The sequence below is a fragment of the Solanum stenotomum genome, chromosome 7 (assembly GCF_019186545.1).
Source record: "Solanum stenotomum isolate F172 chromosome 7, ASM1918654v1, whole genome shotgun sequence".
Classification (NCBI taxonomy): domain Eukaryota; kingdom Viridiplantae; phylum Streptophyta; class Magnoliopsida; order Solanales; family Solanaceae; genus Solanum; species Solanum stenotomum.
Window position 1 is genome coordinate 36569805 of NC_064288.1, and position 72089 is coordinate 36641893.

At 37.1% G+C, this 72089-nt stretch overlaps 3 protein-coding genes and 1 pseudogene across 8 annotated transcripts in view; 2 read left to right on the plus strand and 2 right to left on the minus strand.

Moving 5' to 3' along the window:
* The first annotated feature begins 7014 nt into the window (after positions 1-7014).
* Positions 7015-13036, plus strand: LOC125869864 (uncharacterized; annotated as a pseudogene).
* Positions 13037-15088: 2052 nt separating this feature from the next.
* LOC125870801 (mediator of RNA polymerase II transcription subunit 19a-like) lies at positions 15089-28310 on the minus strand. Of its 6 annotated transcripts, none has more exons than XM_049551322.1 (8): positions 28107-28310; positions 22291-22343; positions 21763-21829; positions 20621-20910; positions 20314-20529; positions 19231-19290; positions 18803-18841; positions 15089-15691 (listed from the first exon to the last, which is right to left on the minus strand). In XM_049551322.1, exons 3-8 carry the CDS (start codon positions 21791-21793, stop codon positions 15671-15673), a joined length of 657 nt encoding a protein of 218 aa, XP_049407279.1. In that variant the 5' UTR covers positions 21794-21829; positions 22291-22343; positions 28107-28310; the 3' UTR covers positions 15089-15670. The 6 variants fall into 6 exon arrangements, 5 of the variants coding, with proteins under 5 accessions (XP_049407279.1, XP_049407278.1, XP_049407277.1 ...); XM_049551321.1 differs by lacking the exon at positions 22291-22343 and adding an exon at positions 27214-27309; XM_049551320.1 differs by lacking the exon at positions 22291-22343.
* Positions 28311-41541: 13231 nt separating this feature from the next.
* Positions 41542-44634, minus strand: LOC125869865 (uncharacterized). The gene is made up of 4 exons (XM_049550277.1): positions 44222-44634; positions 43267-43357; positions 42981-43102; positions 41542-41746 (listed from the first exon to the last, which is right to left on the minus strand). Exons 1-4 carry the CDS (start codon positions 44632-44634, stop codon positions 41542-41544), a joined length of 831 nt encoding a protein of 276 aa, XP_049406234.1.
* Positions 44635-62480: 17846 nt separating this feature from the next.
* LOC125871938 (ribonuclease 2-like) overlaps positions 62481-72089 on the plus strand; it is a 13013-nt gene continuing 3404 nt past the window's right edge. Inside the window, exons 1-8 of the mRNA XM_049552660.1 lie at positions 62481-62759; positions 62978-63006; positions 63101-63174; positions 63907-64008; positions 64120-64123; positions 65295-65386; positions 66409-66570; positions 67204-67282. Of these exons, the coding sequence (XP_049408617.1) occupies positions 62488-62759; positions 62978-63006; positions 63101-63174; positions 63907-64008; positions 64120-64123; positions 65295-65386; positions 66409-66570; positions 67204-67282 (814 nt within the window). The 5' untranslated portion in view covers positions 62481-62487. The remainder of the gene's footprint in view (positions 62760-62977; positions 63007-63100; positions 63175-63906; positions 64009-64119; positions 64124-65294; positions 65387-66408; positions 66571-67203; positions 67283-72089) is intronic.

Sequence of the window (72089 nt, forward strand, 5' to 3'; positions counted from 1 at the left end):
AAGTCTCGTGTGAACAAGAAGAATACATAATGTTGGGGATGTCACAAGAAGGGGCACTTTGAACGAGATTGCCCTATGTCGATGTAACGACTCGGAAAATGATAGAGTGAAACTAGAGCCTCACATGTGAGTTTGGAGTCGAGAACTTAATGAAATGATTATATTTGAATTTGACCCAAAAGTTCTTAAAAATGTGCTTCGGAAGTTACCGGAAACTTGTTTAGTGTATATAAAAGGATCCGTTTCGTTTTTCGAAAATCCGACTTCATATTCTTGTTTAGGGGGTCAAATTGAGTGGGAAATGGGTCTAACCCAAATTTTAGAGCAACCGTATCAAAATCCGAAATTTCAAAGTGAAGCCTTTTTCGAGGGTCTACTTTGGAGGGTCATATCTCCTAGCACACAAATAATTGGGTGGCCCATAACATATCCATGGAAAGCCCTTTGAGTTAGCTACCTAACGCACTTCGTTTCACCTCATTCGGAGTTCGGACGAAGAAGTTATGCCCATTTTCGTAAAGTCTGTCCGGCAGAAAAAGGCAATTTCCAGTAGCCGATTTACTGTTCATTTACTGTTCACCCGCCCCTTTTTTTTTTCTAAGTGTTGGACGAATTTTTTCCAAAGGGTATATATTATTTCCTAGATACCATTAATTCATTCCCATCCCTATAAACATTTCCCTCTCTACAATCCTCCATTTAAGAGAGTCAAGAACTTGGAGCTAGGGCTTGGGTTGAAGGTGGTGTCTTCATCAATTTTCTTGGGGAATCATAGCAAAGGTATGGTGACCCTTGATCCTTGATTATCTTTCCTTCAAGGAGTCCATTAAAAAGGGTTTCAAAAGTCTTCAAAGAACAAAACTTCTATTTTCTATTCTAGTTATGGGTTCATGGGTAAAATGTTTTCAAAGTCATTATATTGGTGAATTGAAGTTGTAATTATGATTTTAAGATGATTTTATATGAAACTTCTCCAAGAACCCATGTTTTCATTAAAAGACTTGAATTTGCTTATGAAGTGAGTTTAATGCCTATGATTTAATGTTGATGAATTGTTGGTATATGGATAAATTGAGGATTGTGGCCTTATGGGCAAATTATGGGTGAATCACCTTGTGGTGATAGAATTGTTGGGAATTGAGTAATGGTTATTATGGCTTTGGAGGATGGTAAGTTGGCTTAATCTCATATTAGGGATAAAATTGTTCTTGCTTGGTTTGATCCACTTATGGTGGAGGTGTTTAATTATGGAATGTATTGTGACCATGGCCTTAAAGGCAAGACATGAGGAGCTAATGTTGACTTAGAATTGTTTACTTGTTTGTTACATTGTGACCATGGCCTTGAAGGCATAGTATAAGAAATTGAAGTGTTATCATGACATTGTATGAATGAGAGTTCAATGAAGATAATGTGATCATGTTATGAATGTAAATGTGTTACTATTGAAAGATTATTTCTCAATTTGACACTCATGAATGTTGATGATAGAATATGAAGGATTCTTCAATGTAAAGTATACCTTGAATTGGTAGGGCTTATGCATCCTTTTCTTGTATAAATGATTATATTGTTGATTGTTGAATCCTTGGATCGGTAGGCTTATGGCACCCTTCCACACATGCTTATAATGAACCTTGGATCGGTAGGCTAATGGCACCCTTCCATTAATGATAAGTAATGAACCTTGGATTCGGTAGGCCTATGGCACCTTTCCATAAAGGTTAATGATGAGACTTGAATCGGTAGGCCCATGGCACCCTTTCAAGAGGAGTTAATGAGCTTTCCTAAATGTACCTTGAATCGGTAGGCTTATGGCACCCTTTCATGTGTTAAATAATGTACCTTGAATCGGTAGGCTTATGGCACCCTTTCATGTGTGATGATGTCAAAGTAATGAACTATTCTATGGGAATGTAGGCTAAGCACCGAGCGGATTTGGTTAGATGGAAACTCCCCCGACAGTTAGGCATGAGTTTCAATGATCGTCTACCTTATCCCATAAACTATGTGCCCGCATAGGAAGCTAGTGGATCCATTAAGCTATATATACCGGTCTTCCTTAGGCAAGTAGACCACCTCTTTTCGGTGTGGGGACTCATGACACCGGATTCCATGACAAGCTCTCATGGTCTATGTCGGTTAAACGCTTACTTCCCATCATGTGAGATTTCATTATGGTTTCTTGACAGGTTCTACAAAGTGTAGGTAGTAGTATGGGATGCTACCTATACATTGCACGAGTAGGCTTGGAGAGGGTCATAGTGAGTTTCTCTAAATCCTAATGACTGTGACATGAATGTACCCTAAATGAGGTTATTAAAGAATGTTGGCTCTTAAATGCTTAATATGTTATGCATGTTATACTTGGGTTATATTACGAGTTATTTTCCCTTGTCATGTCTTAATTAATGATATACCTCTTATGTATGAATATTGTGCAAAGGTGAAAGAAAGGAATGATAAGTTACTTTAAGTGACCTAAATGTGGTGCCTTAGTATGGATGGTGGTATGGGACGTCATCCATACATTGCACGAGGTATAGCATAAGGGTTTCTTGAGGTGAAGGTCCAAGGTAAAGGTTTTCATGTTGATATTGTTTAAAGGTGATATTATGACTTACTTGATGTTATGCTTGTCTTGTATGTCTTTTATGCTATTGTTCATGATATTTCAAAAAGGTGGCATAATGCATGGTTTCTAACTAAAATGTCCCTTTTTAAGCATGTTTTGCATGGTCATCATACTTAGTACATTTTGTGTACTAACCCATATTCTTCATATTTTTACTATAAGTGTAGGTTCCGGCAAGTGATCCCTCCTAGCTAGTTTGAAGTGTTGGATTGCTTTCCTCCAAGACTTGGTATGTCCTCATGGATTCGAGGACAAGACTTTTAAGTTCTTTTGTTCATGTAATAGACTTCTTTTGATTGTAAAGGGCCGTGTCCCTACTTATGTTTTGCGACTGTGTCTAAGATGGCCATGTGAGACTTAGACTTCCGCTGTGTGTTTTTAAAGTTGTTTTAAGAAGTTTAAATGTGTGGATGTAAATAAGTTTTTTTTTATTATTCCGCACTATTTTCATTATTGAATGCAATGAATGACTATGTGGCTTGTATAAGACCCCTTCGGGGTCGAGTACGCCTTGTTACGACTTGGGGGTGCTCCCGGGTCATGACAGTCGAAGTCCAAAAAAAAGATGAGTGCATTCATTGTTGAGCAAGTACATGATTCTGATGATGGTAATGTACTAACAATATCATGCAATAGTGAAGTTTATGACAATAAATAGGTCTTAGACTCTGGTTGTACTCTGCATATGACATTTTGAAGAGATTGGTTCAGCAGCTATGAAATAAGTGAAGGAACCGTATTAATGGACAATAATGCAACTTGTAAAATAGTTGGCATTGGTTCAGTTTGTGTTCGCTGCCATGATGGAACCGTGAGGACTATTACAGAAGTCCGTCATGTTCCTGATCTGATGAAAAATTTGATCTCCCTAGGTACTTTGGATAAACAAGGCTACAAGTACATAAGTGAAGAAGGAACTATGAAAGTGACTAAAGGGTCTTTAGTCATGTTGCAAGCCAAGCTGGAAGATGGCCTCTACACACTTGCGGGAAGCACCATTATTGGCTCTGTAAATGCATCTACAGTGCAGTTATCTAATGATGACTAGGCAAAAATATGGCACATGGGACTAGGCCATATGAGCGCACGAGGATTGGAGATGTTGAGCAACCGCAACCTTTTGAATGGTGAGAAGATCAGCACACTTGAATTTTGTGAGCACTGCGTCTTAGGGAAGCAGAAAAAGGTCAGCTTCAGCACTGGTAAACACAAGACGGAAGGGGTGCTAGACTACATCCATTAAGATTTATAAGGTCCCTCTAAGCTTCCATCGAAAGGAGGAAAGAGGTATCTTCTCACATTCATTGATGATTTTTCACGAAAGGTTTGGGTGCGTTTCTTGAAGGCAAAAAGTGATGCTTTTGAAGCATTTAAAGAGTGGAAGACTTTGGTTGAAAATCAAATGTAGAGAAAAATCAAGTATCTTCGCACAGACAATGGCTTGGAGTTTTGCAGTGAAGAGTTCAATGATTTCTGCAAGGTTCATGGGATCACAAGACATAAGACGGTCAGGCACACACCACAGCAGAATGGAGTTGCCGAGAGAATGAACAGAACTCTTCTTGAGTCGTTGTATGCTCTTACAAGTTAGAATGTCCAAAGTATTTTGGGCTGAAGCAGTTCATACTGCTTCTCATATTGTAAATCGATCTCCGACATCAGCGATTGACTTTAAGACTCGGAATGAGGTATGGTCAGGTGAACACTCTAACTATTCATACTTGCGAATATTTAGGTGTCCAGCTTATTATCATGTTAATGAAAGAAAGCTTGAACCAAGGGCTAAAAAGGCCATATTTGTAGGGTATGTAGATGGAGTAAAAGGGTACAAACTTTGGTGTTTGTCTTTACTCAAATTTGTAGTTAGTAGAGATGTTACCTTTGATGAGTCATCTATACTTGATACTCGTAAAGTTTCTGTGGAGTTATCAAGAAATGAGAACAACGAGCAGGTGGAGCTACCGGTGGAGCTTACCAAGGAACGGGATCAAGAGACTCAAATTGATGAGTCAAAAGATGCCGATCTTGAAGAACTTGTTGTCAATGAACCATACACAATTGCGAAAGGAAGGGGCAAAAGACAATTACGGAAACCGAAACGTCTTATAGAGCAAGAAAATTTGATTGCCTATGCGTTCGTAGTTGTAGAAGAAGAGATTAAGGATCTCGAGCCCTCCTCGTATATTGAACCAACTTCTTGCAAAGATGCTGCACAATGGTAGTTAGCCATGATGGAAGAGATGGAGTCTCTTCACAAAAATGAGACATGGGTCTTAGTTAAAAGGCCAAAGGGGAAGAGGACAGTTGTATGCAAATGGGTCTACAGAAAGAAAAAGGGTATTCCAGAAGTGGAAGATGCTAGGTTCAAGGCGAGATTGGTTGCAAAGGGTTTCTGCCAGAAGGAGGGAATTGACTACAATGAGATCTTCTCTCCAGTCGTGAAACATAGCTCAATTCGCGTGCTACTAGCATTGGTTGCACAATTTGATTTAGAGCTTCAACAACTTGATGTCAAAACTACTTTCTTACATGGTGATCTAGAAAAGACGATCTATATGGATCAACCTGAAGGTTTCCTAGCTGAAGGAAAAAAAGATCATGTATGCCAACTGAAGAAGTCTTTGTATGGTTTGAAGCAATCCCCTAGACAGTGGTACAAGAGGTTTGATGCATTCATGACTACACATGGATTTTCGAGGAGTGCATTTGATAGTTGTGTGTATCACAAGAAGATGTCTGGTAACTCTATGATTTATCTATTGTTGTATGTTGATGATATGCTTATTGCTGCTAACAACATCACAGAGATAAATATTTTGAAGAAACTATTGAGCAAGGAATTTGACATGAAGGATTTGGGAGTTGCAAAGAAAATCCTTGGAATGGAGATTTCAAGAGAAGACGGTATTGTACATCTTTCTCAAAAGAGGTACATCGAAAAGATTCTCGAGAGATTCAATATGCATATAAGCAAGACTGTAAGTACACCGTTAGCTTCTCATTTCAAGTTTTTAGAGTTACAAATGCCTCAGTCTATGGATAAGGTGGAGCATATGTCAAAAGTTCCTTATGCAAGCGCATTTGGCAGCATTATTTATGTTATGGTGTGCACACGTCAAGATATTGCTCAATCTGTAAGCGTGGTAAGCAGGTACATGACAAATCCAGAAAAAAGGCATTGGGAAGCTGTAAAGTGGATGTTGAGATATCTCAAAGAAGCTCCTGATGTTGGCCTAACCTTCCGAAAAAGTGAAGATATTTCAATTCTCGGTTATGTAGATTCTGACTATGCAGGGGATCTTGATAGAAGGAGGTCCACAACTGGATACATCTTTACTCTCGTTGGTAGTGCCGTTAGTTGGAAATCGACTTTACAGTCGATTGTCGCTTTGTCTACAACAGAGGCAGAATAAATGACCGCAACGAAGGCAGTGAAAGAAGCTATCTGGTTGAAAGGTTTGGTGGAAGAATTGAGTTTGGTTCAGTTAGAATCAACTCTAAGATGTGATAGTTAAAGTGGTATTCATTTGATTAAAAATCAAAGATATCATGAGCGCACCAAACACATTGATGTCAGATTCCATTTTATTTGAGATGTCGTAGAAGAGGGAGCTATCAAGGTTGAAAAGGTTATCACAGACGATAACGCTGCAGACATGTTGACCAAGATAGTCCCGCTTGCCAAGTTTGCACACATCAATTGATGCAACTCTGAGAGAACAACTGCTAGGTGGAGCTAGTATGTTCAAGAAAGGTTTGATTCTTCTAGTTTCTTAGAAGTTTTGGCCGGATTTGTTTATACACATGCTCGGAACGCAAACCAAGGTGGAGATTGAAAGAGTTGGTTTGGTTCTTGTGGAATCAAACTCAATGGAAGATGAATTAATATGAAGATTTGGTGGGAAGATAATTAGTACAAAATAAAAGTCAAGATAGTAACTTGGTAGGTGAAATTTAGGTAAACCATAAAATGATTTCACATGTTTAACCTTGACATTTTTGACACATAGTGATGTCATGGATGACATCAATAGGAAGAATTCATTCCTATAAATAAGTAGCTCTTGATTCATTGTCAAATCATCCTCTCACTTGCCTTCTCACCTTCTAAGGCATTTGATGCTCTCTCTCTTGTAGTATCTCACTTGTATTCTTTACAGAGTGAAATAAATATTGGTGCAGTTGTTCTTTGGTGGACGTAGGATCATTTTTATCCGAACCACGTTAAATATTGTTGTTCTTCCTTGTTCTTTATTTTCACGTTTCCGCTAACAAGAATGAATGTGGAGAATCTGTACAATACGTTTGTGTCAAACCGCATGCTCTGAGGAAGTTCATTCTTTGTTACTTGCAGGATCTTATCACGAATAAGCTATTAGATGGCCAAGTATTCTTGCTGTGAAGTAGTAAAAACCATCGAAGATTGTGTAGAGACGGGGCACTTAGATAGATCGACCAGGGATCAGTTGGAATATGCTAGTAATCTACTAAATAATTTACAGTGTTATCTCTATGGCCTGGAGAAGGTAAACTCTCAGAATTGGGTATGTGCACAGCTTAGTCCCTTAATCGATGAAGTCTGTGATGGCTTTTGGGAGATACTTGGTCTTTTGAAGAATCAAGGCCTGATAAGTGAGACAGTCAAAATGATTTCAGAGGTGCTGAAAATGATTAAACCTGAGATTATTGCTGAGCGAATCAATCCTTCCAAGTAGTCAACATCATCATCTACCCGTATGATCACTATGGATATGGTGAACCGCGTCGCACATAATTGCCATGCTGTTTTTTATCTGACAAACTATGCAATTCGTTTAGTAGAGTTCCAACATCTGGGAGTCGGTGCAATATTGAACATGAGAAAATGAAGGATCTCTTCACCCTTGCTGAGGATATATCTGAAACTGCAGCTTACCTATCTATCTTGTGTTGTGAGACGTATGACCAGTACTCAGCACTGTGTCAGTGCCCGAGTGTTCTATTTGGGATAGACATGATGTGAATCCTGGTCCTGACTTCGAGTCCAAGATTTCAAAATTGCTGGAAAGGATAAATCCTATTAGGCCTGAATGGAGGAAGCTTTATATCAGTGTCCTGAAAGCATCACATTCGTCAGTTCCAAAAGCTCCACTGATGCATGGTGGTCTTAAGAATCTATCACATGATCTTGATCTTGCTCAGAAGTTTACTAAGTCTATCAGATACGTTCTGGAAAAGCTGAAAAGTCATGATGCCAGCTTGAAGGTTGCTTTTTCCGATAGATTTGAATTGCTCCAAGATGGACTTCTTCACCTCTCTGAATTTCACATGATATTAACTCACCACAAAGACATTCAACGACAAGACTTGAGTTCATTTCTCTCATTTCTGGAAGTTCTGGCCATAAAGGCAGCAATTGCAATCTACTCCTTGTGACATGGATTTGGAGAACAGTATTGCTGAAGTAGACCATATGTTTCTTCCTTTGCAAGTGAAGTTTAATTATCTCAAGGTAGAGATCAGTCAATTTCAGAAACTAAGGTTACCAAAGTCCCAGATGGACTGTTTTAAGGAAGAATTGACTTCAATGATAACGTTCCTCATGGATTCATTGGAGCAGTGCAAAGTACAGATTCAGCTAACTGATGTCTTGACCTTAGTTTTATCTGTGACCACCGAAGCAGAGTCATTCACTAATTCTCTTTCTCGTGATCCAGAAGATGAGAATTAGCCAGGAAAATTAATCTCTTGCATTTTCAGTTACATCTTATATTTAAGTTTATTAGGGAAGCAATTCGACAAATTTGTCCCTTCATTTCTGTATCATCAACACTAGTTCTTCCTGTGATATATCCATTGAACTTTCTTCCTACTTATGTTGAGGCCATCAGTTCTTATTTCACCTTGCTGAAATCCATAAAGACATCGGCCTCCTCTGGTAGCCCGACAATGGATGAGGTTTTCATGGGGTTTCATGAATATATTTTTGAAAATCTGCTACGAAAAGTTGAAGCAGATCTGGAACTTACTGATACAGATAAAGTTAAAAGGTTTTACCACAGGTTGCTGCCCTTGGTAACACTTCTTGTTGAACGCCTAATTCAGTACATTGAATGCAAGAAGCAAAATGATCTCTTGAATAAGATTGGAACTTTAGCGATTCAGGCCGAAGCTGCTATCCGTTTATCGTATGAGGATGCTTTGGACCGAAGCAAATGTAGGAAAGTCAATATCTTGCTTCAACTTTTGACTGTGTCTTTCAAGCTAATCAAGTATGAGGGGAGGTTGATGGATCACCTAAAGCACAAAGCTATTCTTGAAACTGAATATTTGGATCTTGTCGCAAATGCTCATGAAGAGATTATTTTCCTTAGAGGCTTTCTCATGGATCTTCTCAGGCAACACACAACAAAGCTAGACAAATCAGATGATCTCTGAATGCATGCTGAAGTGGCTGCCCACAAGGCAACATTAATTAGCACTTGTAGTTATGAAAGTTTAGTGGATGGAAGCAGCACAGGGGAAATATCTGATTTCCTACAGGAGACCGAGTTTATCGAGGTAGATGCATCACATTGTATTGCCCTTAGTTCTATATGTGGCCACTGAAGCACACTCATTCATTACTTCTCTTTCTCATGATTCAGAGGAAAGAGAATTGATGAACAAAATTAATCTCTTGCACTTTCAATTGTTTCTTAAGTTTAAGTTTATTAAGGCAGCGATTCGGCAGATTTGTCCATCCTTTTCTGCATCATCAACACCAGATCATCATGTGATATATCCGCTGAACTTTCTTCCTACTTACTTTGGGGCCATTGATTCTTATTTCACAAAGTTGAAATCCTCTTCTGATATCCCGAAGACGGATGAGCTTTTGCTAAGGTTTCATGAATATATTTTCGAAAATCTGCTACTAAAGGATGAAGCTGATCTAAAACTTACTGATTCAGATAAGCTCAAAGGGTTTTACCACAGTTTGCTACTCTTGGTAACACTCCTTAGTGATCCCCCAATTCAGTACATTGAATGCAAGAAGCAAAATAATCTCTTGTGGGAAATTGGAACTTTAGCAATTAAGGCCGAAGCTGCTATCCATTTATCATATGAGGATTCTTCGCAAAGCAACAAGAGTAGGAAGGCCAATCTTTTGCTTCAACTTTTAACTGTGGCTTTCATGCTAATCAGGTGTGAGGGGAAGTTGACGGATCAACTAAAGCACAAAGCCATTCTTGAAACTGAATTTCTGAATCTGGTGGAAAATGCTTATGAAGAGCTTATTTTCCTTAGAATCTTTCTCATTGATCTTCTTGGGCAACAGACGATATAGCTTAACAAATCAGATGGTCTCTTAATGCATGCTGAAGTGGCTGCCCACAAGGAAACATTAATTAGTACTTGTAGTTATGAAAGTTTCGTGGATGGAAGCAGCTCTAGGGATATGAGTCTTTCATTATCCGATTTCCTAAAAGAGACCAAGTCTGTTAATGCAGAGATTAGAGAACTATGCTTTCAGTTGCTGGATGAATCCGCCTCCTATATTACCGTGACAGATCTGAAATGTTTTATCAACATGTTATTGGACATGCTGAACTATCTGCATTCTTGGGATGACGTGATCCTAGTCGTGAGGAATCAAATCCCAGTAGCTCAAGAGAAACTGGAGTTTCTTGCTGATATTTTAAAGCCGTGCAATATGCATACAGAACTCAAAGACCTTATGGAACGTGTTCAAAATGTTGCTATAAGGAAAAGTATGTCATTTTCTTCTCTGTCAGCGGTGACAGGGCTTAACTTCCCCAAGACCAATGGATTAGGATTTCTCAACTGTTTCTTGGGAAAGTTGGAGGAGCTGTTACATTCTAAGCTTGACCTAATTACCAAACTGAAGCCTCAGATTGTATTAGTCAAGGAGGGATTATTAATTCTAAGATCTTTTTTCAATCATACGGAAGAAACCTATGATGAGAATGATGAAATTTGTGGTCTTATAAGCAGTGCTACTGAAATGGCATACGAAGCCGAGTATGTCATTGACACTTGCTTGGCCTGTTCTTACTCACAGATGTACAAAGCTTATTGGATATCTGAAGTTGTTGAGAATATTTAGCTTGTCAATAAAGATGTTGTGAGAACCTAAAAAGAGAGAAGATTGATGTCAACCGAGTTGCAAAAGGCCCTGCTTATATTGTGCCATCATTATTAGCTAATACTTCAGGAGCAAATGAAGAAATGGTGGGTTTTCAAGATGTGATGGACAAATTAAAGAAGCAGCTTCTTGGAGGATCGCATTAGCTAGATGTGATCTCGATGTTTGGTATGCCTGGAAATGGCAAAACCACCCTTGCAAAGAAGATTTACGTACAATGATCCCACAGTTGTCTCTCACTTTGATGTTCGTGCTATGCGTCATGTGACTCAAGTATATTCATGGAGAGATTTGTTGCTTAGTATTTTGAATGATGTTCTTGAGCCTGCTGATCGCACCAAAAAAGGAGATGATTAGTTAGCTACTGAGCTGCGTCATGTTTTATTGACCAAGAGATTCTTAATTCTCAGTGATGATGAGTGGGATACAACAGCATGGGACTATTTGAACATGTGTTTTCAAGGTTCTCAGAATAGGAGTAGAATTATTCTTACAACGAGGCTGTATGAGGTTTCCCATTATGCTAAATGTAACAGCGAGCCCCATCGTCTGCGTTTACTCACTGACAAAGAGAGTTGGAAGTTACTACAGGGGGAGTTGTTTCATGGGCAAAGCTTCCCATCCAAACTTGGAGATGTGGGATTACGTATAGCGAAAAGGTGTGGAGGTTCTGCCTCTCTCTATTGTCTTAGTAGCTGGTGTTCTCAAAGAGAAAAAGAAGATAGCAGATTGCTGGAAAGAAGTAGAAGAAAGTCTTAGTTCACACAACATTGGGAGCTCAGAAGAGAGCATGTCTATAATTGGATTCAGTTATAAGAATTTACCAAACCATCTAAAACCGTGTTTTCTCTATTTTGGAGGATTTTTTAGGGGCAAGGATATTCCAGTCTCAAAATTGTCACGAGTGTGGTTAGCAGAAGGAATTGTTGAAGACAGTAAGGAAAAAGTATCAGAAGATGCTGCGTGAAATTACCTGAAAGATCTTATTAGAAGAAATTTGGTAACGGATATGGAGAAGAGATCCAATGAAAAATTGAAAACCTGACGTGTTCATGATTTGTTGCATCAATTCTGTGTGGAAAAGGCCAAACAAGATAATTTCCTGTTCTGGATATATAGGTACAATAGAGTATATCGATTTTACTATGATAACCTTCATCACAATTCTCATTTTCATGTTTTTTGTTTGAACAGAGACCATGGTGTGGATTCCATTTCTTATCCTGAAAAGCAAGAGGTATACCGCTTGTCCATATAGATGACATTGCTCAGTGGCAGCGGGCTGGATCAAGTGTTCGTTCTTTGCTATACAATGCCAGCAGGGATGATTATTACCCTGCAATGGCACGACATATCTCCTTCATCTTTAACATATTCAAACTTGTTAAGGTGTTGAATTTGGAATCCATCAACATAGGTGATACCCTTCCCAATGAATTTAAAATCTCTAATTCATATGAGGTACTTGGCTGTTCGAATAACTACTGATTCTATTCCTTCATCCGTGGCTGATCTTTGGAATCTTGAAACTTTCGTGGTTAACGGATTGCATAGAGTGTTGAAGTTACCTTGTTCACTTTTCAAGATGTTTAAATTGAGGCATGTACATGTAAATAGTCGTGCTTCATTCAGTCTGCACGATAACATGTGTGAGTCACAATTAGTTAATTTGGAGAACTTTTCCAGTCCGTGTCTCTCCTCTGGTGAAGATATTGACAAGCATGCCAAATTTGAGAAAGCTGAGATGCATAGTTGAGGGATTATTGGGTTATTCAACTAAAGGAAGCATTGTTCGTTTTCCTAGATTAGACTTTCTACATCAGCTTGAATCTCTGAAGCTGTTTTCCTACAGTTATCCAGCTAAACATCCTCACGAATTCAATTTCCCCTCAAAACTGAGGGAATTGACTTTGTCAAATTTTCGTCTACCTTGGACCCAAATTTTGACAGTTCTAAAGTTACTTTTCAGAGCCTTTGAAGGGGCTGAATGGGAAGTGAAAGATTCCGACTTTCCTGAACTCAAATACTTAAAATATGACAACCTCAACATTGCAGAGTGATGATGCTTTTCCTAAGCTTGAACGTTTGGTGTCTTGAGAAAATCCCTCGTCATTTTGAGGATGTTGCATCTCTAGAAAACATTGAAGTAAACTGGTGCAGCTGGTCTGTTGCCAATTGAGGAATTTCAAACAATACAACATGAAGATATGGCAAATTATGCGTTCAGAGTTACTATACAACCTCCAGATTGGGACACAAGATCATCTCATTGACTCTTATCCGGTGCCATTTTCCTGTTTCACCATATTTGTTAGTATTATACTTGTCCTGGTTACCAAAAAGAAAAAAATTATTCATTTTAGGCTTGTAAACAGAAAGACGGAGCATGGCATCAGCTAGGGGGATTTTCAGCAAGAAGTAAATGACACATACATTTGAATAAATTTCAACATTGACTTGTAATGACTCTATAAGCAAAAGCTCATTAGTTTTTCTGGAAATTTGAAATGATTGTTACTGGCTACCAAACTTACTGTTTAGAAATTTATCTTTCCTCAAGTGTTTGAACAAATTGCAGACTTGATTTATGATGTAACTTGCAATAACTTTATGAGCAACAGCTCATATAATCTTTTCTGAATCTTTTGAAATGATGGTTATTTTACTAGTCAGAAATTTATCTTCTTCTTTATTTTTAAAACAAGTTGGTGTTACATATCCTGAAAGGCGTAATTATTTAGATTTTAGAGAAGTGCTATTATTAGTTCCAAAGAAAAACTGTCATTGTGAAAATTAGAAGAATCACTAATTGGAAGTTCAATGACAAGGTTAAAATGGCACCCCTCAAATAGAGTAGTAAACAATCTGTCCTTGTAGAAAAGCATTGTTGATGTCGAGTTGATGAATTGTCAATTGTATGGATAATACAAGTCGCATTGTTGTTGGCTTGATGTCAGGACTGAAGGTTTGATGAAAATCCAAGCCAGGGAGGGCGCGGCACAGAGTGAACCCCTTTGCCATCTGTTTTTCTTTTAATCGTGATACAACTATTTGCAGTCCACAACATTCTTCGTTGAGTCTCCTGGTACCATTTTTCATCAAAGCATCATATTCTACTTTCAAGCTTGTCACCACTCTTCATGGATGATAGTTTGTTTGAAGGTTGTTGGCTTAATATGTGTGACACTGGAAAGAAGAAAGTGGAGAATTATCAAGATTAGCTACAACAGCTGCTGGTACCTAGACGGAATTGACGGAGCAAATATAGTTTACGGGTGATCCGAGTAAATTGGATCCTATATGGAGAGTGGTATAGGTGGCCGTAGGGGTGTTCACGGTTGGGTGAAAAATCAAACGACATTTGGTTTGGTGACAATATTGATTTGGTTTTGAATTTCACTAAGAAAAATCCTAAAAATAATCAAACAACTAAATTATATAATTTTTTGAACATATGATTTTAGTTTTTCATAAATAATTATAAATATTTTATACCTTTTAGTCATTAATGTGGTTCGAGTGTACTTCTTTCACATGCATTACAACGCTTTTAACTTCTATTTCTCAACGTGTCAAGACCCAAAAGTCAAGGTCATGATAGTACACACATCCCCGAGAACTCTGAAATGGTGTGTAAACCAAAAGAAATACACATACAAGACTCCATACATATTTATTTATCTAAAAAAGACCGCTAATTTTCACTATAACCTCTTTAAAAAAGTTGACATTGTGCCCATAATAAATGTAAGATAATTACCTCACTTGCTCCTTTATTATGAGGTTTTGAAATTGTAAAGGACGATTGCCCCAATACCAAAAGGCAATGCAGGAAAAAGAAAAGGTGCAGATTTGTCGCTCCCCGTTTTTCCTAAAATTTGACTCTACTTACATCGTCACAAAAAAAATTGTGTTCAAGAACAAATAATATGGCATTTAAAGAATGAAAAAAACTGGTATTTACTTAAAGGAGATTCTTATTATTTATTTTGAGAATCAACTACCATACCTTTTCCTTAAATTATAATCTTCCCAATACAAGTTATGTTGGAATTCAATTGCCAAATAAAATGTTTAGAATCTTGGTACTCTAAACAATAATATTTTTTTGGAATATATATAGTAATAAATAAAACTCTCATAACATATTTGCTCATCTTTGGCAAAAAGGCATTTGCTCTTTCCTAACAAACTGCCACCACTCAGACATCAACCAACAGTTAACATCAGATCAGATGCTATTAATGCCATTCTAGATTACGACCTTCCCAGAGATCATTTGTTCCCCTCTTCCCTTTCAAAAGAAACAAATAGCAACACAAAGTAGATTATATGAAATGCCATAAATCTTTTGGGGTCTACTTCACAACACTGTAACAATTACAAGATTTGTCAACTATGTTGATGAGGGAAGTTATCAAATAAAACTAAATGTTCAACGTCCTTTTCCCTTCTACAAGGAACGTAATTTGCCCAGGGATGAAACAACTGTCTTTACTTCAATATCCTCAACTATTAGTTATTTGATCTCATTCTACCCTAGTATATACAACAAGAATATCTAGCCACAACAAGCAAAACTCCTAGCATTGTACATATAGACATATCCTTTTAAACATCTTCCCCTCCTATGTTGGATCTTTGCTGATGAAGACATCACCTTCAAGCTCAATAGGAAGGACAAATCATAAAAGACCACGCCAACACTTACCATTTTTATTACCCAAACCTGTTGTTTAACACAACACACTCTCACTAAAGCAGAATGAAGGGATCAAGGTTTTCAGTTTCAATGCCCAACAATATGGAAGTCCTTTCTATATGACCCAAAGAGGTGCTTTTTTCAGCAGTTGTACCATGCACTAAAATCTACTTCAACAAGAGTGAGTACACCTTCTTGGCAATCTTTAGTAAGTCCAAAGGCAATTCTGCATGGAAAAATAAACAGGCGCATTATGCAATATGTGGCGCAACATGCACCAACCATGCTGCTCTACTCTTAGTTGATAACATCAACAAGGATATGAAAAGGAAAAATTTCATGTCAAACAAACTTATCTAAAGTACTGCTCACAAATTTATACTCCATTGAAAATAGAAGATTTATACACTTCCTCTTAATGCTTCAATTGTCTTGCTTGTAATGAACACTACATTTCCGCAGAGTACCAATGTCCCATTCCATTTCACTTCAATCTTGGGATTGCACACACAGAAGCCCCACATAAATCCTTTAATTACACAACATATATAATGATAAATGTGAACTAGAAACTTATAAACCTATCCGAAACCCCCACCCACCCCCAAAAATGAAGCTAAAACCTATCATTGAAATATTACACACTCCAGGCACAAAAAGATCAAAGACTTGGTTCCCAAATTAGACCCTTATAACAACTGTAAAGTCATTAGGTAGCATGCAAAAAGATAATTTATTTATAGATGCTTCCAAGTAGAAACATGCATTCAGCATTAAATGGCATATATTCTAAATGGAAATAACACCCGTTCAAAGGTGAAAATTCAGATTGGTGCAGAGACTGGCTTCAAAAGGAAGCGAAACAAGCATTCAACAACAAATGACATATGTTGCAGATATAGAGAAATAAGTTTTAAAATCACTAGGATTAGATACACAGATGTTCACTATGGATACCTGTTAAAAGTGAAAATTCAGAATGGTGCAGAGACTGAACAGAGAGCTGCTTTATCAAATCCAACCATTTAATATTTACATGTCGAAGCACTGTCCAAACTGTGTCTTGTTTAACCTTTCTACAACACCTTAAATACAAAATTCCAGAAACTGAACAGGTAGCTGCTTTTCTTAAGCCAAAATGTGCAGTTTTGGAGTCCCTTCAGGGACATCTGAAAACATAAGTGCATCTTTTGTTGGAAGTGCATTGTTCAATATCATATGCTGAAGTACTCTTCTAATTGTGTCTTGTTTAGCCTTTCTACAATAACTGAAAACAAATTATACATTACCATCTTCGTTTTTTTCTTATCACAGCTCCAGTTCTAAAAATAAATACACAATCAGGGGGAGGAGAGAAAGAGAGAAAAATATGTGATGGTAGTTGCTGGCATTTGATTTTCAGATTAGCAGTCAAAGGACTACCTACATTTGCACTCAAAGGAGTGCATACTAGGCTGCTACAAACACTTTTGATGCAATATTAACATTCTTGTGGAGAAATAAAGTATAAGTAGTGCGCTCCTCTTTTATCCCAAAAAAGGAATTCTAAAACATATGCAAGTACATGGACCATATAAATAAGAAACGGTCCATGCGATTATAAACCTCTGCAGACTGCCAGGCAAATTCTTTTCCTTTTGGGATCCTTCCTCACACAATTTTTCGGAAGGAGAAAAATACTTGCCAACTGGTTACACAGAACCAGTCTTAACAATTAGTAAAATATATACAGGGTTTTCTTAACATTGAGATGCAATGCAAGTTTATACTGTGAAGTCAAGTTCCTGCTTCTAATATTCGATAAGGGAACATGGATTTTCAGATATCCTTATTTTCCTTTTTCCCTTTTGTCCCTTCTTCTCTTTTTCCTTCTGATACTGTTCTTCTCTTTTCTTGTCTAGAGAACAAAAGTAGGGAGGAATAATACAAAAATAAGGAAAAATAGGTCAAACCGTCATAGACTTCAATTAAGTGACACTAGAAACTTCGCAATAAAGCTGAATCTGTTTACATCAGTTTTTTTTTAATCAAGGCTTACATCAGTATTTATTTTAAATGGCAACTCTACCAACCAAAAAGTGAACAGATTTACCAATAAATTTGGACATATTCAAATTCATGTTTTTATGCACCCAGGTACTTGAGCCCATCATCGCCCCTGTTGGTTGGCTACTTAAACTTCCACCTTGTTGGTGGGGGTTCGATTCCCCACCTTGTAATCCCCTTTCCCTCTATATAATTAATAACAAATTAAGAGAAGGGTGCTTGAGCAAAAAGTTAGACAATCTGCTCATGCAATTCCTTCACAGAGCATCCAGTTTCCACTCTCTCACTCACCTACAAATATGTCCAAAAGGAACAACTATCATACTGCAAATTCACAGAGCCATTCTGCCTAAGCATTATTTAAGTTGGATAAAATACAAATACCCAGATGCTTGGTCAGTTGATATACTCCATTTTACACGGTCAAGAACATCCTCTGTGGATCGAAGTTTTTAGTGACACAACTAAGAATCTTATGTATATTTAACCCTTATATGAGGGAATATTCTATAATAATTGGAAACCAAGAGCTAAGGAATCACACAGAATTGATTGCTTGTATTGCCAATATGGCTAAGAAGTTTCAATCCTTTCCAACTAACCTTTGCCAACTTTAACCTTTTATCCTCTAGTTTACATGTACGGCAAGGTAGACAAATATGATTATTTTACACCTCAGCTTAGTATAGAGTCAGGCATTGGGATAATATGCATGTTGAGCTCTGCCACAACTTGTCAAATATTTCTCTTACCACAACCATATTTTGACCAATTGATGTTTTTAAGATTTAATCTATTGAGAAGATATACTACTTAGCATTTTAAAGAAGGAACATGTATCTAGATATAAATACTAAGATAAATTTATCTGGCTTTTAAGGAGGAGAAATACTAATTTAGATGCCTAACGCAAGCACAGAAAGTATACCTGATTCTTCATATGCTGCTCCCTTAACACAGTAAAGATAGTTAATGTGTTCGTTAGTTGACTTGGTATTTCAGAAAACGAAAACAAATTACCACTATAAAAAGCAAAATCACATATGCACAAAGCGTGGTGCAATCTGACTAAACTGTGAACTCAATGGAACAATCTTACCAGTGTGGGAAATATAAGATTAAAGCAACAGGGCAAGCCACTAAGTTCTTCAATTAATGGGATATAGCATGACATTAACTTCTGTACCTCTGATTTTTCACAATACTAAGTAAAGGATCCCTCCAAATTCTCAATTGCAAAGTCTGGGGATAAAACAAATGATAGAACCACACACATATTTCAGCCTGCTACCTTTATTGCACCAATCTCATCAATCTTTGAGCTCTTGTGCTGCAATATTTCAGCATGTGAATACGGCAGAGTTAGAAAAAGATGAAGATAAAAGTACCAATGTAAGATCACCTATGTAACTTGTTCAGAACAATAAACTTGTAACTTTCTGGATACTTGCTTGGTTAAGTTCTTCATAAAAGTTTCCGACAAGAAAGTTCTGGATTACTTTTTGAAAAAAATAGAAATATTCAAATCAAAAGACATGCAACTTCAACTTGAAAAAAAAAAGGTACTACATTTATCCAGACATCTTTCTCGCAAAAATGTTTCCTCAAAAATATTTCTCCAAGGAAAACACTAAAAGGAAGTTGTTCAAACACCACTTTAAAGTTTGCAAACATACCAAAGATAAAGGAACATATGAATTCAAAACTATTCAGTTCTACCTTGCTTCTCTTGTGTTTGTGAACATCATTAAGTTCCTCCTCTCCATCATGCTTCCTTTTCTGGGAACAATGAAAACATCATAATCAGTCAACACTTTCAATACTGTGAAGTACCACTGTTGCTTCTGGCTGAAGTCCTAAACTACAGCAAAAATTGGTGATTTTCAAAAAACATCTCAAGTAGACGGTAGATAAGCATCAATAGAACAAGAACTTACATTGGAAAGGGAAAAAAACCAAGGTTTGCAAATAGAAGTTTACAACGTCAACCTACTCTCATCTAATTCAGTACTAATACATGCTGGCATATGCTGGCAGATGCTTTGACAATGGTGCCAACTCTATTCACAAGATTTTTGTTTTGTTTTAGGTGTAGACTGGGATATGTAAATGAGGTGGAAATAGTGCTATAGGTTTTAGAATTAGTTTGGGGCTAGCTAAGGCTGTCTTTTGTATTTGAAATTCCCCTACTGATATTAAACAGCTAACACAGTTGTTGTGCTGTATCATTTGTAAAATTTTACCTTACCTTCTCAAAAAATGAGATTAACAAATTCAAAGTTCAGGTTACTGCAAATGGGTCAGAAGAGAGAGATAGCTTGAGCTGTATCAAAGCTACAGCAGCAAGAAAGAGATTTATGCTGATGTCGAAGTACCTTAATAAGCTAAACATAGAGCAAACTAAACCTTTTGCCTTATTAACTAAAAAGTCAAGTAACAGGGCATTTCAAAGGGTCCAGGTTGCATTTTTCAAGAAACGTAAACTTTTATTTCCTTGACTTTTTCTCCCTGCAATCCAATAAAGGCAACTGACAACAGGAAAGAATAACAAACTCGATAGAATTGTATGATCCAGTGTAATTTAAGTTAGGGTAACGTTCAGCAAAGTTCTACTATCACATGACAAATATTTCAGCAGCTTTGGACAGTTCTATTAAGAAAAGACAATATTAGCAAATTCATTTGAAAGAGCTGTTCTTTAAACCAGTCATCTGAACTTCTTCATACCAAAAAAGCAGATGATATATTTAGTAAGAATCAACATACTGCACCAATTTTCTCAAGGTTTTGCTAGTAGCAGACCTTCTCGTGATGTTTCTTCGAAAGATCAGCACCAGAATCATGATGAACACTTTTATCTCTCTTTTTGTCTTTATCCTTGTCTTTACTTCGATCTTTATGACGATGTTTGTGCTTCTTATGCTCTTTGTCCTTATCTTTGTGCTTTTTATGCTTCTTCTCCTTGTCTTTCGACTCACTTTTGGATTTTCCAGCTACAGTAGGGATGCCTTTCTCAGACTATAAAACAGAAGAAGTTATAGCATTACCTAAAAAACACTTAACTAAAATGGATTGTTGTCACTTAAGTTTCAATCAGTAGATTTCTTACAGGAGGCAGATCCACTGGAGCCGCTTCACGTAGTCGAAAAGCCTCACCAAGAACATCTAGGTCAAATGGCTGGATGCGGGAACTCGTCTCTCTTGACAAGGAAGTATCCTGTATAAGCTGATCCAACTGCATCCCTTCCCCTTTCCTAATTTCTGTGTCCCCGACCACATTGTGAAGATAGTGGGTATCTGAAATAGACAACGGAAGTGACCTCTTGCAGAAGAACTCCTGATGAGGCAACAATTTGAAGTGACTAATAAGATCCACAGCACCTGTAAGTTCTCTGGGCCCTGGTTGTGCATTTTGACCAAACCAAAACAGTTATAAACTAAAGATCTCTTGATTAAAAAGCAGGCATTCTAAAGATGACCATATCAGAGTCTGATGATGGATTAAAACTCAGACTCTGATATGGTTATCAAAAAGATCACCATATCAGAGTATGAATTTCAATCCATCATCTGAGACATCAAGAGATAAATCCAAGCACTTCGAGGAAAACCCATAAGCTTTTGTTTTTAGACAAGTAAAAGAAATCCCATATTCTTTAGTAGTCCAGTAATCTTTACAACACCTCACACGTGAACAAAATATCAATTCCCTTTGTCAAGATTTAATCAATTTTGGCTTATAATAGTCGCAACGATCAAAAGTCAAAGAATTATAATCTGACAGCTAACACCATCCAGGTGATGAAGGAAAATGCTTGAGAATACATTGTTTTGTGATGACAAACTTTTACAAAAACCCATTCTATAATAAACAATTATGCCACATGGAAGGCCCCAGAGATATAACATAGCATCAATAGTCCTTTTCTTTTCTCCAAAATGAACCATGAATCCTTTGGATGCAGAAACCACACAAAAATGAGAAGGCAGTAAAAGATGACTTTTACATCCTGAAAGAGATAACTGCCATAAAACAAGGATTGCAAGGGAAAATAAATCAGCCAGCTGCACATTTGAGCAAAAACCTGATGAAATGAAATTCATTTTACTGTAAAACAGAAGCTAGTTATGCATATAAAGATCCTCGCATTATCAAATATCTGCAGTAGTCAATATAGGGAACCATGCAAAAGGACTGTAGTTTACTAGTTCTGTTTCAAAGGGAAAAGCAAAGCATTATAAGGGTCTTACCTCTTCCAAATCTCTTGTTATCAGGATCCATTAATTAGTAACAAGTATGTGAGTACAGCATTATCTCCTGGAAAATATCAATAGGTTAGAATAGGTCCATATCTTTCTAGGCAACGGTCAGAGTACAGCACTGGAACTAAAACAGAATGGCAAGTATCAGCAGAAACTAAAAGATGTAAGAGTAATTTGAGACCACCACAAAGAACAAGGAAGTATTAAAAGATGGAGGATGGTCACTGCTTGCACATTTGGTGGACAATTTGGAAAGGAAGGAACTCTAGATGCTTTGAGAACAGCAGCCACAGAGTGCAGAAAATTAAACTTAACTGCATTAAGCTCTTATGTTTTTGGTGAAACTAGAAACACCCTGAGGATACACACATTACGTTCCTGTCAAAACAGTAGAATGGTTTTGCTCTCTTTTGCTCACTTGTATATATTGTTCCAGTACAACTCATGTATTGTTTTTTGTCTAATATATACATGTTACCTTCTCAAAAAAAAAGAGCTCATCAACCTTTTTTTTACCTCGTCCAAAAATAAGCTACCTAATGCCCTCATTTTGCATAAGCTCTCCTGATCTAACAAAACCAAAATATGAAGCATTGGAAAAAAGAATGTGCCAAAACAATGTTGAAAAGTGATTCAGATACTTGACCAAGTCTTCAGGAGTTTGTTAGTTAGTTTCCTTTATCTTAGCATGTTTAGATATTGTGGCAGATTAGTAGTTAATTAGTAGTTCATGGTTTAGTGGACCTAGATTTTAGTATTTTCTGTTTTACAGTAAGCCTATTTATAGGCAGACTTGTTGCTTCCATTATCAATTAGAAACAAAACTTTGCAGTAGCTTTTACTTCTGTTTTTTGCCCTATTTTTCTGTTCACTTTCTCCTTGACTTCCTTTTTCTTTCCAACTAATTTGGTATCAAAGCAAGGTTCCTTTCTGGAAATTGTGAGGAAAAATGGCAGTAAATGGTATTTCATCATCTTCCCAACAACTCATGCCAATTTTTACTGGTGAAAAGTATGAGTTTTGAAGTATCAAAATGAAAACTCTTTTCAAATCACAAGGAGTTTGGGATTCTGACGAAGAGACGGAAAAATTGAAAGAGATAAAAAAGAAGGATGCCAAAGCGCTATTCCTGATTCAACAAGCAGTCCATGATACAATTTTTTCAAGAATTGCAGCAGCAACTACATCTTCGCAGGCATGGAAGATTTTGAAGAAGGAATTTCAAGGTTCAGCTAAGGTGATTACGGTAAAATTACAGACTTACCGTCGTGACTTTGAAACTCTTTCTATGAAAAGTAATGAATCTGTTCAAACTTATTTGTCTAGAGTTTCTTCTCTTGTTAATCAAATGAAGTCTTATGGTGAAAACATATCTGAAGAAACGGTTGTAGCAAAAGTTTTAAGGAGTCTTACTTCAAAGTTTGAACATATTGTTGTTGCGATTGAGGAATCTCATGACTTATCTGATTATACTTTTGATGAACTAATGAGTTCTTTGCAAGCTCATGAAGAGAGGCTCCTAAGATCGCATGAAAAAAATGAAGAGAAGGCATTTCAGGTGAAGGGGGAGTCCATTCATCAGAAAGATAAGCTAGAAAACTTTACAAATCGTGGAAGAGGCAGAGGTGGTTTTCGAGGAAGAGGCCGTGGAAGAGGCCAAGGAAGAAATCGAGATAGAGGAGGATCAAATGAAGAGAAGCAGGCTAAGACGTTTCTGTGCAACTACTGCAGAAAATCAGGTCATAAAGAAGCTTATTGTTGGCAAAAACAGAGGGATGAGAATAACCAAGCAAGCTTTGTAGAGGAAAATGATGATGACAGTAAGTTGTTCATGGCCCTTTATTGTGAAAAAGAAACTCCTAACGATTTTTGGTTTTTGGACAGTGGTTGTTCCAATCATATGTCTGGAACAAGATCATTGTTCAAGGAGCTCGATGAGTCAAAAAAATCAGATGTAAGGCTAGGAGACAACAAGAAGATTCAGGTTGAAGGTAGAGGAACAGTTAGCATTATGACCAGCCAAGGTAATGCTAAGATTTTAGAAGATGTGATGTTTGTTCCTAGTCTATCTCATAATTTGCTTAGCATTGGACAACTAATGATTAGCGGATACTCAATTTTCTTTGACGATGGTGTTTGCACTATTAAAAATAAGAAATCTGAGAAAATCATTGCTAAAGTTCCAATGGCTAACAATAAAATGTTTCCTCTAGAAGTTTCAATGGTTGAGAGGTGTACTATGGTAGCTAGTGGAGATAATGAAACTAGACTATGGCATTTACGTTATGGGCATTTAAATGTTAATGGATTGAAGTTATTGAGTCAAAAGGAAATGGTTTTTGGGTTGCCAAAAGTTGAGAATCTTGATTTTTGTGAAAGTTGTGTTTATGGGAAACAAAGTAAAAAATGTTTTCCTATAAGCAAGTCTTGGAGAGCTTCTGTTTGTCTTGAGTTAGTACATGCTGATTTGTGTGGTCCTATGAGTGTTGAGTCTTTAGGGGGAAGTCGATACTTTCTGCTTTTTACTGATGATTATAGTCGTATGAGTTGGATATATTTCTTGAAATTTAAATCTGAAACTTTTGACAATTTCAAGAAATTTAAATCTTTTGTTGAGAGACAAAGTGGATGTAGACTCAAAACACTTCGAACAGATAGAGGTGGTGAGTTTATGTCAAAAGAATTCAGTTCCTTTTGTGAGGAAAATGGAATACACAGAGAACTCACAGCACCTTATACACCAGAGCAAAATGGTGTAGCAGAACGAAAGAACCGCACAGTTGTCGAGATGGGCAGAAGCATGATGGAAGGTAGAGGTGTACTGAAGTGTTTTTGGGCTGAAGCTGTTGCCACTGCTGTCTATTTGCTGAATATTTCTCCTACTAAGGCAGTGTTTAATCAAACACCATATGAAGCTTGGAGAGGTAACAAGCCCAAGGTAAGCCACTTACGTGTCTTTGGTTGTATAGCTTATGCCTTGATAAATACACAAGCTCGACGTAAGCTTGATGAAAAATGTGAAAAATGTATTTTTGTTGGATATAGCACACAATCCAAGGCTTATAAGTTATATAATCCAGTGAGTGGTAAGATTACGGTCAATAGAAATGTTGTGTTTAATGAAGATGCAAGTTGGAATTTTAATTCCACAAATGAAAGTTCAAACATTAAGTTGTTGCCTTCTGACGATATTATTGATCAAGAGTATGTAGCTGATCCTTTTTTGGCTGGTCCATCGTCTACCTCATCAATTGCACCAGCAACTTCTCCAATATTGGAAAAACCTTCCGCTGAGCCAACTCCATTAAGAAGATCAACAAGAGATAGGAAACAAAATCCTAGATATGCTAACAGTACATCTTGTACCTTTGCTTTACTTGTTTCAAATCCTATCCTCTTTGAAGATGCTGAAAAAGAGGATAAATGGTGCAAGGCTATGGAAGAAAAGTTGATGGCTATTCAAAAGAATCAAACATGGGACTTGGTAAATTTGCCTGAAGGAAAGAAAGCTATTGGGCTCAAATGGGTGTTTAGAACCAAGTATCATGCTGATGGCAGCATCCAAAAACATAAGGCAAGGCTCGTCGCAAAAGGTTATTCCCAGCAACAAGGTATTGACTTTGAAGAAACTTTTTCTCCTGTTGCTCGCTTTGAAACTGTGAGAACTTTTTTAGCCTTGGCTGCTAATTTAAGTTGGCCAGTTTACCAATTCAATGTTAAATCTGCCTTTTTAAATGGTGATTTGGAAGAGGAAGTCTATGTCTCACAACCTGAAGGTTTTGTAGTAAATGGCAAAGAAGATAATTTCTACAGGTTAAAAAAGGCACTCTATGGCTTAAAGCAAGCGTCGCGGGCATGGTACTTCAAGATTGATTCATATTTCCATGAGAATGGTTTTGAAAGGAGTAACAATGAGCCTACTCTTTATGTAAAACGAGAAGGTAAAAATGATTTTTTGGTCGTATGTCTTTACGTTGATGATATGATATATATGGGTTCGAATGAGTCTATGATCACTGATTTTAAGGACTGCATGATGAAGAATTTTGAGATGTCTGATTTGGGTCTACTGCATTATTTTCTTGGTCTTGAGGTGAAACGGGGAATCGAAGGCATATTTCTTTCACAAAGAAAATATGCGACAGATCTTTTGAAAAAGTTTACTATGGTAAATTGTAAAGTTGCTGTTACGCCGACGAATATTAATGAAAAGTTGTGTCGTGATGATGGTTCTGAAATGGCAAATGCAACTTATTTTAGAAGTCTGGTTGGTGGTTTGAATTACTTGTCTCATACAAGACCAGATATTGCTTTCTCTGTTGGCGTTATATCGAGATTTATGCACAATCCAAGCAAGCTTCACCTTGGAGCTGCATAGAGAGTACTAAGATATATTGCTGGGACAACAGAACATGGAATTTGGTATTCTAAGGTAACAAATTTCACATTAACTGGCTTTACTGATAGTGACTACGCAGGCAGCATTGATGATCGAAAGAGCACATCTGGTTTCTTGTTTAATCTTGGGTCTGGAGCAGTTTCATGGAGTTCAAAGAAGCAGGAAGTGGTCGCTTTATCAACTTCAGAGGCTGAATATATTGCAGCAACCTCTTTTGTCAAGCAGTTTGGTTAAGGAGACTTGTTGCAAATTTTAATCAAACACCGACTGGTGCAACTGAGATTTTTTGTGACAATATATCTGCTATTGCGATGACGAAGAAGCCAGCATTTCACAGCAAAACAAAGCACATTGATATTCGCTATCACTATATTAGAGGTCTTGTTTCTACTGGAGAAATTACTTTGAAGTCTTGTGATACAAATGAGCAAGCAGCAGACATCTTCACGAAGTCACTTCCGCAAGCAAAGCACGAGTTCTTCAGAGGTCAACTTGGAGTTTGCTGTTTTGAATCAAGGGGGAGTGTTGAAAAGTGATTCAAATACTTGACCAAGTCTTCAGGAGTTTGTTAGTTAGTTTCCTTTATCTTAGCATGTTTAGATATTGTGGCAGATTAGTAGCTAATTAGTAGTTAGTGGTTTAGTGGACCTAGATTTTAGTATTTTCTGTTTTACAGTAAGCCTATTTATAGGCAGACTTGTTGCTTCCATTATCAATTAGAAACAAAACTTTGCAGTAGCTTTTACTTCTGTTTTTTGCTCTATTTTTCTGTTCACTTTCTCCTTGACTTCTTTTTTCTTTCCAACAAACAAAGCTATATCCAGAACAAAATTACAACATTTTTGGGTGAACTTAATAGAAAATTCAGAATGTGGGTTCACACAGAGATACACTCATATTTTCAATTTCTAAAGCTCCACCTTCTAGGGGGGGTTGGCAAGTCTTAGAGTGGACATGCACAGTTACTTCCAAAAAGACGTGGAACGAAATAAAACTAAGAAAACAAAATCTATTAAGAAATGAAGTAGGCAAAAAGTTACTCAATGTTCAGCACTATGCTTTCACAAGATGTAGAAGGTTCTTTCACTTTTAGGTAAGTAAGGAGGCAAGTCGTACTTAAGCAATGATGTCCACATCTGTGATGACCAGGCAGAAGAAATAGATGAAAAAAGGAAGTGATACATAATGTTTAATCAGATTGTTAATGGGGATCCCAAAAAGAGGAGAAAATAAGAGAAAAAGCTACTTGTCTTTTGTAGACAATGACAACAGGAATTGCAAACACCAAGACATCAAACTTTTATACAAAACTAACGATAACGTAGTTTCCGATAGGAAAAGTCTAGTAAGTCTATTTTTTTCATTTTAAACAAGTAGATACCACATCCCCTAAGCAGCAGAAGTACATGATAAAATGTTTTATCCTAAGCTTGAAATATGCATCTTATCTAAACATGCAAAATGAAGACCCCACTAAACAACTAACAACAGTAGGCTTCTTTCACCATGCAATGCAAGAAATTGATTTTCCTTTATACTCTGTTCTTTCTGCTTTCCTTTTTTGCAGCAACAGCAATTGTATGATTACTCATTCAGCAAAATCTCATACTCAGAAACTTCAATTAGCTACAGTCCCATTATTACATTTTTAGAGATTCATTGTGTCTGTCAAGAAATAGCAGACTATGAGGCCAAGCTCAACACTTTTAGAAAGTTAGTTGAGAAATGCAACAAGACCAAGTTTTGAGCATAGCAATCACAGTAGTGCCCAAGTTACCAGAAGAGTCGAACTCCGAGTACCACCGAGAGTAGGCGCTACCCTCAAAATCAATACTTTAAAAGCAGAATCAAACCTCTAGTCATTTCCCTCATGAATGAAACATGTTGATCTGAGTATTTGAACAAAATTAGGAAATAGGGAAAAGGAGCTTACTCGCTGAAACAGAGAGATCGAGTTAATTTTGGAATCCGTGAAAGCACCAAAGTCGTCAGGAATTCAAACTTAGGAATTAGGGTTTAGCAATTGACCAAAGGCTTCGTCTTCGAATTAGTATTTGGTTGAACTGAAATAAACCCTAATTCCGATTGGCGATTGGAAAACAGAATTGATGTTCTGATTTTCCTTGTTATGATATACTGTCAACCTTATTAGTACTATTATTTTATTTATTGTATTCTGACGTTAATTGGCCCTCATCTGGTTCTATCCTCGAGGGAGCTTTCCGTCATTTCAAATGACACTTATCTAGGAAAGGAGGAAAAACAAACCATGTCTTTTCTGTTTTTTTTTTTGCCAATAATATAAATTGATGCCATAATTTTAAATTTCTAAGGATTATTGAATTTTAATATTAAGAATTAAATTTTTATTTTTACAAAAAGTATTTGAATTACTCACATCAATTAAAATCTAAAGCAAAGATGAAAATGTTTATAAAACAGAATGTTCGAACCTATATATGATATAGTCGTAAAGGTTAGCTCGTGTGACACTATTAATGCATGATCTCTTGTTTGAAGATCCTTATGACGCAATCATATTTTTGATAGATATATTCTACAAAGTGTGTGTATCACTTGCAATATAAGTTGATCAGTGAAAGTGATTATATATATATGATTACGATTTTGCTTTCAAACTCTTTTAACTTTTTATTGAACCTTCTAGGTAATCTAAAGAAATTTAATTGATGTTTTAAAAAGAACATTTATATTCTAGTTATTTTGTGTTTCACGTATAGTATTTTAATCATCTTTTATTATTGATTTTATCTCTTGGCAAGCTTAATATTATGTTCTTAATGTATATGATTAAAATGAAAAAAAATTGAAGTTAAAAAGAGTAGGGGTAGAGCTACAATGTAACATGGGAATTTGGACGAACGCAATAGCTCTTGTGTAGACTCTGTGTTTGTACTAAAAACTCAAAAAAATAAAGAGATAAGGGTAAAAAACACACCTAAACTATACATTTTTTTAAGTTTCATACATAAATTATTAAGAGAGTGAGAAACACACCTAAACTAGCATTCATTAGTTTGAAAAAACATACATCAAGTAATATGTGATGGTGTGTATATTACATTCTCACTTTTTTTATAGCAATGCCACATAAATTGTCACATAAAAACAAATTCTACTGTGGCAAAAGGTTTAAAATTTAACCTTCAAAGTGTAAAGCATTTTTCTCTGTTGAGTCTCCTTCATGTGTAAATATTGTTGAGTAAAATTAAAATTTTCACTATTAATTTACAAAGTCATCATGGTTTGAAGGTTAGTTACTGATTCATCAAAAAGTATTAAGGTTCTCATTTTTATCTCAAAATATTATCGATTTTGTATATATTTCTAGGATTTGATTCATACCATCTGAAAAGAGTTAAAAGGAGAAGAAATTGACTACACAAGGTACTCTTTCTTTACTCGTGAACTTAATTTCCGTATTGGTGGCGATTTTTAATAACTGATTTCATGAACAATAGTTGGCTTATTAAACTTTGCATATTTCAATTGTTCCAAAGTAGTGGACACTGAGTACATAAATTTAATATTTCATATCGGTGGTATACTTATGAATGAGGTAGGACCTACTTATTGGGTGAAACAAAGATTATGCCTTCAATGTTGATATAAACCATGTGTCTTCTCCAGTTTCCATGTCTGAGCCGGAGGACAATCAGACTCTACAAACAAGGAGAACGGAGCTTCGCTCTAAGTTATTACATGATCCAACAAGGATCACAGTGCCTCCTACGCCTTCTCCACCTCCTCCACCTCTAGCTTAGACAATCGAGCAGATACCTCCGGTGCCACCAGTTCAGGCACCCTCTACCCGGTCGTTGAACAGACTGAAGGTCGCGGTATTGAGGACAATTCCAGAGGAGAAGAGATTGTCTACCGATGTTATAGTAGACAGATATCCTGAGGTGTGGAAAACTATCAAGTTCCATAAATTTGAGATTTTCACCAAGCGTTGTGTCTCATACATTCCTTCGTGGGTTCGAGAGTTCTATACCGAGTATCGGAAGTTGGTGGCAAAGGGGAAAAAGAAGGCCAATTTATTTACCCCGATTGACCATGTGGTGGTACGCGACAGGAAAGTCAAATGCAGCAACACCGACATAAATGAGGTGATTGGGTGTACACTGAATGTGATCCACTACTTGGTGGATTAGATATAAAAGATGACCCTTGACAACTTGATGGATTGCATCTCTCCGTTGATCTCTGATATCACACTGCCATAGATTAAGGCAGGTGTCCCGATAGAGAAGAAGGATATGAACGTGGCTGTCAGATACTGGTTCGGGTTTATCAGCAACACATTGATGCCATCACAGAATGAGTCCATACTCAAGCATCTAAAAGATGCATTGTTGGGCTCCATCATGGATCGGGATAGACTAAATCTCGATTTGATCATTGAGCAAGAGATGACCATGAGGGTCAAGCAGAGTTAGACTTCTCTCCCATTTCTGGTATTAATCACAGAGTTGTGCAGACGTGCTCAGGTGCCATTGATAGATAAGACAGATGTGGAAGTGACTCGCACTTCCTCTACTGACATCCGGAGGATAGAGGTCGAGTACACTGGAGATGAAGCCAAAAGAAGGAGAGTTGCATCAATGGATACTTCCCAGGTGGTTGATATGGAGATGTTTGCGATAGATGCAGCCCTTCCTACTCAGGTCGGTAAGCCTTCAGGTACCACTGACACTTTTACTACTGCACCCTATACTTCTGCTGATGCCCGTTCTGCTGTTGCTGTTTCCCGGCTCCTATTGACCCAGTCCATGTTGATCAAGATGGGCCATATGACCCAATCTGCTAATGTGCCTGCCTTCCGGGTAGAGGTTATTGTTCCCGAGATAGATCAAGATCAGGGCTATTGTTATTGCCTTAGCTCCTATCCAGGCTAAGTTAAGAAAGCACCGGGAGTTGATTACCGCACATGGATTCGCACCAGATGCCCTCACGGTAAGAGTGGAGGCATGTGAGCAGGGTCGGAGGCAGCAAGATGATGTGATAGCCTTGAAGACTAATATTGCTAGTTTGAGACGTGAGCACAAATTTACCGGCCATTTCTGAGATCCCTCTGGCTACCACAATTGGAGATGTTGTTATGGCTAATGATGATGTCGAGTTAGAAGCTCTCAAGACTGATGATGAGGAGCTTGGCATGCGGGATGCAACAGTGTATGATAATCTAAAGAACCTCAAGGGGCCAATGGTGCAGAGTGTTGTGGAGGCATCTTTCATAGATACATCGATGGTGGGCTCCAGTTGAGTGATGGATAGAGCTGAGTCGGGCACTGATTCCCAGACTAAGGGAGTCACAAACATGCATAGTTCACCTCAGGCTTAGCCTGACAGGAGGGATCTTGACTCTCTTTTAGTTTTATTTTTAGACTCATTTTTCATTTGCATTTGAGGACAATTACTAGTTTAGTTTGGCGGGGTGAGGTATATTCATACCTACCTCTTTTGGGTTGTTTTTATGGATAAATTGTTTTTGTGAATGCTTGTGTGATTGCTTGATTTTGTTGGTGACTATTGGGTTTTGATCCATTGTTTTAATATGAATGTTGGTTTTGAGCCAAATTAAATTTTATCAGCTCTTGATGTTTGTAAATGTGGTTGTTCTCTTGTAAATTTGAGTATCGGTTGCGATCAATACCGACGACATTAATAGTGCTCTTAATTGAACAATATGTGTGTGCGATTCCAATGAGGCAAATTTGAGTTGCATAACTCATATGTGAACTCTTAACATCTCATTGTTACTAGCCAATTGTTGAAAATGAATCTTGTGATGATCGTTGCACGCTAGCTAAATTTGTAACAACCTGTTCCCGTCGTTATAGAAAAGCCAATGTGGAAAGAATTGGGGACAGAAAAACTTTTTGTAGTATCCTGGAAATTCCTAGCCTAGTCCAGATTTGGACGAAATCTGAGTCATGTGAAATCTAGGGAAATCTGGTAATGAATGAGAGATTCAATGATGAATTTGGTTACATGAATGGATAGCTAAGACGTTAAGGAACCCGTACGACTTTATAGAATCGAATTCAGGCGAGTAGAACTCCCGAAACTGATGGGTAGTCTTTGAACGTCATGGATTGAACGTGTGTTGTGAAATGGGGGTTTGGGACTCAATTTTCGACTTTATGTCTCCGTGTAAGCCGCCAGGGTGGGATTTATCCCGCTGTGGCAGGATGGGGTCCGCCGTAGAGGCCCAGTCGCGAATTAAGTCAGGATTAAATCCCAAAAACGTTATTTTCTGCAAGTTTCGTTCTTGAAAGCTAAGAGACGACCCACAGATATTTGTTGAAGGGTTTCCACCTGTTCTAGAACTAAAAGTAAGGATTTTACTCCCCTAATCCATTTTTCGATCCGTAGAATTTAAATTCTTGGGTCATTATTGTTGGGGAAGGGGTTTTGATTGAATTTGATGGTCGAAAAAGCCCTAAATTGGGGATTGGGATATGGGTTGGTCTTAGGTTATTGGATTTGCTATAATCCGGATAATTAGACCTTAAATTATTGATCCTTGCGTATATTAATTGTCTGTAGACCTAGAACAAGTGGAAAAAATTCGGAAAGGGAGGATTCAAGTGCCATAGGGGGATTCAAGCTTGGTTTCGCGATAGGTGATGGTTTGATTTCATGTGTTTGCGTGATGTATGTTGGTAATTGCTTCATTATAATGCATGTATGTATGTGAATGAAGCCTTGTTGATCAAAGCTAATGAAATGAGTATGAACGAATAAATGTATGCCATGATTCAACACTTGATTGTATGATTTTGAGTATGTACATATGAGTGTGATTGTGATTGTGGTTGTGTTGAATAGATCGGGTGTCACGCTCTAACACTTATATTGGAGTTGGTGTCACGTTCCGACACACTAATTGGGATCGGGTGTCACGTTTCGACACACTAACAGTTTGGATATGAGTTCCATGAGAGAACCGTTGAATTGTCATATATACTTGTTATTGAGAATGTGTAATTGTACATTTCTCCTGAAATGATAACCAATGTGTATATATGTTTTGTACATGTTATGTTTACTATGTTGTCACTACTTATATATGTTTCGTTTACTGGAATAACCGCGTGAACCTACTAGTACACTGTGGTTGTGTACTGATACTGCACTTGCTCGTTCTTTGTTGAGTACATGGCATCTTCAGGCGGCTACTGATAGACCTCAGCTAGGAGATCAGTGATCGAGACCGAACTCGAGGGTGAACCAGTTCTTCCAGGCTGCCATGAGTTCTCCTTCTGCTTAGTCCATTTTCTTCGAACTTAGATTAATACTTTAGATATTCGTTTGTTTAGTTTCGTGTTGTTCCCCTTTTCGTAGACTTGTTGAACTTTAGAGTTTTGGTACATTGACTTTCAGGTTCTAGGCGTTGTTTCCGCAAATGTTAAGTAATGGTTTGTCAAACTTTCGGAGTTAAAGGGAACTCCAGTTTATTTCTGCATTTAAACCTGCTTCCATATCTTTAAATGCCTTAATTTTCATAAAATTTGTTAGATGGGTTGTAGTAATGGTTCTCCCACCGGAGGGTTAATATGTGTGCCAACCACGACGGTCTGGGTTGTGACAAAAATTATAGAGTCTTGTTTGATGATTGTGTTGAATGTCGTGTGTGGTGAGGTTGCCTTGGAATGTGTGCTTGATAATACCTAGAACTTACCCCGTTTGTCCAATCAAATAGCGTAGGCGAATGATAGAGATGATCTTAGGCACAATTTGTGGAGAGTGAACCAAAATTGATGTTATCCCTTTTTGTGACAACCTTATGAGAGTGTGAGCTTTGCTTGGCACCGTTTGAGCCTACCCTTTTCTTTGGATGAAATTTGAACACATTGGACCTCTTTCTCTCCCACCTAAAATCTTCATAAAGCATTGGTCATTTTGAATAGCCAACTTAGGCCAAATGGGTACCTTGGTGTTTGTCACAACCCAGGGGTACACCCTAGATTTAACATGACGTATAGAACCCCGAAGGAATCAATACAAGACACTTAGCTCTCATAACATAAGAAATAAAATAAAGGAAGTAAAAACAACATTTCAAGTTCAAATATTTTTATAAACGAAAAGCGGAAGTGTAGACATCTTTTCTCATCATGGCCATCTAATACAATAGAATGAAATTGGGCCTAGCCCATACATTATGTCCAAAAGAGAAATACATGAAAAGGAACTAAAATAATGAAAGTACATCCTCAAAGCATGAGGACTTAACAAAACTCAAAAATATCTCAAGTCAACCTCTAGCCACAAAACTGATGACCCTGACTGTCGAACCCTGTATTTGGGAAAAATGTAGGCAAGAGTATGTGTTAGTACAAAACAATGTACCAAGTATGATAGTCATGCATAAAACATTTAAAACATGTAAAAAGAGACATTTCATATCATGACATGCAATTGACCAGGATAAACATGATATAAAAGAAATTAGAAAACATACTTCAAAAACATGGTCAATGCAAGCTAACATCATCTTTAAAACCTTTGAACTAATATGTGATAATTCTTAGAGTAACCTTAGTTCATTATTCATGTGGGGAATTAGCCATAGCCGACGTAGAGACCATGTGAGCTATAACATGATTCCCCGGTGTCTCCCACACCAAAAAGGGTTGTCCTACTTGCCCAAGTAGAACCATGAACTTCTAGCTTAAGTGGATCTACTAGCTAATCATCCTATGGGCGTACATAGTTAAGGGATATGGAGATTGTTACTAGAAACCCGACCTCTATTAACGTGAGGGCTTCCATCTCAAGAGATTGCTTTTAGAAACCTGGCCTCTACTAACGTGAGGGCTTCCATCTCATATCAACATACACTCGATGCTAAGAACAAATCCCACAGAGCAGTTATTAAGTCTTGACTTAACTTCTTATTAAGATACATGGGTAATCACCTCTTGTCTTATTATAGGATAGCTCCTTAGACCATGCGTGAAAAAACCTTTTACCATCCATGATCACTTTTAGTTTTTGATTCAATTAGGTGAAAAATCCCTTCAACCTAAGAACCCTTATTATGTGAGAAAAACCTTTCACATCATGCTAGTATGTGTTTATGAGAATATCCTTTCAACAACACAACAATAACATCATCATTGGTACTTTACTCTCAAAGCACCCTTAAAACAATTGCATAGATTTCCTAAGAAAATGCATAAGTTCATAATTTACCTCTTGAAGTTCAAAACTCACTATATATCATCAATACTTAGAAAATATAGGTTAGTTATGGATTTCATCATAAATTCAAGTAGAGCTAGCAATACATGCTTAATTTCATAAAACTCTCCTTTTACATTCAAAATCCCACATCACATGATTCATAACTTGAAAACATGGGGATTACATGGGTTCATGGAGAAATCATTATAAAATCATGGTATTTCAACAATTTATGCATAAAAAATCATAATTCCATCATTTAAATCAATAATCAAGATAACCCATAGTAATTGAAGAAAATCTTAACTTAATTGGGGAATTTCTATCTTTTGAAATAGGAAAATTTGGGAGCTCCATGGATGAAAACTATCATACCTTACTATCAAAGCTCAAGGAAATTGAAGTATGGAAGCTTGCTCTTGAACCCTAGCTTTAATCTCCTTCTTCTTCTTCAAGTTTCTAGAGAGAGAATTATTTGAGAGAAGAACTTTGGGATTTATTTTGGGTTTTGGAAATAATGACTTGAATGGGGAAATTTGGGGGTTAAAATCATTTATATAGGTGAACTAGACTTAGGGAAAACGACCTTATTTTGATCTAATTAAAACCGGAAAAGACCCTTAAGCCCCTAAACTTAAACCTGTCGAATCCCACCTACGCCCTCACTGACGGATCATGGATGGACCTACGGTACGTCCTGGTCAATCGTTACTAAATTCAGAGGATTTTGGGTGACCTACGGTTCCCCTAGCCACGAGTCGTGGACCCATCGACGAATCGTGGGTCCTGTCGTGGTTACTGCCTAGGCCTTTCCTCATGGTTCCCATCCACGGACCCACCTACGGTCCGTGGTCCCACCCACGGTCCATGGTTGGCCTTTGTGGGATGACACTTAGAGGTTCTTAACATGTTATGCCCTCTTTCTCGAATTCGAGGTGTTACATTATCTCCCTTTTGGGAACATTCGTCCTCAAATGGGATTCTAGGCATCTTAAGGAAAGTAAGAACCTATCCTAACAACCCATCATGCATGCAATCACATAAATGCACAAAATCAAGGAGGAAACATTAACCCCAAGCTAAACATAATCAATTGCATCATATGGAAGGTAGGAACTCCACCGAGCAACCTAATATGCATGAACTTTCAAGATTTCTCATCTTCAAGGAAGAACTACCTTCTCCAATCTAAAATCATGCTCAACACAATCTCATGGATCCTATTGATGAGTCCATGATTTGGACTCATTTAGGGCTTTATTTGGATAGATTTACACTCTGTTTGGATCATTGTTACCCATTGTATTGTATTGTATCGTATCGTTACTATACATACAATGTTTGTTTTGATTGTTACATAAAATGTATTGTATTGTATTGTTAAATTTCGTTGTTACGTAACAATGAAAACCCCTATTTTATGGAACAACTGATTTGGTGTGTTCCCATTGTTACTTAATTTTTTTTTTCCAATTTTTTCTTTACATAATATTTCAAAATACTATTTTACCCTTTACCTTATATTATTTAATTCTAGTCAAACCTCCTACCCTAGAATAATTAAGGATACTTTAGTAAATTTATAAATTACAATACAGTACGATACAATCAAACTAAACAATTAAAATGTTATTAAACAACAACAAACAATACAGTCTTGCCAAACATTATATCTACCATACAGTACAATATAATAGAGTTCAATACAATACAATACATTATGAAACAATGGGTAACAATGATCCAAACAAAGTGTTAGTGTCCTCAAATGCTTATTTTGTGCCAATAACTGATGTAAAATCCTTGATTTCCAGGTATTTGGATTTAGGAACAAAGTATGGACACTAATGGGAAAAAAGGAACAAGGCAGCTGAAAGAACGAAGAAAAGAAGGCATGTTGATCGCCTAATCCATTGGGCAAGTCGTCGAGTGGTTATTACCTCGCCTAAAGTTCCATCGTGCCAAGTCCTAAAGGAGAAAATCAAGTCGGCGAGAGAAAGGAGCAGTCGGCATGTTGCCGAACGGTTTCATGATGCAGTGATTGGATCGCCCAAAGTTACAGAACTTGAGGATGTTGAAGGCCAAAGCAAAAAAGGCGATGGAACTGACCAAAGGGTGGATCGCCGAGCTAGTCCGCGATCCCGACTTACTGCGCCGAATGGTCCTTCGCAACATATTTTTGGCGACTATAAATACATTTTTGAACATTTTAATTTAGTATTAGTGACCATTTAATTAGTTTTCATAATATATAATTTTTCAGTTTTAGAGTTGGAACTCTGAGTTTTGAGACAAACTTTTCCTTAGCTTTGAAGAATTGAAGTTTTCCATTTTTGAGAAATTGGAAGTGAGTCTTTCAGATTCTTCAATTTGGACCTTTGTAAAGACGAAATTAATATTACCCAGTTGATGGAAACACAATTTGGTAACGATTTATATCTTTTTATGATGTCTAGCTAAAACCTCAATTCTTAGGGTGTGATTATGTGATTATGAGATGATTCAGCTTATGGGTATTGCTAATTGATAGTTTAAATGTTGTTTAGAAGTGACTTCATTCGGTAATTGTGGTTTAATTTAAGGATTGTAGTTGCAAATGCAATTCTACCTTAGTGTTTTTGGCTTGCTCGAGAGAGAGGTTTTAAAACCAAGATTACTGAATTGATGGTCTGTGGGTATTGGGTTGTCATGGGTTCAGCTCGAGAGAGTGAATCATAAATCCTTTTCCACACATTCAACTCGAGAGAGTGAATGGACTAAAGCGTAGGCTATTCTTAATTGATTGCTTGTTGGTGTTCGAGAGAAACCAACTTGATTCGGGGTACATTGTTCGAAAGAAAGTTTATTCCCACTAAAGTCTAGCTTATTCACTGATTTACAACTATTTACTATCAGTTGCAATCACCCATTTGTCTATATTAGCCTATAATCGAATCACATCCTAAGAACCCGTCTCATTACTTATTAATTTGTGTTATTTGTTGTTGTTGTAGCTGATAGTTAAAACCAAAACCCCCTTATTTGACACTCGTGTCACCCTAAATTTGAATTATGTTTTTATTCAATAATGTCTACTCTTATGATTGACTTGAACATATTCACACTTTACTATTGAATCTTAAGCACGTACCACTCCCTGTGGGATTCGACCCCAACTCATTTAGTTGGGTTATTATACTGACTAGCGATTGTTGACACTTAGAATTGGATGAAGCGTCCTGATACGTGAAATCACCTATATACAATTCTTTCTCAAAAGCATAGGTAAAGCATGTTCATCAATTCATCTCATGAAGTCTATAGGCAACTCATACTCAATGCACAACAACATGATGAAAATTAACCATATAAATTCATTTTTCTTTCAAAACACAAGTTTTTCATAAACATGCACAACATAAGGAAATCATGGAAATACCTAAAAACACATGAGTCCAAAACATAGGACAAACCAAGAGGAACTCATTACCTCAAGCTAAAGTAGGAGTAGAAGGAAACGATGAGGATATCGGGACTTCATATAGGCCTCGACCTCCCAAGTAGCACCCTCAACTAAGTGATTTCTCCATAACACTTTCATGGAAGCAACCTCCTTGTTTCTTAACTTCTTAACTTGCCGGTCTAAAATCTCAACCGGAACTACCGCATATGAAAGACTCTCATCAACTCCTAACCCTTCTAAGGGAACTATAGATGTTGGATCTCCAACACACTTTTTCAACATAGAGACATGGAAAATCGGATGCACTGATGCCAACTCATTTGGCAAATCAAGATCATAAGAAACCTTACCAACACGTCTCAAAATCTCATATGGGCCTACAAAACGGGGACTAAGCTTTCCTTTCTTACCAAACCTTATTACACCCTTCATGGGTGATATTTTCAAGTAAGCCCAATCGTGAACATCAAACTCAAGGTCCTTTTTTCTCACATCGACATAAGACTTTTTTCAACTTTGAGCCATTTTGAACCTCTCTCTAATGAGTTGAACCTTCTCTATAGCATCATATACTAATTCAGGACCTATTAGGGCAACTTCACCCACATCAAACCATCTTATAGGATATCTACACCTCCTACCATAAAGAGCCTCAAATGGAGCCATACCAATACTTGAGTGATAACTATTGTTATAAGCAAATTCAATCAATGGCAAATGGTCATCCCAATTACCCTTAAAATCAATTACACAAGCTCTCAACATATCTTCCAAAGTTTGGATAGTACGTACGCTTACCCATCGATTTGGAATGAAAAGTCGTGCTAAGCTTAACTTTAGTACCAAGACCCTTTTGGAATGTCTTCCAAAACTGAGAAGTGAATTGGGTACCACGATCGGAAATAATGGACAAAGGCAGTCCATGCAACTTTACCATTTATCTCAAGTACATTTTAGCATAGTCCTCCGCCAAATAAGAAACCTTGACGAGAAGTAAATAAGCCAATTTCCTCATTCGATCTACTATTACCCAAATTGAATCATGTTGCCGCCGAGTGAGAGGCAAACCAACTATAAAGTCCATATTCAAGTCCTCCCACTTCCAAGTAGGAATGCTAATGTCTTGGGATAAACCTCCTGGTTTCTAAAGCTCAACTTTCACTTGTTGAAAATTATGACACTTTGCCACAAATCTCGCAATAACCTTCTTCATCCCATTCCACCAATAGATCTCCCGCAAATCACGGTACATCTTGGTGGCTCTCGAGTGAATAGAATCCGAAAACTATGGGCTTCTGACAAGATATGTTCCCTCAAGTTATCAACATTAGGAACACATAAACGACCTTGATATCTAACAACACCATCTCCCCCTTAGGAGAAAGCCTCAATGGACTTCTTAAGCACCACCTCTTTCAATTCAACCAATATTAGATCAAGACCTTGCTTACCTTTCACATCTACCACAAAAGACGATTCAGAACCATTATGAACCATAACACTACCCTTGGTGGAATCCACTAGTGAACACCCACTCGGGCCAATCTATGCACATCTCTAACCAACTCTTTCTTTTCTTCCTCAATATGAGCAACACTACCCATAGATAACCGACTAAGAGCATCCGCCACCACATTTTCCTTATCGGGGTGATAGAGAACACTCATGTCATAATTCTTCAATAACTCAAGCCACCTTCTTTGGCAGAGATTCAAATCCATTTGGTTAAACACATATTGCAAACTCTTATGATTTGTGAAAAAATCAACATGAACCCCATACAAATAATGTCTCTAAATTTTTAGGGAAAACACAATCGCCGCTAATTCAAGGTCATAGGTAGGATAATTCTTCTCATGGATCTTAAGTTGCCGTGAGGCATAGGCAATAACTTTCCCAATTTGCATAAGCACACATCCCAACCCAATTCTACAGGCATCATAATAAACCACGAAACCATTCGTCCCTTTCGGTAAGGTCAACACGAAAGCGAAGCAAGTCTATCTTTCAACTCTTGAAAACTCTTCTCACAAGCTTCGGCCATACAAACTCAGCCTCGTTTTGAGTCAAAGTCGTCAATGGAGAAGCAATGGAAGAAAACCCCTCAATAAACCTTCTCTAGTAACCGACCAAACCCAAAAGGCTTCAATACCCTTACTTGAAACAATAAGACCAATAAAAGCTACTGACCTTAACCAAAATTCACATTTTCTAAACTTTGCAAAGAGATGTTCCTTGAGAACTTGCAACATAATCCTCAAATGATCAATATGCTCATTCTCACTTCTCGAATAGATCAAAATATCATCAATGAACACAATTACGAATATATCAAGGTATTATTTAAACACCTTATTCATAAATCCATAAATGCTACCAGAGCATTAGTCAACCCAAACGATGTTACCAAAAACTAATAATGACCATACCGGGTTCAAAAAGTCGTCTTTCGAATATCATCTTCTCTCACCCTCAATTGGTGATAGCCCGACCTAAGATCAATCTTAGAGAACCAACTTGCCCCTTGAAGTTGGTTAAACAAATCATCTATCCTTGGAATAAGATACTTATTCTTAATAGTCACCTTGTTCAACTGACGCTAGTTAATAGACATACGAAGAGAACCATCCTTCTTTCTAACAAACAAAACTAGAGCGCATTATGGAGAGATACTCGGTCGGATGAAACCCTTATCCAACAAATCTTTCAGTTACTCTTTCAACTCCTTAAATTTTGCCGGAGCCATACGGTAATGAGGAATAGAAATAGGTTGCGTATCTGGGAAAAGGTCAATATCGAAGTCTATTTCTCGCTCGGGAGGAATACCAGGTAAATCATCGGGGAACACTTTCGGAAACTCATTAACAATGGGGACTGACTCAAGAGTAGGGGTTTTAGAATCTACATCTCTCACCCTAACAAGATGGTAAAATAAACCCTTAGAAATCATCTTTTTAGCTTTAAGATAAGAGACAAACTGAGCTCTATGCATAGAATTTCCCCCCTCCCACTCTAGGATAGGCTCATTTGGGAGCTAAAATCTGACTATAAGAGTTCTACAATCTATAGAAGCATAACAAGAGTGCAACCAAACCATACCGAGGATAACATTGAAATCTAGCATGTCAAGCTCTACCAAGTCAACAAGAGTAACTCTATGGGATAAGGAAATAAGACACTTTCTATAGACCCTCTTAGCCACAATAGAATCACCAACATAAGTAAAGATAGAAAAGGGTTCTAACAACACATCCGGAAGAACATCAAACCTCATAGCCACATATGGCGTCACAAAAGACAAGGTATCATCGAGATCAAGTAAAGCATATACATCAAGTTGGAAAACTCTTAACATACCGGTAATCACATCGGGAGAACCCTCTTATTCACCATGAGTATGAAGTGCATATAAGCGGTTTTGCTTAGGAGCATTGGAACCCGAACCACTAAGAGGAGCTTGCTTGCCCTATCTTCCTTCAGCGATAAGCATCGGGCAATCCATCATCTTGTGACCACTCTTACCACAACCAAAGCAACCATCTGTGCCGGCTAGACACTTACCCTCGTGCTTCCTTCCACACTTAGTACAAGTAGACCTAGGCAATGAAGCTCCACTACCATTACCTCATTCAGGCTTAGGGTTAGATACCATATCTTTGTTGAACTTAGGAAGAGTATTAAAGGAACCTTAACCGGAAAACCTTTGTTGAAATTTAAACGACCTTGTCCACTGAACCTTGCATGAGAAAAATTGCCATCATCGGTCTTAGCCCTTTTTGCCTTCCTAGGCTTTCCCTTAAGTTTCTCCTCCTCAAATTGTTAAGCATGGACCATAAGATGAGAGATGTCCATGTCACCAATGAGCATGGCGGTGCAACACTCTTTGACCACCATTTCGGACACACCCGAGACGAACTTACTTATCCTAGCCCTTAAGTCTGTAACCATCGTTGGAGCATACTTAGACAATTGCGTGAACTTTAGAGCATACTCTATCACACTCATACTTCCTTGAAGCAGGTTAATGAACTCAAGCACCTTGGCGTTCCTCATCTCAAGGGGAAAGAACCTATCAAGAAAACGACATTAGACTTCTCCCAATCAAGAGGACCCGCATCTTTCGATCTACCTTCTTTACATTGGTTATACCACACTTGAGCAACACCTTTAAATTGATAAGCGGCCAACTCTGCCTTTTCCACTAGCATCACTCCCGTGATCATCAAAACCATATAGACATCATCAATAAGCTCTTGAGGATCTTCCTCAACCTTAGAACCATGAAACTCTGGAGGATTCATCCTTGTGAAGTCCCTCACTCTTCAAGCTGCCATACCCACATTTGGGTTCACAGGAACCACAACCTCCCTTTTGGCTTGGGCCGTCATGGCTTGGGCCAACACTTGAAAATAACCCTAAACTCCGCATTTGGAACCTGCTCAGCCAAAGGATTGACCGAAACTTGAAGGGCTTGGGGAGGAGCTTTTTGTTCCTCATTCTCCCTCACATTCCTTCTAGCATAAGCTCTTCAGGTAGCCATATCCTGAAGAACATCGGATAGGATTAGGAGAGAGACTTTATAGAGTTGAACTCTATCGCACGACTTTTAGAGTAATAAAGGAAGTGGAGTTTCCTAATCATCTTGTAGCTTCTCATTCATAAATGTGGTGCGCTTCACACTCATGAACAAGAATTTACTAGACGTGAAAAAAGCTTATGAGACATCTTAGGACCATTCTAAACCTTCTGCACTAATTACCAAGTTTGTCACGACCCAGGGGTATCCCCTAGGTGTAACATGGCGTATAGAACCCCGAAGGACTCCATACAAGCCACTTAACTCTCATAACATAATAAATAGAATAATGGAAGTAAAAACAACATTTCAAGACCAAACATTTTTATAAACGAAAAGCGGAAGTCTAGACATCTTGTCTCATCATAGCCATCTAATACAATAGAATGAAATTGGGCCTAGCCCATACATCATGTCCAAAAGAAAAATACATGAAAAGGAACTAAAACAATAAAATTCCATCCTCGAAGCTTAAATATATAGGTGTTCAAGACTTAGGTAAAATGACCTCACTTTGATCTAATTAAAACCGGAAAAGACCCTTAAGCCCCTAAACTTAAACTTGTCGAACCCCACGTATGCCCTCACTGACGGACCGTGGATGGACCTACAGTCTGTCTAGGTCAATCGTCACTAAATTGAGAGGATTTTGGGAAACCTACGGTACCCCTAGCCACAAGACGTGGACCCATCGACGGATCGTGGGTCCTGACGTGGTTACTACCTAGGCCTTTTCTCTTGGTGCCTATCCACGAACCCACCTACGATCCGTGGTCCCACCCACGGGCCGTGGTTGGCCTTTGTGGGATGGCACCTGGAGGTTCTTAACATGATATGCCCTCTCTCTCGAATCAGAGGTGTTACAACGTCAATCTTGCAATCAAGAATAACAAAGTCGATAGGAAATATGAACCTATTTATTTTTACCAAAATATCATAAAGAATGCCAATAGAATGCTTGATAGATCGGTCGGCCATGAGTAGACGCATCGTTGTTGACTTAGGCTCACCTAGCCCAAGCTGTTTGAAAATGGCATATGTCATCAAATTGATACTTGCCCCCAAGTCACACAATGCTTTGGCAAATTGAAATATCCCAATAGTACATGGAATAGTAAATGTCCCCAGATCAACTTTCTTAACAACCACATTGCTTGTCATAATGGCCCTACAACTATGGGACACCTCAACCGTTTCAAATCCATGCTTCTCTTTTTGGTAACCCATTCTTTCATAAACTTCTCATAAACCGACATTTCCAACAACGCCTCTACCAAAGGAAGGTTGATAGATAACGTTTTGAAAATAGAGAGAAATTTTTGGAACTTTGCATCTTCATCCCTTTTTTTCAATCTTTGGGGGAATGGTGGATTATCTTTAGGCAAGGATTTTGTAGGCACTGAAGGGGGAGCAACCCCACATTTGTTTCTACCTAATCAACTACTTTGGATCCTCCTGTCACGACCCAAGCCTAGGGCATAGACGTGACATAGCGAATGAGGAACCCGAAGGAACCCCAAACAAGCCTTTCAAACTTGTCATCACACTTCATCGGTCGCGGAAGTACATTCAACATTAATTAACGGGAAATAGGGACTAAGGGCAAACCATTTCAAAATGACATCATAGAACAAGAGTCAAGCTCATTTACAAAATACTTGCCCAACGCACACCTCTACATACATAGATAGGACGGGGCCATGACATACTACCGGCTCCCCTCATAGCCAAAATACAATTGCAAGCTAAAGTCTCAAAACATAGGAGTAGGAAACATAACATAGCCCTCGAATCATTGAGGACTCACCAACAACTCGGATAAGCACCGTACTAGCCACGTGAATGGAGAGAAGGATCAAGAGTAGCTCCGGTCCCTACATGGTGACATCATGTAGGCAAAATATGCGTTAGTACTTGGAATGTACTAAGTATGCGGGGTGCAACACAACAATAGACAAGGACACAATCGAAATACAAGAAATAGTTTCATAGGCATTATGAATAACAATATGAGGATGCATGATCAAAGTGAAGTCAAAACATGTTTAAGTAAATCTATACTAATAGTAGATATCATGTGTGTATGCATGATCCAACCAATCTATAACCCCAACTTAGGATGGGGGATGCCGTTCACACCCGGACACCCTGGTGGCAAGGTATAAACCCCTCACATGGTTGATGTTGGACACACCCCAAACATCCTAGGTGGTGAGATATAAACCTCTCACATGGTTGATGTTGGTCACACCCCAAGCATCCTAGGTGGTGAGATATAAACCTCTCACATGGTTGTCCGGTTCTTTTCCCCCGGACCGGGCATGGTCATGCAACACTTTATATAGGAAATTCCCATTAGGCTCTAATGCAATCTCACGTATAGAATGAACATATACACAAGCTTAGTTTGTCATCAACACATCTCTGGATTTCCATACATCTCATAACTCAAGCTTTAAAGCATCGATTCAACAATTCTCCATAGTTGGACATTTTGTCAAACACCTTGAAGGCATGTAATAGAATCAAAGAGCATGGAAAATAGGGTAGTAATTATGCAGCCAAACCAGTGAACAACCTACAACAACACCTTTTTAACACCCACAATACCACATGAAAATCTCCACATCCATTCCAAATTTAGGTTCAAGTTCTAGAGTCACAACATGCTCAAAACAATCACTTTTCATGTTTAAAATTCAATGTGCAGGAAATTATTACAAAGAACAAGACTAATTTATGAATCTTAACTTAACCGTGAATTAGTGAGTAGAATAAAGTCTAGGCACTATGGGTGGAAGGACCCATGAGTTCAACACCACATACCTTGAGTTTTTATGAAGGTCTTGAGAGTGTCTTCAATGGAAGCTTGGAACTTGGAGCAAGAGTCTCTTCAATCTTGAGGAAGGTTTTGGATTAGGGTTCTTGAGAGAACTTGAGAGAAAATGTGTCTAAGTATGGGAGAGTCTAAGTATGGGAGAGGTATTTTGGGAAATGTTTTAGAGATGGGAATTAAACTAATGGTATATAGGAAATAACATATGCCCTTTGGAAAAATGGTCCAACACTTAGAAAAAAAATGAGGCGGGTGAACAGTAAAAACGCTCACTTGAAATTGCCTTTCCTGCCGGACAGATTTTACGAAAATGGGCATAACTTCTTCGTCCGAACTCCAAATGAGGTGAAACGAAGTGCGTTAGGTAGCTAACTCAAAGGGCTTTCCATGGATATGTTATTGGCCACCCAATAATTTGTGTGCTAGGAGATATGACCCTCCAAAGTAGACCCTCGAAAAAGGCTTCACTTGGAAATTTCGGATTTTGATACGGTTGCTCTAAAATTTGGGTTAGACCCATTTCCCACTCAATTTGACCCCCTAAACAAGAATATGAAGTCGGATTTTCGAAAAACGAAATGGATTTTTTTATATATAGTTAAACAAGTTTCCGGTAACTTCCGAAGCACATTTTTAAGAACTTTTTGGGTCATTTCACCTCCATTGTCTAACCCTTCGATGAGCCCTTCACTATCAATAGTAATGTTTTTATCTTCACTTGATCTTGCATTGTCATCATTTGCTACATCGCTGCCCACAACCTTACCACTCCGAGTCAATATGACCATGCATTAGTCATGATTATCCTCCAAACTAGCCAAAATATCAGTTGAGACCCTCTTGTGGTTTTGCATTCAGTTGAGCCGAAAGTTGGCTCATTTGAGCCTTAAGTTGCTTTATGGATGCGGAGTGATACATCACCATTTTATTTAAAGATGAAACATCCTTCATTTCCTTGAGCACTTCATCTGATCCTTCCACTTTGGTTAGGATGCGGGAAAGCATATCCTCGGTCCAAAAGCTTTCGGTGTCATTATACAGTTCCTTTGACTTTGGGTTATTATAATTGTGTACATAGCGATCATTAGTATCATCTTCATTTTTCCAATATGTGTCTTGATCACGCCAATTTCGACCTCGACCTATCCATCCATCCTCATGATTTTTGTTCCAACCTTGATTCCCCTCTGGCTTCAAATAGCTCAAACGAGAACCCCACGCTTGCCTTGACAAGAAATGAACCTCTTTATCATACATAGTTTCAAATTCCACATCATCCGAACTCACAACCTTATAGCCACCTCCCATGACATGCTTTGTCAACAACGTCATTTGAGTCATCATTTTTGTCATGTTCTCGTCATGTTCTTAGTTCTTTGTCAACTGTTCTTTGGTCACCTCGAGATTTAGTGGAGACACTTGATCCTCCCTAGTATACCAAAAGGTTGTCTCATTATACCACCTCTAATAAGTTGATCGGTGACACCTTTGTTGATCGTATGAAGACTCTAGTAGAAATATTGTAAAAGCACATCATCCGACAATTCATGAATGGGGAACTTGAGAAGTAGTTTTTGAAACCTCTACCATGTCTAATGAATAGGTTCTCCAACAATCGTCTTGAAGTTTTGAATGCAATCCCTCAACTTGACCATTTTCAAGGGAGGGAAAGATCTTTCATAAAACACTTTCATGAGCTCTTCCCAAGAAGTGATTGATTCCCTTGGTAACTCGTTTAGCCACTTTGATGCCTCCCCCTCTTAGAGAGAAAGGAAACAAACAGAGTCGGACCGACTCTTGAGTGATGTTTTTGAATGAAAACGGTCCACACACATCCACGAAATTGTGAATGTGGTCATGAGGGTCCTCATGAGCAAGTCCCCCGAATAGACCCTTCATTCGCAACAACTGCAACATAGTACTGGTTACATGAAAAATTGAATTGCCCACAATTAGTGGCAAGCGAATAGCACCAGCATTTCCTACTAGATCCACGTTGACATCATTCAAATCTCCGATGTCATCATTAAGCCAAAGTTGGCTCGCATTGCTCCCATTGACACTCATATCTTCACCTGTTATGGAGCAATCACAAAGAACAAAAATAAGATAATTCAACTACAACAAAATTAGTCCACAAGAACACTTAAACAAAAGAATTATAAACACCACTCCCTGGCAGCGGCACCATTTTTTATAATGCTCAACTACACCTCTTCCGATTCGAAGTGTAGGTAGTCGTTAACAAGTATAAACTCAATGATGAGTTGGGGTCGATCCCACAAGGAGTGATACGATAAAGAAATTGATTATGAAGTGCAAACATGTTCTAATCTTTTGTAGGTATAAGGAATCACACGACATAAACTAAATCAATAAATTTTAGTGACTAATATAAAATGGGGGGATTGGTAACCAATTGTGAACAAGAAATCACTAACATGAGAATTAACCAATTTGAGATTGGACCTTAGGAATATGATCAGTTGAATGTTAATTTCATGTAATGGGTAATCATTGATTGCTAAAAAGAGTTGAATCTCAGTGGGTAGGCTAGGTTTTGGATACAATAGTCATATCTCAATCAACAATTATGTTTCAAGTGAGTTCTCTCGAACCTCAATGAGCTTAGCATTACTAAACAACCCAATACCTTAATTTACCCACTCTCTCGAGCTGGGTTTGTCTACACAACCAAATCTACTTTCTCAGGCTAGATTTTAAAGACGCAATCAATATATTTATCAATCAATTGTTCTACTCTTACACCTTTTTCTCAAGAAAGTATAGAGAACTAAAATAGAATTGAATTTGTAACTTCAATTCATTAACTAAACATGAACAAATTACTGAACCCACTTCAAAACAACAATTAAATCAGCAATTAACAACACCCATTAACTAATTAAGACATTCGAATACATGATCACACCCCTACGGTATAGGGTTTGAGCCAAACATAATGGAAAATGAGAAATTTTTACCAAATAGATTTTCCATGTTGCTAACGATTTGCAAATGCCCAAATGCTAAAATTAAGCTAAAATTCTCAAATCTCCAATTCTCAATTCCCAATTTCTCTCCAAAATATTGAAACAATCTATGTATGAAAAAAATCTCCCAAAACTGGAATACACCATGTGGGAACTCTGGGAAATTCTTTTAAAATTGTACTTATATGTTCCCAAAAATTCAGTACAGAGTCAAGTCGCGAAGTAAGACGAGATTGCCGACCCAGTCAGCGGTCTGTCGAGTTTCTCCTCTCATGCATTTCAACTTGATTTCTTCATCAATTTATTCTGGAACTTTTGGCGAGATGGATCGTGGTCGCCGATCCATTCGGCGTGTTGTCGAGTTTCCCATTTGCTTGCCAAGTTGGTTTTGTCCATGGGCTATTGTGCTGGAAGTTTAGGCTAGCAGGAAGCTCACTCGACGAGCTTCGACTTTGCTTTTCTTCAACCTTTTCAATTTTTTCGCTCCTTTTTGCATCATAATGCCCTTGCCTCACTCTTAAGCCTTTATTTCTGCATTTCAACATATTAACATCAGTTATGAGTGTAAAATAGGCATTGAGGACACTGAATCAATGAATAATAAGCCCTAAATGAGTCGAAATTCCCGACTCATCATATCACTATGAGACTTTATTAGCTTGTAACATAGGCTCAGGGTCAGGTGAGGTACATTTAGATATTTTGTGACTTTTCTGCCCTCATTGACATTACATTGGCTATTTTACCTCTTGCACAACCAATTCTTAGATTGTCTTGTTTTCTGCTAATCTCCTTATGACTCATTTAAGCGCGGGTGTGACTTTAACTTCCATTCTTGCTTTTTTAATCTTTTCTTCATATTTTTATTCAAGCATTATCACTCTTTTGTTTCTTTTGGATTCGGTCACACCATATAGTACATTTTTGCTAATTTTTTTCATTTTTTTCTACAAACAACTCTTTTCATACCCTTTTTTTAGTTTTCCTTTACCATAGCCACCCTCAACTTATGTATTTTGCATGAGTTGAGATGTATGATATCCTAGGGAGGACCAGGGCCAAGATTAAGGTAAATTCTGAAGTAGCCACCATCAACTTAGGCTTTTGGCCTAAGTTGAGGTGCACAATGTCCAAGAAGATACCAGGGCCAAATAGATTTTTAGGGAAGGTGAGTTGGGTATATTGAAAGAAATTATCTGTTAGGTTCAACCATTTCGATCAAAGGGGGCATTTATTTCTTTTGATTTGCTCTTAGGCTTAAGTGGACGAATATCAACAACGACCTATGATCATTTCCCAATTTCCAGTCTAAATCATCTTAGCAAGACTAATGGGGCAAGTTCTAGATTGACACACACTATATGAATATACAAACAACCTCTCTCACACGCATGGCACATAGTTTCACTATCAAATCATTAATGCATCTGGTTCAGGTTATAGCTTAAGTCATGTTGTCATATCGATTCTTATCATGCCATATAAAGATCCAACACATTCAACTTATCAATCCCGCAAATATAGCACATAATCAAAATTTTGAGGGGTATCACTTTTCATGCTCTTTTGCTATCATGCTTTCATTTTTAGTCTACTTCTACATTTATACTATCCTAAACATGTCGGTTCAACAGAAATGAAAGCAGTTCCTTGGGAAAAAAGAACACATGCAAGAAAACCCCAAGGAAGGATTGTGAGTTGGGCTACTCAGACTTCACCCTAACATCTGAGTTGGGTTACTCATACTTCACCCTAACACTCACAATCCAATTCACCTCACCCCCTCAAAGAATATAATGCAATGTCCTCAATGCAAAAAAAAACAAAATATAATACATCGGGTGAGACAAACTTGTGGCGCATAGGAGCCCGAAGCCAAATCAAGAAGCGGGTGGGTCCGGTTGCCCAGAACCCGCTGGATCAGCAAGAGTGACGCCATCAGTAACACCTTCAATAGTAGTGGGAACATAATCAGTAGTGCTCATCGATCCAGATGCACCTGCAACCAACTTTATAACTGTCTGCTGCCTCAACTCTTCATCAAGAATAGACTGTTGTTGGGCTACCTCAAACTTTTCTCCCTTTTCTAGCCCATCTCTCATCCTCTGGATCAGTAGTGGTCATAGAAGTGTGTGTGGGCTTTCCAGCCGCACGAAGGGGGGTGTCAAGAGAAGGAATATCATCTTCAAATAGTGCATTCAGCACCACATCATCAACATCTACCTCGGGTGTAGGCTCTGGGATAGCCTCCTTAACAACAGTTAAAACATCTACATCAACTCCGAGTTTGGCTAACTCCGCTTGGAAAGTAGTCAGATCAATAGTGGGCCTAGGCTGAGGCCTCTCCATAACTCTAAGCTCAAATGAATAAATCCTCCAATGCACCGCCTGAATCTTCCTATCAACCACTGCCTCCATCCTGGCTTCTGATTTCTCAACATACTTCTTCATCCAAGGTAGCATATATTTTTGAAGAGTCGCTATCTAAGTCTCCAACTTCTGGACTTGAGCAAGTGACATCAAATCAACCCAAAAGGTGTAGGAGTACGAGGTGTGCTTGCAGCATGACCGGATAAAGTGGAAGGGGGAGCTTGCACATTGGGCTCCGCACTAGTAGGAGGAATAGTCTTATCGTCTGCCCTCTCGGTCCCAACCTTCTCAACATCAACAACAATAACATCACCCCAAGATGGTAAGTTAATCTATATACCTTTCCGAAGAGCTGCTAGGTTCGCATCATCTTTGATCAAGCCCACATCAACTGTTTTGGTCACCTGGATGAGCTGGTCACAGTGCCACACCAGAACTATAGCCTCTCTACAAATGTGAAAAATAAGGCATGGAAAGGGCATAGTAGTAGTCTTCCGGAAAGTCCTCTCGTGTATATCTACTATAATAATCTGGAGAAATCAACTTCTAGCCCCGCCATAAATGTTGTAAGCATAATTGTACGATCCCAAGTCATAACATTATCTGCATGTATGGGGGACAATCTGGTCCTTATGATGGACCACCAAAACTTGGCCGCAAAGCTCAAGGTCACCTTTTGTATTGGTAGTGTCATATCATGCACCCACACGGTTCTCTCTTCCTCATCAATAATGTGGTGAGCCATCCATCGTAGTAATGCTTCCCTCTGCTCTGGATCCCTGAAAGAGTGTCAAGACTCTGGTAGAAATATTGCAATAGCACATTATTCGGCAAACCATGATTAGGGCATTTGAGAACCAACTTTTGAAACCTCAGCCCTTTTTTCATGAATAGGTTCACCCTCAACCTGCTTGAAATTATGAATGATATCCCTCAACTTCACCATCTTTGAGGGAGGGAAATGTTTTTCGTAGAACACTTCTGTAAGCTCTTCCAAATAAGTTATTGATTCCCTTGGTAACGCGTTTAACCACTTTGTTGCCTCCCCCATTAGAGAGAAAGGAAACAAATGGAGTCGAGTTGACTCTTGAGTGATATTCTTGGATGAAAACAGTCCACACGCATCCACAAAATTGCGAATGTGGTCATGAGGGTCCTCATGAGTAAGTCCCCCAAAGAGACCCTTCATTTGCAACAGCTGCAACATATAACTGGTCACATGAAACACCGCATTACCCATAGTTGGAGACAAGTGAATAGCTCAAACATTTACCACTAAATCCACATTGACATCATGTAAGTCCCCGATGTCATCATTGTTCCCAAGTTGACTTGCATTCACGCTCATTTCTTCACATGTTTTAGAGTTGCCAACAAGAACACAAGTAAGAAAATTCTACTACAACAAATTTAGTCCACAAGAACATTTCAATAAAAGAATTATAAACACCACTCCCCGGTAGCGGCACCATTTTTTATAACGCTCAACTACACTTTTTCTATTTAAAGTGTAGGCGGTTGCTAACAAGTATAAATCCAACAATGAGTTAGGGTCAATCCCACAAGGAGTGATATAGTAAAGAATTTGATTATGATGTGTTCTAATCTTTTGTAGGTATAAGGAATCATGCAACATAAACTAAATCAATAAATTTTAGTGATCAATATCAAATTGGGGGATTTAGTAGCCAATTGTAAAAAGGAATCACTAACATGGGAATTAAGCAATTAGAGATCGGACCTTAGGAATGTGATCAGTTGAATGGCAATTTTGCATAATGGGTAATCATTGATTGCTTAGAAGTGTTGAGTCTCAGTGGGCAGGCTAAGTTTTGGATACAATAGCCATCTCTCGATCAACTATTGTGTTTCAAGTGAGTTCTCTCGAACCTCAACAAGCTTACTATTACCAAACAACCCATTTCCTTAATTAACCCACTTTCTCAAGATCTATTTGTATGGATGCAATCAAACCCACTTTCTCAAACTAGATTTTAAAGACGCAAGCGATACAATTATAAATCAATTGTTCTACTCTAATACCTCTTTCTCAAGAAAGTATAGAGAACCTAGCTAGAATTGGATTTGCAACTTCAATTTCTTAACTAAGACATGAACAAATAATTGAACCCACTTCAAAACAACAATAAAATCAGCAATCAATAACACCCATAAGCTAATTAATGCATTCAACTACATGATCACACTCCTAAGGTAAGGGGTTTTAGCCAAACATAGTGGAAAATAAGAAATTGTTACAAAATAGATTATCCATCCGAATTGCTAACAATTTGCAAATACCCAAATGCTGAAATTAAGCTAGAATCCTCAAAATCTCCGGTTCTAAATCCCAAACTTCTCTCAAAATGTAAAAACAATGTGAAAAATGTAAAAACTCTCTATAACCAGGAATGCACAATGTGGGAACTTCTTTTCTTCTTTTAAAAATTGAATTTATATGTTTCCAAAAACTCAGCACAGAGTCAACTCAACGAAGTTAGTCGAGATCACCGACCCGTTCTGCGATCCGCCGAGTTGCTCTTCTTCTCGCTTTTTGGCTTGGTTCCTCCATCAAATTGTTCTGGAAATTTTGGTGAGCCTGATCATTGTCATCGATCCATTCGGCGCGTTGCTGAAGCACCTGTTTGCTCGCCAAGTTGGTTTGGTCCATGGGCTACTTCACTGGAACTTTAGGCGAGCTGGAGGCTCACGCGGCGAATCACCGAGTGGCTATTGCGAGCTCCAGCTTCTCTTTTCTTCAGTTTTTCCAACTTTTTCACTCATTTTTGGATTGTAATGTCCTTGCCTCACTCTTAAACCTTCATTGCTGCATATCAACATATTAACATCAGTTTTGAGCATAAAATAGGCATTGAAGACACTAAATCATTGAATAATAAGCCCCAAATAAGTTGAAATTCCTGACTCATCACACTTCAGTCGATTTCTTCACAGTTCTATCAGCCATAATAGTCGCATTGCAGTCGGCTTGGGTGTTCCTAAGCCCAACTTCTTGTAGATAGGCAGCGACATCAAGTTAATGCTAGCACCCAAGTCACATAGGGCCTTAGCAAAGTGCAACATACCAATAGTACATGGGATAGTAAAACCTACATGATCCTCTTTCTTTTGCACTAATGACCTAGTAGCAATACAACAACAATGTTGCACCTTGTCATCACCTTTGAAACTAATAACCCTTTTCTTAGTCACCAAATCCTTCATGAAATTCACATAACCTGGAATTTACTCAAGTGCCTCTATCAACAGAACATTTATGGACAATTGATTCAATATAGCTATGAACCCGCAATATTTTCCTTCTTCCGCTTTCTTTACCAACCTTTGTGGGAATGGAGGTGGAGGTCTCAGCATAGGGATGATCTTTTGCGTCACCTCAACCTCATTCTCATTCTTATCTTATGGCTCCTCAACTACTTCAGCTTCATCATCATCTTGCTCTTTCGCACTTTCCACTCCAGCCGGCATAGGAGGGCCTATAGTCTGCTTTCCACCAATACACATCATTCTTTGGATTTTGGATAGTATTGCTAGGAAGTGTCCCTTGCTGATGCGAATTTACACTTGCGGATAACTGACTCGGTTGCTGCTCAATTTGCTTAATAGATACTGCATCAGACTCTAATTTTTGACCAATTCCCGATAAGTCATTACACATCTCCTTTACATTGTAATTAGTTGAATCAAATCGTTTCATCATCTTAATCATCATATATTCAATTCGATTCATACTTGATCCAGCATCTCGGTTCCTAGGTGGAACATAAGGACCACTCTTATCATTCTTGTTACCATACCCATTCTGATTGTAGTTGTTGTCACGATTGTAGTTCCCATCACAGACACAGTTCCCTTCACGATTATAGTTACCATAGTTTCGACCTTGGTTTCCTTGACCTTGGTGCCAATTATCCGAATTGAATCCTTAGGCGTTAGTCTGGAAACCCTTTGTCTGATCATTCACAAGATTCACATCCTCGTATAAATGTGCTCATCAACAGGTGGTGCTCTGTTATAATAATTCACTACATTTACTTTCTCTGCATTTTCGCTCACATGTTTCAACACCAAGTCAACCTCTATTCTTAATTGGGCCATCTCCTCACGAATATCACTATTGGACTGAGTTGATGCAGCTTGTACAACAAACATAGTCCTTCAGTTTTGACTTTCTAGTGTTCCACGCCTTGTTATTCTTATAGATCATTTCAAGCTTCTTGGTGATCTCTTGAAAAGTGATTGCTCTGCAAGACCCTCCAGCGATAGTGTCTAGTACAATCTTTCCATTATCATATTACCCTCTATAAAAATACTCCTTCAGTGACTCATCATCTATGCGGTGGTTAGGTACACTCTTCATAAACCCAGTGAATCTATCCCAGAAACTGCTAACTATCTCACTATGCAATGCTACGAAGTTATTAAGTTTATCCTTGAGGTTTAACTTCTTTGACAACGGAAAATACTTCTACATGAATACCTTGTACAACCCTTCCCACGTAGTGATTGAGTTATATGGAAATTCAAACAAACAGCCATACAATAACATCTCCTGTCAACGAAAGTGGAAACACTCTTAAGACAATAGCATCCATGTCTAAATTGGGTCATCCCACACTACTCATACAAACACTCTTCACTTTACTCATATGGGCATATTGATCCTCTGAAGGTAACCTATCAAACAAAACTCTAGATGTGAGCATTTATATCAAAGTGCTAGTCACCACAAAAGTATGTCCATGAGGTAGTGGACGTTGCCAAATAAAGAACCTAACTAAGGTTAGGATCAATCCCACGAGGAATATGATCTAGACTTAGACTAATTCATAGTTAATTGTACTTTTCATCAAGTTTATTTCTGTAAAATGGAGGATTTGTAACTAAAATAACAGTTGATTGATTTGTAGTAATAAGTAACAAGTAAACAAGATTCGCAATTTGCAAGATTAATATGAGATGAAACTAGGGTACATGTGTTCCCCACAAGTTCTTAACGCAGTAATTCCAATAATAATAACTTTATCCTAGTGTTAACATGCCAGGTTGGTAAGTTATGTATCTCTTAAGTGATTGGTCCTCCAAGTAGGGAATTTCACCACGCAACTTGGTTCGTTTACGGGTGTATGCTTTACTAACCCTTACCCTTAACCCCAGATTAGCCCTTACGATAGGTGGGTCAGGCTATTAGATAGCATATTATCATGCTAAATCTCGGTTGTTCAATCCCTTTCTCATGCATTACTTCGTTGGTCCTTCAAGTAGGAATGATGCGAGTTCTAATGTTGTACACCGTTAAAAAGCATTCAAAACAAAGGGATTAACAATACATGCATAAACACTATTCAAGAATTACTTAATTATTAGTTTTACGTTGTTAATTACTCATGGTTCCCACAATCCTAGTTGTGGATTTAGCTACTCATGCTTGATAATTCACTACTCATATTAGGGTTAATAAGATAAATCATGAACTTGCCATTCGAATAGATGAAATCCGAAATCTTGAATTAAAAATCAAAAGCGAATATCATAAACCAAGCTTCAAGAATTAATTGTCGAAAATATTCGCAAAAGAATTCCCAAATTCAAAACAAAGTATCACAAAAAGTCTAACAACCCAAAAAATGAAAAATACAACTAGTATTTATAGAAACTAAATCCTAAACCAAGCAGGAAAAGAAAATTTAGGAAATTTCGTCGACGGTTGGCCACCTGCGGTCCGTCAAGTAAACGATGACCCGTGGTCTTTCACCGTTGCTCGGCAGTTGGCCAAAATTATGTGGATGTCAATTGATGGTCATGACCTTCAACCCATAGGTCTAAGCATGGTCTGTCCTGTACACTCGTGGTTCAAGTATTGCAACTCTTCTTCTCTAAAGTCATCGACGACCCCTCACGAAAGTCTGTCATCCGACTTACACTCGTTAGTAGCTGCCATGGTTCCATACTTAGTCAGACTTTGTTGAACTCTTTATCCATGCCTCCACCTAGGGCTCGTCAACTGAACGATGGCTCGTAGGTGGGCTTGTCTATTGCCATTTTCCTCCTGCTTCAACTACTTTCAACTCTAACTACTCCAAACTTATTTTCTGCAAAATTAGATCAAAATACCACCCCATATAATAACAAAATGCTTAAGACGGATGCAAACTTCAAGTATAATGCGTCATAAATATTGTAAACTCACGGTACATCGGTTTTCTCTATTCTCAAACATCATCTTCCACACTTGAGAGCCACCTTTCCATTTCACCAAAGTGGGAATATCTTTTTTTGCAATAGTTATTCCACATAAAATTGGCCCATAAAGAATTATCAGTTCTAAATTTCTACCATAATTTTGCAAACATAGCTTTGGAAACATCAAATAAATATTTGAAACCAAGACCCCCTTCTACTTTAGGTAAGCAAATTCTCTGCCAATTAGCCCAATGTTTACTTCTCCCTATCTCCTTATTGTTCTAGAAAAATTTAGCAAAAATCTTGTGTAATTCATTAATAACACATTTAAGGGGGACAATTGCCGAAAGAGTATGAATAGGGATTCTTTGTAGTACATTGTTGATCAAAGTGGCCTTACCACCAAAAGAAAGTATCTTCCCTTTCCATGTGTGCAACTTGTCATTCACCTTCTTGATAAGTTCATTATAATCACTCTTTCTCTTCTTAGCATGTGTGATATGACACCCTAAATAAGTAATAGGGAACTGGCCTCTTGAGATACTTGTACATCTATCAACTAACATTCTTAGTTGAGCACTCGTGTTCTGATGCATGTACCATACACTTTTCTTTGTTGATTAATTGTCCAGATTGATATTCATATCTGCACAAAATTTTCATAATTCTGTTGAGAGACTTTTCATGTGCACTTGCAAAAAATAATTGTGTCATCTGCATAAGCAAGATGATTAAGATTTGCACTCTATTTAGGCATGCCATATCCCACATATTGGCCATCATTAAACAAAGAATTGAGAGACCTAGAAAGAACTTCAACACCGAGAATAAACAAAGCAGGAGACAACATGCATGTCCCCCTGTTTTACTCCTCTAAAAGAGTGAAAAAAGCCTTGTGCATGTCCATTTACCAACACTGAATACCAATTGTTAGCAATTATCTTCCAAATGATATCAACAAAAACCTCTGAGAATCCCATCTTCCTTAGGACTTTCATAAAGTAGAACCAAGAGACTCTGCCATAGGCCTTTGTCATATCAAGCTTGATAATGACATTGACTAGTTTTCCCCATTTGATAATATCTGAAGCAATCTTCTGAGTGAGTAAAATATTTTCAATAATGTTTCTTCCTTTTACAAAACCTGATTGGTTGGAAGAGATTAATCTCGGAAGCACCATCTCAAATCTGTCATGCACCACTTTAGAAATAAATTTATTGACAAAGTTACTCAAATTGATAGGCCTTAGATCTAAAAAGGTATGAGTTTCGTTCATTTTAGGCAACAACACAAGGTTAGTGTGGGCAATATATTTAGGAAGTGAATTTCCCTCAAAGAAAGCAGTACTAACTTCCATAAATCATCACCAACTATGTCCCAACATATTTGATAAAAAAAACAACTGTAAAACCATCTTGACCAATTCACTTATTTGATTTGACTTTAATATTTAAAAAACTCACTTAATTGATTTGATTTTCTTTTAGGGCTTGTTTGGAAGGACACCCTAGTAATTGGATTTGGTGTAATTGGTGTAATTACATTGTTTTGTCCTGTTTGGAAGGACATGTAATTACTTGGTCAGCAGGTAATTGGTGTAATTGGCAGGGGGTAATTACACTCTACAATTCACAGGCAGAGACTGTGAATTGCTGGTAATTACATGGTGTAATTACCACCTGATTACTTTTTAATTTCTTTTTTTTATATCTATTTTTATTTTTTTGTTTTAATTTTTTTTACTTCTATTATTTTAAGTTCTTTTTTTATTTCTATTATTCTAAAAATTTGTAAAAGTTTATTTTTTATTTTATATTATTATATTTCATTTTCTTCTTGTTCTCAACCTTACTTTACGTGATTCTATGTAATTTTCTCGTAGAATCTATTTCTTAATGCCATGCTTATTTTCTCATTAGCATAATTTTATTAGTATTCTAATTTTTAAATTAAAATAGAATTTATTGTTAAGTAAGGTTATAGACTTATGTTTTATTTATTAAGAAAAAATAAAAATAAATCATATTTATTGCTATGTTGAAATTTGTTATAGGAGTATTATGTTAAATTTTTTTGTTTTGAATTTATAACCTATGTTATATTTTCAGTTTCATTTGTTTTAGTAATATTGAATTTACATTGCACGTCATTTTTTAATTAGACTTGATAGATTATATTTTTGTCAAACATTTAATAATTTATGACATTATTTATATATTATTCTTTTACCAAACATGCATTTCACGATGTTCGTAGAAACTTCATACTTTTAGTTGTTACGATCAATTCAATTGAAATATATTAATTTGAAAAAATATAAATCAATTATTTTTTTCATAATATTAGTTACAGAAAATATGTTTATTAATTAATATATTTTAAAAAAAGAAAATATATTTTAAATATTTAATTTAATGTCATTTATAAAGTTTTTTATTTGTCTACTATAAATTTTAAATAATTAATTTTTATTTTTAAAATTTATTACAATTTTATGATTGCAATTGTGCATCCAAACATAACATGTGTAATTATACTGTGACATCCAAAATGACTGTATAACATGTCAATGTAATTACACTGTGACAACCAAACATGTCAGTGTAATTACTAGGCTGGTAATTACTACCCTAGTAATTACATCAATTCCAATTACCAAGTGGCTTTCCAAACAGACCTTTAGAAAAAAATCTGACTCAAATCGAATCATAAACACCCCTAATAGTATGGGCACAACAATGTCTAGTACTTATTAAATGTTTTTATGGTAAGTATTTAATAGTAAGTAATACTCCCTGTCTATTTTTATTTGTCATGTTACGCTTTTCGAAAGTCAATTTGATTAATTTTCAAAGTTAAATTAGATTAAATTAATTTGATATTTTAAACAAAAAATTTAGATATTCAAAAACTATACTAAAAGTAGTATAAATTGCAATTTTTTGTATATCAATATGATGAAAAAATACATCGTAAAATGTTAGTAATTTTTTTTATAATTTAACTCTAAAAAAGAAACTATGACAATTAAAAGTGGATAAAGATATTAATATGTTAAGATTGATTAAGGAAAAAATAACTAATAGAAAAATAGAAAAAAAAAACACTTAAACAAAACAAGATGGAGAGGATCAAACAAAACAAGACAGTAAAATCACGAGAGAACTAAAAAAGACAGAGTAGATGGATTGAAATTTTAGTAGATCGAAGATCACTACACCCCCAATTGACATTGGCTGAAATTTTTGCTGTTAGATTATTTTAATTAAGTAGTAAACAATGCTAATTACTTAATGCCTAATAGGCCTGTTCCGATTTTAAAGAATTAATTATTGCTTGCACATGGGGTAACGTGCTTTAATATGCTGGCTACTTGCCAAGTTGCCATACGTCACAACAATAGTGCAGGGTATACTTTTTCAGAAAAAAACTGTTCTTTTAAACAATGGATTATTTAGAATTTATATTTGTAAAAATTATAAAAATAATATATTGTAATTTTTGAAATAAAAAGAATGAAACAGAAAAATGATTAAATTGGTGACAAAAGAAAAAAACGCAAAAGAGAAAAAGCGCTTAAATTGGTGACAAAAAAGGAACTTAAAAGTGCATCAGCAAGGCAAGTTGTATTTTATGAAGTTTTTGGCAAAAACACCCTTAAACTATATTCTCAACTTAAACTTCATCCTTAAATTATTTTTCTTAACAGAAAACATTCCTCAATTATTTAAAATTTGACAACTTTCATCCTTTTGTTAAAATTTGTCAAAAACTAACAAATTCTTCACAACATGTACGGTGCACACTACTCTCAACAAATTAAACTCCCTAAATCACCCCAATTAAACCAATTCTGTTCATTCGACATACATCTAAAATAATATTATAAATTTTTTTAGTAACAACGTTTTGCATTGTCTTTCTTTAATTAGCAATTTTATTTTTATTTATTTTTCATTTGATTTGATATCAAAGAATTATCAATGAAAATGTTTTTTTTCATTTAATCTGCAGAAAGTGGTGTTGATCGAAGACTTTTACTTCTAATAATGGAAAACGAAACTTGAGTACTAGAGATCAAAATTAGCTGAATCTTGATCACTTCAATTATTAATTTGCTCCAAAAAATTATTGATCTAACGACATTTTAACTTTGCAAGGTGAAGATGGTGTGAAATTAAGTTTCAACTTCATTTAGTTGGTAAAGGAGAAGTAAAGATCATATCTCCTCGTAGACTTACACCGTCCTAACATTGTTTTTTCAACAACAAATATGAGTCTCAATTTTTTTGGATGCTTTTTCCAACCGGTAATAATATTGTAGATTATTTTTATGAGAATAGTATGAATTGCATATGTTTTTGTGTGGAATTCGCTAAATTTTTGATAAATTTAAATAGAGGGATGAAAGTTGTTAAGTTTTAAATACTTGGAGGATGTTTTTTGTTAAAAAGGATAATTTAAGAATGTAATTTAAATTTGGATATAGTTTAATGATGTTTTTAACCAAAAACTCTATTTTATGAGTTAACTCTTAACTCTATTTTATGTGTTAACTCTTTTTGTTTTTATTTATATTTTTACAAATAGTCCAAAACTGCCGTGTCCTACCAGCCTTCTTCTTCTTCTTCTTCTTCTTTATTTAGTATTTAAAATACATACAGTTTGACTAATCAATGGGCTGCATCCATAAGAAAGAAATCCAAAAAAGTGAAAATTGGAAGAGAAGAGCCACCATGTCTTCTCCTCCTGCAATTGTGAATCTGCGGATGTTATTTGTATGTTGTATTCTCATTGCAGTGAAGGGTGGATGGGATGAGGAAGTTGGATTACTTAGAAGAGGAGGAGAACAGAGAGAGTTCGATTACTTCAAGCTAGCTCTTCAATGGCCCGGCACCTATTGCCGGAAAACTCGCCATTGCTGCTCTTCCAACGCCTGTTGCACCCGGTATCTATATATATCCCTCTTTTTAATACTATTACATTCAAATTTGGGCAAATCCATTCATTTGTTCTTCTCACTCTTGGAAAATTGGGTCTTTCATAACTAAATCTACTCCGGTAAATGGTGATCACCGACAAGATTCGTATCTTTGTTTTCCTACAATTTCGCATGCGTTTGAAAGTAGTAGCAGCTTACCTGTGTGATTTTGTGTATTTTTCCAGCTCAAACTCGCCATCTGTATTCACAATTCGTAAGTCCTACTCCCTTCTGCCAGAGGTGTGTAATTCATTTTTCATGTGCTCACAAGTGAAAGATACAACTCAATAAGGTTTGTTCTCTTCTAGATGGACTTTGGACAGAGTATAACGATGGAACTTGGCCTTCCTGCTGTTCTGGTCGCCCTTTTGATGAGAAGGAGGTATGTTTGCCCTTTCTTTAGGACAGAGAAGCTTTGAATGTGAGAATGGATGGGTGGAACTATCTGCATTGCTACTCAACAGTTTGTAACTGGAGCAGCAGTGTCTTCTGATGCCAGTTCACAAAGTTGGGGTTCAAACATTTGTCTCCTGTGGTCCTGTGGTCCTCGTTCCAGCTTTATCACTGGCAACACCCTTTGGCGCAGTTCTCTGATAAAGTTTAAGCATTAAACAACTTATTAAGGATTTCCCAAATTTTCACCTTCATATTGAACATTTCTTCTTGTGTGAACACTTATGCTTTGGTCTACTTGCTAGATCTTAACTATTAATCATGAAGTATGCGATATAAGACCTTATGTCTTGTCTACTTATGAATTTGATTTTTCAGATCTTAATTCTGTGAAATGATTTTCACATATTGATTGGCAACATAGACCATGCTATGAGATTATGTGATGTGCACCAAAGAATTTTTGCAAATATAATTAGAGCGTTAAGCCATCAGCAATCTTTTGTTGTGAAGTGTCTTGAAATGATTTTATTTTATTTAGCAGCAACTAGCATCTGTGAACTTTATTGGTTAGCTAGGATATTTGCAAATTCCGCAATGAGGTCATTGAGAAGTTTAGATTTCTTTAATCATAGTGGTGCTTCCCTTATATCTATTTCATGCTTATTCCTCATCACTGAGTTCAAATTTATTTGTTTATGAGCCAAGTACTTTTTGTCAGATTTCAACATTGCTTGAGCCAATGAGGAAGTATTGGCCTTCTTTAAGTTGTGGTTCCCCCAGATCTTGCCATCACAAAAAAGGACCATTCTGGGGTCATGAGGTGGTTTCACTGTTATCTTTACTCATTGATTGTTTAAATTTGATACAATTAAGGAACTGACACATTCTTCTTGCATTCCTCTATGCTGACTCTGGAGATACTCAATTACAGTGGGGTAATTACCTTGCCTTATTCTTTATTTATATTAAAGTAATTGTACAAGAGATTGACTAGGAGAATGGTTGAACTTAACTACTATCTGTAATGCTATAGTTTACTAGCTGATACTTGAGGACTTGGGGGCTATGAGTACTTTGCTGTTAGTTGCAGCTGGCTTGGGGCTTCATGTCCAGCTGGGCCTCTGTTTCTGGATTGTAATGTTGACTTCTGTAATAAAATTGTCATTTACCAAAAAGTAAAATTAATTGTACAAGATGAAAGAAGGTTAAGAGCTTGCTATTTTTTAGAATATAATTGAGAAGCAAGGTTCTAGATTTCCGCAGCAAGGAGCCAAGGATGTAAAAACCTAGAAATTACTTGATTCTTTACATCTCTTAACAAATTAAGAGTAGCTCCCTTCTTCTCCTTGGATACTGATAAGTGATTAGACATTTAATTCCTCATGTATTATTATTATTATTATTATTATTTATTGTTATTACTACTATTAATATATTTCTTTCTTCTCCTTCTAAAACTGAGGTATGAGGTAGTTTTTTCCTTCTGCTTTTGTCATTTCATCAATGAGATGTCTTTGGGTATGCACTTAATGTGCACACAAAGAGGATGCCGTAATATCCCTTTGGTATGACAATAATGTGCCTACATAGGACTAAAAGACAAAAAATTGTGTTTATTAGCTTGCAAGGTTTACATATAATTTTGGTTATCAAATATTTACACATAATTTGTGGATGGGCTTGAATAATTCATATTCTGCATTTGGTGGCGGTTAAGGAGTATCGAGGGGGAGTGTGGGGTTATCAGGAGCATTAATCCCTCTACATTACACTGAGGATCCACCTCCTAAAAGTGGTTGTCATATTTCTTTGCAATGCAATATGTAAAAGAAATCATGTTCTTTTCCTCAACCAACACTTCATAGTATGTATTATGCTGTGGTATAATATATTATGGTTGCCAACAAAACGCCTGGTTTTCAATAGGGAGGTATATGGAGATTAACACAGGGCCTTATCTCTACTAAATCCAATCTGATTATAGTACAAACTACAGAAGGTCTGATACAGTTATATGCGCTTTAAATATATCATATGGACATAAGTCAGATAGGATCCTCTTTAATTTATCCCTTGTGACTATATTTTCATCCTTATTGATTGCAGAAAAACATGGGACATGTGCTTATCCAGTTGTCCATGACGAATATGAATTCTTTTTGACAACGTTGAATGTTTACTTCAAATATAACGTCACAGTAAGTGATTTTTCATGCTATGTATTTTAGTTTTGAAATAATATCCTTGGAATACCAATATATTTTTTATTGTAGCAATTTCATGTCCTTTTCCTTCTTTTTGGTTATACATTCTAATTTTTTTTATGCTTGTTGGGATATTTTCATTCTATGAAGCTGTTGATGATATCAAATACAGAAGAAGTTGCATCTTGAATAATTATATGTTAAAACTTACTTATGGATGTTTATTAGTACCTAGTTCTTGTCGATACAAAATATATCAAGAAGGAAATCTTTCTGACTCGATAATTAACAGCAAAATTAAGGGGAGAGGGGGAGGGGGGGGGGGGGGGNGGGGGGGGGGGGGGGGGGGGAAACCTAACCTGGACATGCATTGTATAACATATATGCTGTAACTTCTCAATTAATCAACTGTATCAGAACATTCTTGATATCATTGCTTATGCATTAAAAATGGTTTATAATGGTATTGTTGTTGATACAGTTTCATTTTGTTTTCACTTGAATAATTATATGTTAAAACTTACTTATGGATGTTTATTAGTACCTATTTCTTGTCGATACAAAATTTATCAAGAGGGAAATCTTTGTGACTTGGTAATTAACAGCAGAATTAAGGGGAGAGGGGGGGGGGGNGAGGGGGGGGGGGGGGGGACGTAACCTGCACATGCATTGTGTAACGTATATGCTGTAACTTATGGATTAATCAACTGTATCAAAATATTCTTGATATCATTGTTTATGCGTTAAAAACTGTTTGTAATGGTATTATTGTTGATAAGTTTCATTTTGTTATCAGATGAATATTAACAAGATCTCTTCAATGTCAATAAACCAACCATCTAGTGATTTTATGCCTGATAATTGCATATGAACATGCTGTTGCTCATTGATTAGTCTCTACTGTTTCCTTTTATAACCTGTTGAACACTTATAAGTTTTTCTTCCCTGTTAGTCAACTAACCAAATAGATTATGTGTGGTACTTGACTAACATTACGCACTCAAACACAATGCCAGGAAGTTCTATTTGAAGCTGGATATGTACCATCAAATTCCGAAAAGTATCCATTAGGAGGCATCATTTCAGCCATTCAAAATGCTTTTCATACAACCCCAGAGTTGGTATGCTCAGGCGATGCCCTGGAAGAACTTCGTATATGTTTCTATAAGAATTTTGAGGTTGGTCGTCTCTCTGATGCTCTGACAGAAATACTGCAATAGATGCTTTGTGATCTCACATTTATTGTTATGTAACCATGATTCTTATAGCATCAAATAAAAAATATCAGACACACTGTGTTGCATCTGCGGAAATCTTTGTCAGTGCCTGATCTAAAACAGAAATCTTTGTCAGCATCAAGGAAGTACCTTTCATTCTGTTACTTCTTTTCTATCCCGGACAGCCTCAGCAGTAGATATCACATGACCATAATGCAGAGAGGTTCATGACTTGATCGTTAAGGATGTATTTCTTGTTTATATGTCTAGGGTTACTAAGGTTTTGTGCATTGCCGAAAGGCCAACTGATAAGACAAATGAACAAAAAACAATGACCTTCCTTCTTTTTTATCATCCATTACCCCCTTGGTCGTCCCATTAATCAATGTCCTAGATGTTAAGAGCAGGGGGATTAGGAAGAATATGGGCATTGTTTTGGTATTCTGATTTTATTCATCATACAAGTTACTGGGAAAAGTTAATTTCATGTTTATCTTGAATCTCTATTATTAGCAGACCGTCATTCCCCTAATCTTCCCCATTACAATTAGAAGTAAATTATAAACATGTGCTTCAATACCATTCTTTTTACAGCCTCGTGACTGTGCACATGATACAAGCTTAAGAAGGTCATGTCCTCAGTACGTCAGCTTGCCAGCCCATGGATCATGGGGTAAGTTCTCTTTGTTTTTTCTTCCTTTGGCTGCCTACTTTATTTGTTTAGCTTAATTGATCTGCATGTAATAAAAATATTCTCTTACACAACAAACTTGAAGTTTCGGGAGCCATTCTTATGATTGTTCCAAGTACCATGCGTAAGATAAATATGACTATGACATGGTAGATGATGTACATACTGAGTTAAGTGCAACAGAGAACGGAGTAGCTTCCTCCTCTTTGATTTCCCTATATACTAAGTAAATTGCAACAAGAATGGAGTAAATGAGCACACCTACGCATTGATGTTCTACTTGCCTTTTTTTTTTGACAAAGATGTTCTACTTGCCTTTCTTAAAAAGAGAGTACTCCTAGGTATTGATGTGATGGATGCCATCATCAAACAACAACAACAACTAACCCAGTGCAATCTCAAAAGTGGGCTCGGGAAGGGTAGGGTGTATTTAGACCTTACCCCTAGCTTTGTGGGTAGACAGAATGTTTCCATAATGGGTGTCATCTTCAGTAACCCATTTTCCATCTGAAATAGTGGACCTCATTTTCTTTTCATATAAGAGCATGCATAATAGTGTAGGATGCCTCATTGCCGTAAATACTTTAATATGGCCCCTAATATGGATCTAGTTATGGGATGCTGCAAGATGTAATCACATGTTTTCTTCCTATGACCGATGGTGTAGGTTCGTTAAGAGATAACTTGCAATCTCTTGAGTTTAAGTACACAAAAACTGGAATAATTTTTGCCTTAGATTTCATGGGATAACCATTGAGTTTAAATACAATATTGATAAGCTAACTACTCTTAGAAACTAGGACATGGTTTCCTCCCTTATTTAAACCCTGCTTGTCTCAAGCGCTGAGGTGGAAACTACTAGTATTTCCCTCTTTTTCAACAAATTGTTCCTCATCTTTTATCGAGTCAACCTAGAATAATTTCTTACATTGATAATCTCAGGTGAACAGTTCACCACTAATGAAACAAAAAGTCCTCTTAAGTCATCTTTTTGCATTTCAAATCTGGTCAATTTCTTCACAAATCTGGCTTGTTGTTGAGGTGAGAAGTATGTTGTCTTTGATATACATACATCTAACAATTGCAAACAAAGAGGTTGCTCCTTCCTTTTCGTAAAGCTGGGAAATATTTGTCATAGCCAAATCGGGAGGATTATGCAACTCTACCTCAATTGAAGATTATGCAATTATACCTCAATTGCTATGTAATCAACAAAACCACTACATGTAAAGTTCAATTTTTTGCGCTTGTGTAAGGGTACCAACCCGCCAAACCAATTGCTCAAACTTTTCTTGGTATCTGACACCGTCCCAATTTGACTTTAGTTAGCCAATTCTCCCAAATTTTGACTTCTAATTGTTGGTCCAAAACAATGGTTGCATTGACGTTTGAACTCATCCCAAGAGCATTGAGGCATATTTTTCTCTAGTTCAGAGTTGTGCAGTTCCTTCCAAATGAAAAGAAGTAAGTCTAATTTTTTCTTCTTCTGGTGTTTGTTGGTGTTGAAAGAAATGCTCGCACTTGTTCAGCCATCCCAAAGGGTCCTATTGGCCATTAAATTGTGGAAAATCCAACATTGTATATCTAGGAATGATGGAACTTCCTCCTGTTATGATTTTGATCCTTCTTCCACTGTAGCTTTACCCTTACAACCTCAATTATGACCGACATTTTCACTTGATTCAGAATTGGCCTTTGAATTTGCTAAATACTTTGCGAGTGCATCCAAATGACCATTTATGGCTTCATGTCTGGCTAAATTGGCTGCACATTCTTTTTGAAACAAGTTCACCAATTGTCCCCATTGTTGGATTTGGTCTCCCATAATGCCCAATGCCCACTCTGATAACAAGTTGTTACGGTCCTTAAATGAATCTAGTTATGAGAAGCTGCATGATGGAATTAGATGTTTTCTTCCTACAACTATGGTTTTGGTTCGTCAAGAGAGAACCTGCAATCTCTTTAGTTGAAGTACTCAAAAATTGGAATAATTTTCTGCTTAGATTTCATTGGATAAATATAGAGTTTAAATACAATATTGATGAGATAACTGCCCCTAGAAACTGTGACATGGTTTCCTAACGTTACTGGAATGAGATACTGCTAATAACTACAATAAATAACCACTATTAAAACTTGTTGCTCCCAAATGCACATGCAAGTGTACGTGGTCGCAGAAGTAATAAATGGCTCTTTTAGAATCGAGTTGTCGAACCCAAAGGACTTACGATCAATTTATATTAATTCTATTAATTCCACAATTTAAAGAAAGTGTTTTCAAGAACTTGTGTTTTTGTTCAATACTATTATTGTGAATTATTAAATTATAAAAGTAACTAATAACGACAACTTCAATTTCGGTGATTGAAACAATGAAGGGACAATTCCAGGGCTGCAACATGCATAGGGTTTCATGTATCACATCTCAGCAATGAATTAACTATGGTTATCAAATGACCGATTTATAAGGTTGATTTTATGATCATGATCTCTCGACCTCTAATCGCCTACTCCAATTGAATGTCTAACTACATTGTTGAGCGGAGATAGACAAAACTCAATTGGAAGCATTTGTATTTTTATCATGTTTCGTAACCAAGCTCGGTGTTCGTTTGGGTGTCAATCCTGAACACGAATCTGAACAAGTGATATGCAAGAGAGATTGAGCTCTTTGTATTCTTTGGTCTATCTACCTCTTTGTCTCTTGAGTTATTCTAGATAATATATTTATCTCTATGGTGATCAAGCATGAAATACTAAAAACAAGAATACAAAAGTAATTTAAGTGATAACCAACATTAATTCAAAACAATTGATGCTCAACAATTACTCGTACCTACAACCCCAGAACAAAGGCTTTTAGCCAATCATAATATTCAAAGACTCAAAAACTATTAATTTCATACAAATCGAATTTAAAGGAAAAGTAGAGAATTGAAACCTAAGACAAATTGTTAATCCTTTGCTTTTGCACACGAAAAAAAAGTACTTCACAAAATAACCCTAGGGTCATATATATAGAGTTTAGGAAATTAATTCTCACTTTTAATTAACTTTGGAATCCTAAAACAACTAAAATTCACCGGAAAAGTCAGGGGCAATGCGCCTGAATCGCGCCAAGAGAGGTCTGGGCATGTCCAGGCCTGGCGCCTTGCACCAGTAGTACGCCTGAAAGTGTTCTCTGAAGTTTTGAGGCTGGCGCCCTGCGCCACCATCGCGACTAATGTGCTGGGGCAGTGTATCCAGCTTCTATTTGGTGCATTTTCGTCGTTGTCATTTTCTTTGCTTTCGTTACGTGCATACTTCTTTAGGAACCCCTGCATATAGCTAATCATATAGGTTAGTGTGCAATCATCGTAATAATTATCTAAATATACCAATTAGAATTAAGAATGCTCTCAAAACATAAGGTAAACACGGGCAATTCATAGTAATTGGACATATAAATACGCTCAAGATCACCACCTCACATTTAAACCTTTGTTCGTCCTCAAACAATCTCTAGATTATCAACTCATCATTCTCACCTTTGGACTTATCCACCCACAGTAAAATCAACCAAACATATTCAATCATGCTTTTGTAATCCACACTTTATGCAACAATCAACAATTTAGTTCATTTTGTTAGTTTACCAATCAACACCACATAACCTCAATGAATGACTCTTCACGAATATTTCGGGCCAACGTAATCATATAAGAACACGCCAAAATACAATTCACCCAAATGTGCGTCATGAATGCCCTCACCATTTTTAGTATAGCCTTACACTCGTCAGATTTCAAACCAACATTATGAAAGGCGCTTGCTTTTGCACCTTTGGCGACAAGGCAAGGCGAGGGGTCATCGCCTTTTTCTGGCGAGGTGAGGCGACTTCAGAAAGGCGTGCCATGGCGACGGAAAGGCATAAGATGACGTGGTGTGGCGATGCAATAGGCGTCGCCTTTTTATTTTTTTATTTTTTTTAAGGTCTGACTTAATAAATAAAAGCCAAAATTAGGGTTTTTTTGGGTATTTTTGCAAACTTGACCTTCGCAAGACACTCCTCCTCTTCTCCTCCTATTTCGCGATTGCTGCTCCTTCGTGGAGACTTCTTCTTCGCGAATCACAATCGCGACTGCTGTTCCTTCTCAGGTACGAAATCTTATCTCTAGTTCTTTTCTTCTTCTCTTCTAGTTCTTATCTTTTTCTCTTCTAGTTCTTCTCTTCTTTTCTTCTTCTTCTCTACTCTCTAGTCTCTACTCTGTTTTTTTTTTTGGTGGAACTACTCTATTTTTTTTTGGGTGGAACTACTCTGTTTTTCAGTATTTAGAGTTTGAGACTATGTTTGGTTCTGTACTTCTGTGGTAGACTGTAGTGCTCTGCTCACTGGGCTGGAATCTGCCTATATTTAAAAAAATAATAATTTGATCCTTCTATAATTATTTCTTTCCTACTTAATTTAGTTTTATACTAATTAATATAGTATTTATTTGTTCATAAATTGTGAATTCAATGACGTCAGATGCTAACAAAAAGAGGGACATTGCTAATGAATGTTATTGTTATTGAGATTTTGGATATTTTTTTTTTTTGATAAAAGTTAAAGTTGTATTCTTCAGCATTAAGGGTATGCTGGCTACCTCCAAAAAGTTACAAGTTGAAACCATAATTACATAGATCCTAGGAAATCTACCAACTGTTCTACTTCTTCTATACCATCTTCTTTACACCAAAAAAACATGTTAATGCAATTTTCTTTAACTTTCTGAATAGAGTTAGTAATATTCTCATGACACCTAAGGTT

Excerpts from the sequence above, each read along its gene's own strand:
- LOC125870801 (XM_049551320.1), bottom strand. The coding sequence starts at position 21,793 with ATGGATCCTGATAACAAGAGATTTGGAAGAG. Across the intron at positions 20,911-21,762 it reads TAACAAGAGATTTGGAAGAG|GGCCCAGAGAACTTACAGGT; the intron begins GTAAGACCCTTA and ends ATGCACAACCAG. Across the intron at positions 19,291-20,313 it reads CGAAGAAACATCACGAGAAG|AAAAGGAAGCATGATGGAGA; the intron begins GTCTGCTACTAG and ends CATTGTTCCCAG.
- LOC125869865 (XM_049550277.1), bottom strand. The coding sequence starts at position 44,634 with ATGGGTTACCAAAAAGAGAAGCATGGATTTGAAACGGTTGAGGTGTCC. Across the intron at positions 43,358-44,221 it reads ATCATGTTAAGAACCTCCAG|AGCTTATGCTAGAAGGAATG; the intron begins GTGCCATCCCAC and ends GGCTACCTGAAG. Across the intron at positions 41,747-42,980 it reads AAAGGTGTTGCTCAAGTGTG|GGTGAGAGATGTAGATTCTA; the intron begins GTATAACCAATG and ends CCATCTTGTTAG.